Genomic DNA, 72,089 nt, shown 5'->3' on the forward strand with positions numbered 1-72,089 from the left:
ATTACAGGCTATACAAATACACATGACTTGACATATCATTTTGGTGTAATGGCAGTCTGTAGTGTGTATAGCACTTTGAGACTTATTAGGGGTTTACAAATAAACAGGACTTAATAAAGGTCAGAGTTGGCTTAAATGAAATGAAGAACTCTACTAAAATATGAAATAAGTGTCACTTGTGGCATAGCAGAGTCTTTGGGGGCTCCTGTGCATTATGGTGAGAGTATGTTGTGTTATGGAAGCCCAAGAGTGCCTTCATTCAAAAAGGACCATGCAATGAATTGAAACGGCCTTAAAACGAACATTCAATTGATAAAAACAGTATTTTAGTGGTTAGCGCATGTGCGGCACAGTTCATGTCTTGGGAACCTCCTGCGTGGGTTCAAATCCAGCTCCAGACTTCCTGTGCGGAGTTTGTATGTTCTCCCCGTGCTTGCGTGGGTTTCCTCCCACATTACCAAAAACATGCATTTCAGGTGAATTGGCCGGTCCAAATTGTCCCCAGGTGCGAATGAGCGAGTGAGTTGTCTGTCCCCGTGTGCCCTGCGATTGGCTGGCAACCAGTTCAGGGTGTCCCCTGCCCACTGCCCGATGATTGCTGGGATGGACTCCAGCACCCCCGCGACCCTACTGAGGATAAGCGGTGCAGCTAATGAGATGAGATGAGACTTTAGTAAAGTATTTCAATTAGATTGTTATTATAATTGAATTTTACATTTTATATAATTATTTCATTCATTCATTCATTATCTGCACCGCTGATCCTCAGTAGGGTCACAGGGGTGCTGGAGCCCATCTTAGCTATTTTCAGGCAGAGGGCAGGGGACACCCCAAACTGGTTGCCAGTCGCAGGGCACACAGAGACAGACAACTCACTCGCTCATTCACACCTAGGGACAATTTACTTACTACTTACTTATTGCTCCAGCGAAGGTCGGGGGGTCCCGTCCCTGTGCGTTGAGCCGACCAGATGAACCAGGTTTTTCCAATGCTGGCGGTCTTGTGCCAGCTGTTCTGCATCCTCTACGGCAACTCCGTGTTGTTGGAGGTCGCCCGCAACGACGTCGAGCCATCGAGTGCGGGGTTTCCCTCGTGGTCGTCTCCAGCCTGCGGCCTTTGGGTCAAACTGGAGAATGGCTCGTGTCGGATGGTCTGGTGGTAGACGAAGGACATGGCCAAACCAGCGGGTGCGGCGTTGTGCGACCAAGGAAGATGCTTGGGGCTGGCACGTGCGGGCTCTGAGCTCTTTATTGGAGACTCGCTGGGGCCACCTGATGTTCTCGATGGTTCTGAGAGCCCTGCTATCAAAACCATCGATTCTTGTGGCCAGGGTGTCGTTCAGGGGCCATGTTTCTGAGCCATAAAGCAGGATAGGGAGTACGGCGAGGTTGTAAATGCGGAGCTTCGTCTTGCGTGCGATGGTCTGGTGCCGCCAGAGTGGTTTCCAGAGAGACTGCAGAGCAGATGCTGCCAGGGCTCTTCTGCGGAGAATCTCTGGTTTTAGGTCCCCATTGTCTGTCACCATGGACCCCAGATATACAAAGCTCTTGACAGGCTCTACGATGTCGCTACCAATTTGGATGGGAGGTGGATCTGGTCCATCACCGACATACATGAACTTGGTTTTCGTCCAACTCACTTGCAGGCCAAGCCGCGCTGCCTCTTCGCTGTAAATGCCCAGAGCGTCTCTCAGCTGGCTGTAGGAAGTGCTGAGAATGATGGTGTCGTCAGCATACTCCAGGTCAGTCAGGTGGTAGTTGCCGAAAGACACTCCGGGGATGCGCTCACTAACCCTGAACATCAGATGGTCGATGATGCAATTAAAAAGGTCGGGAGCAGCCACACAGCCTTGGCGAACGCCGCTGGAGATAGCAAACCAGTCGGAGTCAATGCCGTTGATACGGACACAGCTCTCTGTGTTGCTGTAGAGCAGCTTGAACAGGGCTATGATCTTGGGTGGTGCTCTGAGAGCTTGGAGGATGTTCCACAGTGAAGAGTGGCAGACGGTGTCAAAGGCGGCCTTCAGATCAATGAATCCGATATATAGATGGCGATCTTTACGGAATTCACGGGTCTTTTCTATCAGCAAACGGACGGCAGAGATGTGGTCCGTTGTGGAGCGGTTGGGCATAAAGCCAGCCTGCTGGGGACGGCGGCAGCTTCTGATTGCTGGAAGGGCACGGCTGAGCAAGATCCTGGTAAAGACCTTGCCCGGGATGGAGAGTAAGGTTATGCCTCTGTGGTTTCCACAGACAAGCCTGTCGCCCTTGCATTTCCAGAAGGGCAAGATGACTCCTCTGGTCCAGTCGGTGGGCAGCTGCTCCGATTCCCACACCTGGTTGAATAGGCGGGTTAGCCACTCCACCATGCCATCACCGCCGGCCTTGAGCATCTCGCCGGTAATGGCACAGATGCCGGGGGCTTTCTTGGTGTTCAACTTCTTCAGAGCAGCTCTCACTTCCTCGGGTGTTACGGGGTCTGTGCAGCAGGTGTCGTTAGGAGGTGCTGTGCTCGCAGCCCGTAGGAGGGTGGGATCAGCCGGGATGGTGCTGTGCTGCAAGAGGAGGCTAAAGTGCTCCTTCCAGCGCTCGAGGCAGTTGGCTTCTGTCATGATGAGGTTGCCGTCTGAGTCCTTTACCAGGGCTGTCTTTATGTGTGGGCCGCTACGGGCTTGGCGTAGTAGACTGAATACGCGGCTCATGTTGTTGTTGTTGGCCGCGGACTCAAGCTGTTGGGCTTCTGCCTGCCAAAACCTCTCCCTATCTTCAGCAATGGCCACATTGCGCAGGCGATTCAGTCTCCGATACTCTGTGAGGTCGCCTCGGAGTCGGGCCTCACGCCGCTGGTCTATGATGTTTAGTGTCCTCTCTGATATCCAGGGCTTTCTCGGGGAAGATCGCGGGCGTCCGAGGACATTGTGAGCAGACTGGAGGACACTTTCCTTGAAGGCCGCCCAGTCTGTCAGCTTGTCAGGAGCCAGGGTATCAAGAGAGCGGCGGATGGAGCAACTGAAGTCTCTGGCGATGTTGGGGTCGCTGAGTCGGGAGGAGTCGGGGCGAGGCAGAGTCTTGTGCTGGTTGGCTCGGAGCTTTAGCTTGAGCTGGGCCACCAGCAGACGATGGTCTGTGTTGCCAAGCTGTGCTCCTCTGAACACCCGGCAGTTGGTTACAAACGACTTCCAGCGTCGTGATATCAGGATGTGGTCCAATCCCTTCCTGGTTCTGCCATCTGGGCTGTACCACGTCCAGTGATGGATGCATTTCCGGGGAAACCAGGTGTCAGCAACACAAAGGTTGTTTTGGTGGCAGAGGAGGAGGAGGCGGTTGCCATTGTCGTTTGTTGTGCTGTCAACGAAGGTGGTGCCGACAGGTGAGCCGGGGGACCGATCAATGCTGGATAGAGTGGCGTTGGCATCAGTGAGGATGATGGTGACGTCGTGTGGTGGGGCTTGGTTGACAGCCTGGTGGAGTTGGTCAAAGAACGCATCCTCATCAGCGACATCGGTGGGGGCGTAGGCGACGATAGGGACAATTTGGACCGGCCAATTAACCTGACATGCATGTTTTTGGAATGTGGGAGGAAACCGAAGTGCCCGGAGGAAACCCACGCAAGCACGGGTGGAACATGCAAACTCCACACAGGAAGGTTCGATCTCATGACCACAGAACTGTGCCACACACGAGCTAACTACTGTGTTGCCCTGCTGTCCCATTTTATATCAATTTAAGTAAAAATAAAAGAATGTTTTTTTTACCATCCAGACGCTCTGAGGGCTCATGAACCTAAAATTGCCTGTTTCTACTTATGGCGGGATCGTTCCTCCATAGTCCTGTGCCATCTGTCAAAAGTGACAACACCCTTGAGCTAATAGCAGTAGCGCACCATTAGTAGCTCATAAAGCAAGATTTCTTCTGTTAATCCTATTCTTGTGTAGAGCTCTTAAGTATCACCTCAACCGCAAAATGTGCAGGGGACATTTATTGCTTAGTTTCCAGGTGGAGAAAATATTTCAGCCCTAAATATAATGAGGTCATATGTTTATCTCAATCCTATAGCCTCCATTGGTCGCTAATGTATGGCGGGGGTGGCCAACTATTTGGAGTCGAGGGGCGCATTGGGTTAAAAAATGTGACCAAGGGCCCCATTTTGGAGACCGATCCATTTTTTTCAATTTATGAATAAATATTCAGGTAGACATCTACATGTTATATTTTCTAAATAGAATAGTTTTCCTAATTCTTTTATTTAAACGCTCACAATTTAAGCAACATCGTTGTATTTCTTTAATATGTTTGCAGTATCCCAGTCAGATTTTTTGAGATTGCTGTAGTTTCTTTTGTAGTAGTTTTGTATTTCTCCAGTACTATATTTTCAGTTTTTCAAAGTAGAATTTTAGTAGTATATCAATAGTAGTTTTAGTATTACTGTAGGTGTATTTTTCTAATATTTCCACAGTAATATTTCTGTAGTTTCATTTTTGTATCAAAGTATTACTAAACTGTTATTTTTATAGCATTTTTGTAGAGGTATTTCAAAAGTATTTCCACAGTAATATTTTTGTCCTATTCCTGTTATATTTGTATAGTATTTGTTTAGCATTTTTCTAGTACTATTTTTGTATCATCGTATTACTGTAGTCGTATTTTTGTTAATATTTCTTTTTAGATTGAACATCAAATCATATTTTAGGTCCCTGCTTTTCAACACAAAACTTGATATTTAGTTTTATAGTAAATTTGTAGTATTTCTGGAGCAATATTTTTGTTGTAGACACACAAAGTCACAATGAGGATGAAGATGACATCCAAAAATTGGTAGTATGAGAGAGAGAGATATATTTTGAATATTTTTGTTGAGCTGCCCGAATTAAAAAAGCCTGCCGGGCCGCATGTGGCCCGCGGGGCGTAGTCTTTCCACCACTAGTGTTTGACAACGGTGCAGGCCGCATAGGGTTAATAAAAATTGCCAGAGAGGCCAGCCCAGGAGGAAAATTAATTAGATATACTTGTTTTTTTTTTCCATATAGCAAGAGTCTCGAATCCAATTTCAGGCAATTCTTAAGGAGAAAATATCATGTAGACCAGATGTTGGCAAACTTTTTGAAAAGTATTAACTTTATTTTTAGTATGTACCAATACAGACTTGGATTCATTACCCTCATGATACACGGCGGAAAAAGAGAATGTTGGCCTATCCAGTTTTTGTTTCAAAATAACGTATCTCTCCAATTCAGCATCAATATATACCTTTTTTTCCTCTATTCATAAACCATTTAATCAAACTGGTTCGGAAACACTCAGAATTAAAGCAAAATAATACTATGAAATTCCAAAACCAATATGGCATTTTTCTTCCTTCATTAAATATGATGAAAATCTTGATAAACAAAATACATCATAAAGATAGCAAATAAAGAAAAATATAAAATGTACTTTTTCGTTAACCTCATCCAAAAGTTGCATTACTGACCATAAGGGCTTTTGAGACAACTGCCAAAAAAATATTACATTTTGAAAACAATAGTTGCACTAAATTAGTCTTATTTGAATTTGTCGAATCAATCGATAATTGATTAATTTTTTGTGCGATTGTGGCTCTACTGTTTACGGATTTCTCATGCGATAATGAACTCACCTGATGAATTTGTGGGAGAAAATACTGGATCGCGAATTGATATCATACGTGATAATGGCCTTTTAGTATATCAGTACGGCCGTTTTCGCACACTGGGAATTTAGAAAATAAATGATTCCAATATCGAAAAGTTGTTAAAAACATGAATAACATATGGTCTCCCTACCTCCCGTGCATAAAACAAAAAAATGAAAAAAAATAAAATTTTGATGTGCCATTTTGCATTAGGTTAACGATTTTATACATAGTATTATAATGGTTTTACTGTTTTCATTTTGGGGCCGAATCAAAACGCCTGATGGCTGTAGGTTGCCCACCCCTGGTGTACGGTGATACGAGTGCTATATTTGAAAGATCAAATGTGGTCATGACAGCCGTGTTTGCAAGTTGACGCCAGATTTATCTGCTAAAACATGGCCCAGCAAGGACAATCTGCAGCGGTCCTGCATTAAGAAAAAAGGTCAACTGCTGCCTGGCCGGTGTGGCTTACCTTTGCAAGGAGATGGCAAGCCAAGTGATGCATCAGTCGGTGGCTGGAAGCCAGAAAATGATGCAAGAATAGATGGAGGTGCAGCACTTGCCAAACCCCTCACAAGAACATAAATCACAGCTTTAGAGCAGTTCCTGCCACCACCAACATGATGTCAGTTGTGTATTAGCATATCGGATATGTTCCCTTGCTGAAATGAAAGATTTTGTGCCCATAGAAACTACACATCGTTTAATGCTTAGACCAATGTTCTTGACCCGTTTCTAGCTATGGCCAATTGCTTTTCATTGAAAAGGACAGTGTGCAATATTTGACCACTAAATGTCACTTTACTGTATAGTGCAACTGAAAATCGTGCACTAAAAAGCACAGAAAAGAACACAAACTATGGAGACTCACAAGTGACCATCGTTCTTTTTTTCACCAAGCCTTTTGTGAACAAATAAAAGAAAAAAAGAAAAAGAAAGTAGGACAAAAAAACAAGAATGAGGGAAGCAGATGAAAGTAAGAAGAGGAAAAGGAAAAGAAAAATAGAAAAAAGGACTAGAAGGACAAGTAAAAAAAAGCAAATATATATATATATATATATATATATATATATATATAATACTTTATGGAAAAATAAAAAGAATAAAAGGAAAAAAAATACGGAAGAAAAAAATAAATGTATTTACATAAGGGAGCTGACATGATTGTCCACCATCTTGCTGCTACGGATACCCACAAAAACCGCTAACGTTAAGAAAGGTCCGGCAAAAAAAATGAAAGGAAAATTTGTGCGGTTTGGTCCTTTAGTCTCAGTAGTTTGTATTCTTCCTTTTCGTTTTTAACATTTGTTTTCGGTAGCACTACACAATACAGTGACATCTAGTGGTCAAATATTACACACTGTCCATTTAAATTATGACGCCTAAATTTACGGCATTATTTGTGGTCACAGTGGCTCAGGACACAATACAGGTTATTCATTTAAGTTAATTATTTGGCATATTACTATATTTTTACACCTGTCTTTACTTTTGTAATTGTTTTTTCTAGAAAAATAACATTTTATAAAATGAGCATCAAGATTATCTGCCAGTGGAGCAATTTATTTTCTAATCTATAATTGGCACTCGCTACATTTATTATTTAAAGCTTCCTGGTGTTAAAAAAAAGAAACTTCACTCATTAAATTTGAACGATAAGCAAAAATACAAGAGCTATATATATGCATTTCTTAAAAACAATTTGGGTCAAGAAATTATTTTACATCACATAAGCCTCACCTAGAGGGAGCTGACATTATCCACCATCTAGCCATAAAAACCAAAAGCCTTAATAACCGCGTAGAAAAATAAAAAGTTTTGAGTCACTTTTGTATTTTGTATTCCTACTTGACACAAAACAGTGACATCTAGTGGTCAAATAATACACCTTTTAACTCTAAACTTTCATAAGGTGGGGGCCTCAAGCGAACATCCTTGGGCCGAAAATTGGCCTGCAACCTGCGAGGTTAAGACCACTGCTTCACTATCTCATCAGCAGATAATCAATTTCTGCTGCCACCTACTGATTTAGATGTGAGTTACAGATACTCGGCTGAGCAAAGGAAAAGCGAAGATACTGATCAATAGCGTTATTTTTCAAAGATAAAACCCGGCAATTTTCCACAGCACAATAGAAATAGGTTGGAAAGAATAAAGAACACTCTTGAACCTTTTAAGCAGTTCATATTCCTTCTGAAAAACAAAACAAAAAGCTTGTCATTTGTTTTAAAATAGCATTTATTTCATATTATCCATTTACGAGGAAGTGTTCCACAACTCATCATCAGAAGTTATTTGGCAGCAGATGTAAGTCATGTTAAAGCTTAAGTGTTTCATACAGAAGGAACACACGGCAAAAGTGCACAGCTCTGACTGAAAAAAGTTGAAAATATTAAAAGTAGGGTGGTATAAAAGTCAGGTGTCTACACACACACACACACACACACACACACACACACACACACACACACACACACACACACACACACACACACACACACACACACACACACACACACACACACACACACACACACACACACACACACACACACACACACACACACACACACACACACACACACACACACACACACACACACACACACACACACCACGGTGATGAATAGATCACCCTAAAATATCAAGTTATACGCACAATGTACTATGAAAAAAAAAAACACCTTTAAAAAAAATAGAAAGTACCCCATGTATTTTCTGCAGATGACTGTAGTATTAAACGAGGGAACGCAAACCTGAAAATAGAAACGTAAAATCTCCCCATTTGGACTATACTCTGGAATGGATCCAATAAAAAAAATCCTTCTCGAAAAGAAAGAGTATTCAGTAATAAAGATGTTACCATGTAAATATATATATATATTTATATATATATTTATATTCATAATGATATTTCCATAACAGTATTTACAAGATGGTGTTGCTGCGTACCATAGTCCTTGAATGTTCTTCGGTAGTATTTGGTCTGTAAAGCGAAACAAGTTCCTGAAGAACTGAAGGAATTAAAAAAAAAAAAAAGAAGGGCTTACACAATCAAAGTAAGTTCTTGAGTGTATTTTCCCCCCAGGGACCCCAATTCGGACATGTGACTAACTCCTGATAATAGGAAGTTCCACCCGGAATCGGGAAATCGCTGCGCTACGCAGTCTTTCATATCCAAAAGGTTCTCTGTGGGGTGTCCGAGCTTCCTTTTGACAGAGGTGATCCTTAGCTTTGTTTCTGGGGATGTAGGGGAAGGGTCCATGGCCCCGTGACGCAGGGAGTGGAGGAAATTACAATGTTTTGGGAGATGAGGTATCAGCGCTTCTTGATGGCGGCTCCGTTGGAATGAGGAGGGAGCTTGGGTAGGCAGGGCTCCTCAGCACCGGCGTCGTGTGAGAAGACAGAGTCCTCACCAGAAGAGCAAGTGGAACTGCGAGTGTTGGGGGAGTATTGATCCAAAGGCACAGACAACTCCAAATACTCCTGCGTGAGGGAAAGAGTTACAATCAACATACACGGCTGCAGATTTCACCCTTGCTGAGATTAGACTGACCTGGTTGGATGACATGGCCAGACAGCGGTCCAGGTCCTCCACAAGCTGCTTGAACGTGGGCCTCTGGGTGGGCACAGCATGCCAGCAGTCCCTCATCATCATGTACCTGCGTGCCATCAAATGTGACAGGCTTAGACTATTAGGAGCTAACCTTATAAAAATGGCCTAAATAACATCTGCCGAATGGAAAAGTTTCAATTACTTCTTCTCCGCTTGGGAAAAACATTATTGAAGTCATAACCATATAAATTCATAGATTTTAAAAGTGGCAGGCTGTGGATTTTACATCTAGGCCTTCAGCTCCGATCTGAATCAGTAAAGTGTCGCAAACAAATCGGCTCAAATTGGCTCTTGGAAATAAAATGTCCTATTTTAATTGAGGACTGAGGTGGAAAGGTGATTTTTGTTGACCCCTGCCCCTGCTGTGCGCCCAGCTCTGTGGATCTGACGCCGCCAGGCACGCTCCGCTCAGGGAGCAGCCAACGCAGACTGCAAGAGGGGGTGTGGGGAGGAGAAGAGCACCGCGCGGCACCTAAGGCCTGCGTTTCCTATTGGAATCTAAGTTAAACAAGAGTGTATTGACAGAGACAAAGAAGAACAATGACGAGTTGGTAATAATTAAAACCAAAAAATAGCAAGAGAGGAGCTCAGCTTGACCCTAATGTAACGATCCGACCCCAAATTCGGATCAGGTCGGGCTTAAGATCTTACCTCTGGGTGTAAAGTGGCAGACAAAACCTGTTTAGGCTTGGTCATTTCAGAGTTGTCTGACCCCTCGCTATTAAATTAACACAATTTATTCCCTTGTACAGCTAGGTCTCTTCAAGCTTAACAGCTGATGGCACATTTGCTTAGGTAGAAAATGCCCCATAGCCAATATCATAGTTTGTAAAACCGGTGACATTTCTCAGGGCCCTCTAATAATTGAGTTCTTAAAGTACATTGGAACGGCTACTTTGCTGGTGATGTAACAAGGATTCCTGAGTAAACTGAAATTTGCATCGAAATAGTTTGTATAAGAAACTATACTATAGGTTACTATAGGTAAGTAACCTATATACAGGTTACTATAGGTAAGAAAAAATACAAATACTGTAGTGCAAGTCACTTTTTTTACAGATCATATAACAAAAGATGCGGCAAATTTATTGAAAATATTTGGGCACAAAGGTAGACGAGGCCCACTTTCAGGATGTATGCAGAAGACGTTCGTTTTCATCACAAAAGAAATGGACACTAGTTGCAGGGGTAGAGAATTAGGCTATTTTTCCTTGTACTTGAAGGACTTTACACTACATTGTTAAATCACGTCATTTTATAAACTCATCATGCATGGATGGAGGACTCACTGTATTTTTTCCCCTCGCCAAATTTGTGCCCCACACATTCTGACTCAATGTGTTAAGTCTGCACAGTGTGCCCATATTTGAAGGTGATCACATGTGACAGCCTGACAGGAGGTAAAAAGCGAGTGTTTTTCTACAGATTTAGAAGAGAAATAAATTGCACATAGCTGAACAAAAATGGGAACAAGACAGAAACAACAAACATGCTTCACTGGTCAAAAACATAAAACCCTCTTTGTGCCCTAAATTGCAACAATCAATTAACATTGTAATTATTTTAATGTAAACTACAGCTAACAACCTAGAAAAACTCAGACATTTTGGAAAACTTACTTTATGATTTGAGTAAAAACACCAGAAAAACTTACAGCTCATGAGTGCATGTGGAGGGTTTGTCCATGCGGTGACCTTCCTTCAGCAGCTTAAAGAGTTCTTCTACAGGGACGCCAGGGTACGGAGACCCTCCCAGGGTAAAGATTTCCCAAAGCAGAACGCCAAATGACCACCTGCGGACAAATACAACGCAAACACAACTGTTTAACATGTCGCATTGGGGATCAAACGAGGGAAAGCAACGTGGTACTCACACATCGCTTTGGTGTGTGTATATCCGATCAAACAGCGCTTCGGGAGCCATCCATTTGACGGGTAAACGACCCTGTGGGAAAAAGTAGGCGCCTTATGGTCTGTTTTCACCAGTGCTTCAGGGTTTGTACATATTTTTCATGGCAATTTCAAGCACTTTTTAAGGACTTTCAAAGCCATTTTCCCAATTTGCCCATAAACATTAAAAGAAGGAATCCAGTTTGAATCATGTCAGAGTCACAAATACACACGCGATTCAAAAATGTGATTTTTAATCTCGCGTGTTCATTCATCAAGACGTATGCTTTTTAGATCTCAAGCAATTTGTATATATATTTGTTTTTGAAAGAAATCTCTTCTGTCGGGGTAATATGTAGCTTACATGTACAGTTGCAGGAAGACCTTTGCATCACATTTTACCACAGGGAAACACCCCTTTACGTTTTGAAAGTCTAATAATAAATGTCCATAATTGATCTGTAATCTTTGCACTAATGCACATTTTCATTGATAGCAAAAAAATAAAAGTAATATGCCTCATTTATGACTATAAAATAAAATACTGAAATTAGGGGTTCGGCTGATATGTGCATATTTGTGTCATTCGTTGCGAATGGTAGAAAGTGGTCAGGGAGGTTGCGTGGCTTATCCAGGAACAATAAACCAACTGGAAATAAATGGGGCAAATGTAAGAAATTAATTTACAGTAAAAATGTGCCGAATTTTGGTCTTATTCGTAAATTAATTTTTGCAACACCCCATGCCTGAGGAAAATAGAAAGCGTCTTCAACAGTACCAGGAAATGGAGAAGGAAATCTTTGAATGGTTTGAAGACAAAAGACAAAATGGACATGGAGTGTTTCAAACAAAGTGCTCGATTGCAAGCTCACAAGGTTACACAAGCCAAGTTGATATCAAAGCTTTAGTTTAGTTTTATGGGGTCGGCTTCCGTGCAAGTATATACTGTATATTGTAACAAGATAGTTACTTTCAAAGAAACATGCTAATTTTCGGTGTCGGTAATCAGGGGTAACATTTTTTTCTTTAATATGGTAACTGGTAACTGTAATTAATTACCTTTTTTCAGTAAGGTGCCCAACACTGGCCCTGACCAAGATACTTCAATCATTATCTGGTAGAATCAATACTTGGGGTGCTCATCAATTTCAGAAAAAATTCTCCAAAGTGATGAACCAACTTACATTGGTGGTCTTTTTGTAGTAATCGATGTGGTGTATGTCCCTTGCCAGGCCAAAGTCAGCAATTTTCATAATATTGTCCTCAGTTACCAAAACATTCCGAGCAGCAAGATCTCTGTGGATGCACTGTGAACAAAAATGAGAACCACACGATAAATTGAACCGATCGGGTAAAAACCCATCTTTTGAGGTGGTCCTTTCGTCAAACCTTTTTGGAAGACAGGTACTCCATTCCTCGGGCCACTTGATAGGCACAGGATACCAGGTCCTTGATGGACATGTTCTCGACAGGAACTTGGTCTGGGTTGTAACAGTACTCCATGCCCGGAGGGCGCCGTGCATGCAGGAATTCCCTTAAGTTGCCTTTGGAGGCATACTCAACAATCACATACAAAGGACCTGGAGCAAAAACAACATACTTGTTAGAACCGGTGCCGTGTTGTCAATGAGTACAACTATAATGAGTACCATTGACATTGAGGCAAATTAGAACAGCTTTTAGTCTTTGACAAGAGTGATTAAAAACTGCAGTGCTTGCCAATTATTACTCAGTGCGCAAGTTTGTGCCAGAACCGCTAAAGAAGCAATTCTTACCATCTTGTGTGCATGCCCCCAACAAATTTATGATGTTCTTGTGTTTTCCAATGATCTTCATCATTTCCATCTCTGAAATCAGGTCTGACAGGTCTTTCTCAGTGGCGTCAGCTGTGGAACATGAAAGACAAAATGAAATGGATTTGCCAAAATCCAGCTATTGAACATTCACTTGAGCAAATAAATAAACGAGCATTGTCGCTCTTGGGAATCATCTTTTAATCTGTGTTCCTGTCCCAGACAATTAATCCTACTTTTGGTATATCACCACCAGAGCTATTTGAGCTGTTGTTTAAAGTGTAAGAGACAGCAGAAAACATCCCAAATTTCTGCACTCATCGAGGGTTTCAAAGTATGTTTAATAGTTGTAGTAATATTGAAATGTCACTGCATATACATAGTCATAATTATATGAGTTTTCTTGCTATATTCTATTCATTATTTTATTCATCACATCAATATTTAAATACTGTTAATTATTTAGCATGCATCTAGTGGTTATCCATACATTTTAATTAAGTTACTTGTTCAATTCCTGTTGTATCCACTTAATGTTTCAATGTATTCATTCATCTAGTCTCTACATCGTTATAAGTGGTGTTCTGATTTACTGCTGCCTTGCGTCTTATCAAACCACCTGCAGGATTCAGTGTGGACACAGGACTGATGTGAAACTTATTTTAGGAATTTTCCACTGATTGTTTTTCTTGTATATTAATCATCGTCAGCCATTCTGGACGAGCACTTGTGAAACCATAACAGCCTTGTTCTGTACTCACAAGCCAAAGACATATTGTTTTTTATTTTAGCTTATTTATAAAGCCTGATTTGCATGTGTGTGTGTTCGTATGTGGCTTCTAGGCTCCGGAACGGCTAAACCGATTTTCGTAGAAAATGCATACAGTTGATGTTAAGGCGTCGGCAAGTGTTTTTAGTAGGGTTTTGTGTCAAGGCACCCCCAATAAATCGATTAACATCTGCCTTCATTTATGGGCTGTTCTGAAGCTGCATGCGGCCATCTGGCTCTTTCGCGCTCCCTTATGGCTCCATAGGGCTTTTTCAACAAATCACTGCCCCAACAGCCCCCCCCCCCCCCCCCCTGTGCAGAATGCCCAGCATGCTTGTTGTAATAAAAACCTCACCTGAACTGATTCGTTTGTAATACCTGTAATGTCTATCATCCCGGATGTTTAACGAACACTCGAGGAAGAAATGTCTATCCTCAGAGTAGATAAGGTTTGACTTACACTTCAACATTTTCACTGCAACTTTTGTCACACGATTCGGCTTCTCTTTATCGAGACCGAGCGCTTCTCCCATCACCACCTGACCGAAGCAGCCCTCACCGAGGGGCTTTCCAAGGACCAGCCTGCAAATTAGAAAAAGTTCAAATTTAGATGTGATTTTCATTCAAACAACTCTGGTCATGTACCTTATACCTAATTGAACCCGTTTTATGGATAACTTTTTGCTTCTTTAAACCTTGTTTACAGTTACTTTTAAGTCTATAAGTTAAAACATGGTTTACGTTGGTCAATACTAATTACGGTGGAATTTTTTTCACCTTGTGTGAAAACAATAATTTCCAATTGTTGCTGTAATGTGAAAAATGCTTGTCATTTTTTTACATTATTCGTTCGTTTACAATGTAAACATTCCAGATTTTTTTTATGAAGATGATAAGTTAACCATCTAGTGTTCCTTGTCCTGTCCTTCAAAAAAGTAAACTGGTTAAAATGTATTTGTTTCAATGACATGAAATGGGGGAATGATAAAAGAATCATTTAATGTTTGTTCGGATTAGTTTTTACTCTGTTTTATGCTATCAGACACCTTTACAGAAGTTTGCTGACAATGTCTCGGATGTTAATTAGTTTGACTTATTGCCACAAAGCTGTTATTTTGGCCTGTTGTTCGTTGACTTAAGTATCGTTTACGTCAATGTCACTATTAGCCAATTATGTGTTTGTTCTTTCATTTCCACACCTCTTGGAAACGATCTGCTTTTTTAACCTAGGATTTAATAAAAAGAAAGACTCGAGAGGACCTTTTCAACAGATTGTAATTTGCGTCTTGAGTGTTTTTTTGATGCAGTCATTTCCTGTTCTCCTTGCAAGTTCAAATTGTGTATGTCTATTTAAACAAAAAACATATAATTTAACATTTGTGAATGTAATGATTTTATACATTTAATAATTTAAAAACTGACACAAAAAGGAGATACAATTTTTTAAATGACACTGACGACATGACGCCTGCCATGAAAGTTTATAGTGAGTGGATGGGAACGTGAGCGGATGGGTACAGGAGCATTATCTATTTTATCAATGTATTGCACAATGATGGCAAACTTAATTTTGAAGCCAGTTGATTTTCATTGGTTTTGATGATTGCTAAAAAAATCAAAGACAAAACTCGTACAAGGTAGTTTAGGTAGGTCGTTAATTTAATCCCTTTTTCCAGTATGCACAGTGACAATTTGTATTGATGCTAATTATGGTATTGGCTGCCTTACAGTTGCAATTATAACAAGTCTGGTCAATTCATATTCATTTGTATAGCCCTTAATCACAAAAAGTCTCAAACAGCTGTAGACAACAATCAAAGAGTAGAAATGTATGATATGTTAAGGGAAAATATCTTGTTTGGGATATAATGGTATTTGTAAAAACAAAAACAAAATTTTGCAGAGGGAATGGCATTTTATATACAGTATAAGCGGGATCAGTATTGATGACTGCAGTAATCCCTTGCTATAACACGTTTTATTTTTCACGGTTTTGCTACTTCGCGGACTTGCATCATGCATTGTGTTCTGCATTCTGAATTGCTAAACCAAAATGTTGAAAAAGCCATATTGGAATAGAAAAAAAATTGTTTGGAGCCACAAAAAAAAAAAAAAAAAAAAAAAAAAAAGATTTATATAAGCCTTAAAAGGAAAACACATACTGTATATAATGTATGCATCTATACTAATTGAAAAACGTTAATTATAATAATATTATGAGTAGTAATAATGCTTGTCAGTCTACAGCCTCACGAAAAACAAAGGATTATTGATCTTGAGTATTGGTATTGTTATGGGTCTGAAGAATGTGCTGTCAAAGATTCGTTTTTTCCAGTTGTATGAATTAGACACGTGCATACCGATCTCGTGGAAGCTCCCAGCGGGGATCTTGTGGTAGTTCATACTCAGAGACCCCTGACAACATTGGAGAACCACTTGAAGAAAGGCGAGTAGGTCGAACCAACATCACACCGGAGTGAATGGAGGAACTTGAGTCTACAGACACCTGAAATAAGGAAGCATGACATTACTCCCCTCATTGTGAAAACGTCACAGGTGAGTGCTTGAACAGTAAAGAACAGTGGAGGGGAAAAATATTTGTAAAAAAACACAACACCTACCTGATTCTAAAAAAAACTTGGATTCTTGACAATCTCGATGGAAGCATGCGTTTAGTAGATTTAAAGCATTCATAAACAGTCATCAAGTTGTGGACAAAAAGTCAAAAGTCATAGGAGGTATTGTTGGAGAAAGAAATAGAAAAGGTAAAGTTTTTCCAAACCCCCTATCTACTTTCTGTTACCTGTCTGCGCAGAGGAATGCTTTTAGCCAGCTTGTGGACAGCCAACTGACTATTGAAGTCACTTTTCTTGGAGGAGGTGCGAATCTTCACAATAATGACGATGGCAACCATGACGGCGATGAAGAAGAAGCCCACACAGTAGATAACCACCTCCAGGTAAGTGTGGCTGGCCGCGGGGTAGTGCGGAACAGCTAAATGTGGCAATGGCAGGAGTAAAGGGGGCAGGGGGATGGCATTAGTTGTTACGTATAACTGTGCATATGCAAACATGTTGAAACATGCTCGCGACCGCGCATTTCAGTACACAAACACCACAGCGTCCACAAACATACAAGCTAATGTGGCTAGAGCACACACAATTATTGCATTGTGTTTATTGTTGTAGTCACTCAAGACATGAGCTCATGTGTACAGTATTGGTGTACAATCTAAAATTACTGAAAAAGTCAAATAGGCATAGATTAAAACTGAAATTAATGTTGCAATGTACGGTGGTTCAAATCTTGTTTTTTTCCTCCCATTTGAAACAAAGGGCCATTAAGGAAGTTGTCTATATGTTATTAACACCCAGAATCCTGTGAAACCTTAAAAACAGTATACTGAGGCACACATTAGTTTGGGATGGGCTGTGTGTCAATGTTTAGGATATTTCACAATGTTATTCTTATATGGTGATGTCAAAATTGCATTTAAATACATGTACATCCATGCAAATGCATACCGTAAGTATACTGTATTTGTGTTATAACCATGCATGTAAGGGATGGGCAATAAGGAAAACATTTTAAATTTACCATGCCAATTATCTCAGAAAGGGGCAAATTATTGATCAATATGGATATATAAAGGGAATGACTGGATTCAAATCAAAATATTGTCAATATGGTATTTGGGATTTGTGCGGCAATGTAAACGCGTGCAAAAATACGAATATGCTCTAGTGTGAACAGCTAATCGTCCGAAGAGGGTCGAGTTACTCCCTTTCAAACGGAATTCTCGTTTAAGTAAACCAAAGCCTAAAGCGCATGCTTTTGAAAGTTCTTTGACTACATTTCTTCTTTGTTTTTGGTCTTTTAGTACAGTAAAAAAATATACATGATCATTTTTGCTAACTGGCTTGAACAAGTCAGGCATGAATTGGTCCATTTCTCCTTGATTTCCTTTTCTTTTTTGTCACTATGGCAAAAAAAAAAAAAAGCCAGGCATCCCTAGATTCGAGGCTTTTGGCAAGCACACCTTGTAAACACACCTGATGCAGCGACAAAGTGAGGAAAATAGAACTAGGATACATTGATTGTGGGGATTGACAATAATATAGCCATCTTGTACGTAACAAAAAAATAAAAATGTGTAAACAAAATCCATTTGTATAGTAACATCGCTTGTAGTTGGCTCTTCCAATTAGGCTATTTCCAAATGCTATATTTACGGGTAACTCTTGTCACTAGTTATGGAAGCAGATTATTCTGACTGTTGCTGAATTCTTATCTCAATAAGTCACTATTCCTTGCATGACAATGAGCCAATAAAATGTTGTGGAAAGTGCAGTTTAAAAGTATACTAAACCTGCCAGTCATCAACACGAACAAAGTGAATAACAATTAATCTAATTTACTTTATACAGTTTCTGGACCTAAACAATTGTATGCCAAAACAGACTATAGTAATCACGTTTATAACTACGGAAAAAGTTATCATTGCTATCATTACTTGTTTATGCACTGTGGCTTTTGTTCTACAGCTACATCGTTTAAAATGTGCTAAACTGGACATTAGTGACTTCCAGTGGTACCACTAATTGTAACAGCCCCACAGAAGTATTTGTTTGTGTGCTCTGGCTAACTGCATCAGTGTGTTTGTTGTTTTGTACCAATTTGGGCATACATGCTCAATGAATTACTAAGCTTCAGTGCTAAGGACTGCAGCACAGGGTACATTGTTTGTGAATTGGAAAAGTGATCAGGCTGTTGCAGAAGTATGCACAGTGACCAGTCATTCCCGCAACGCAAGCCATTTTATTCATGTTAGGTATGTATGAATTTTAAGCACAGATATGTATTGTTGTAAAACACATAATATATGAGTATTGTACGTTATGTGTATTCTCACACGTGCTGGCCATCTGTATTTTTGTGTGGTCTTTCCATTCAACCCTCAGTGAGATCATCATTTATTGTTCTGCGTTAGACTATGATTGACAAATTTGAATATTTCTTTAGTTTTTCCTGTAACGCTAATGTGAAAAATGAATTGCCCTAATGCTCATGTCAATACATTAGTTATATCGGTATTTTTCAACCAGTGTGCTGGGGCACATTAGTGTGTAGCGAAATCTTGTCTAGTGTGCCAATGAATGTTGCTCAAATTTATCTTTGCAAATAAAGGATGCCATTGTTAGTTAGTTTTGCTTTCCTCCAATGATCAACTGAATAACTAATATTTGTGCATATCAGTAAGTCGCAGTAGAATAATACTTTTTCTTTTTAAATACTAATTAACTGCTCATGAGGTGGTACAGGGCAATGTATTTTTTGCTTGATGACACGGTTTAAGATTTCACTGCAAAAATAATGTAAATCAAATAAAGTGAAAATCCTTGCACATAGGTTTGCGGGTATAAATATATTTCTTATCTGACAAAAAGTGAAAAAATTTATAAAGCAGAAAATAGATAATCATTCCACAGCAAAGGCATTTTGGAAAATATGGACGATATTGGTCTCTTGAAAGGTAACAGTTTTGTCCCAAACTGAAATAATCACTGTAAGTGCTACTAACATTGAGTAATCTATTTTGGAACACAAAGAAATAGAAAGTTTTCGCATTCCTGCAAAAGAGAGTTGCATGAGCATCTTAGATGGAAAACTGTTGGGACAATATCATGAAGCCTTACCTGGTCCCAGGTCAAATTTGATCGCAATAGGAAAATCTAAACATTGTATTTTACATATTTTTCTAAAAGGCATGTCAAATGGTTTGCAAAAGTGGCCATTTGGAGACCACCAGGTTACAGCTCTATTTTTACTATTACTATTTTACTTTGACCATTTTTTTAGACCTTGCTAAAGAGATCTAAATGTTCGACTTTTCGTTCAAGAAGTCAATCTATGATTGTGCACACTTGAGCGTGACAATCGCACGTAAAAATGCATCCCGGGTTGCATTTACGTATGCTTATTTTCAGCTCTGATTTAAATACTCCCCATAGAATTGCCCAAAAATATTTTGGGAATTTCATTGGCTAACCAATGTGTTGAATAGGTTAATTTTTTTAAGCATAAGTTGTCATGTGCATTTTCTCAATACAGGACTCCACAGGCTTAGCAGGCTAAGGACCGTGAAAAAAGGCTTGGCATTGGCGGAGAGTGGTTTCAGTCAGAAGGTCAGAGGCTAACAGCCGTATTGGAAATCATCAGATGAGTCTGTTTATTTTAAAGGGGAATTATGGAACAGACGAACTGACTGCAATGAAGTTAACCTTAACACTTGTGCTGGGAATTAATTTTCAAACATTTTCAACAGACGGTGATTCATAAAAGGGGCATGCCTTGGCTCAAAAAGAATGAAAGAAAACTTGAGTTAGATGATGCCCATCCCTGGTATATGCAGTGTACATACTCGATGTACTGCATGTAACTTTCTCTCTCTATCTTTTGAAATAACGATTAGAATTGTTTGTAACATAGCAGTACAAATTAGGGGCCTTACGTCCCCCTGATGTTCTTTGCATCCCAAACCATGTGTGCCGCTACACCCATCACCAACACCAGTATTGCACGACTGAGCTGCACTTATGTTAAGAGGCTGACTGACAAGCAGCTTGATAATTGGACAAATGCCCATTCCAACATGGAGGAATGAGACACTTAGTACAAAGAGCCAATTATCAGAGACAACCGGATGACTCCCAGCAGGAAATGACACAAGGGATACTTGTCATTTCAGGTGCTTGTCAAAGAAAATTAGCTTCTCATCAAATGAAATGCAAACATCTATTAAAAAGCAGAAATGTCGAGACTCTTCAAAGTGATAACAGAACAGAGATGCCAAACCACTCACCTAAAAATAAATCTGACTAAGGTCAAAAACAAATCTGAACTTTTTGCCGGGTTATGAAAGTGTTTTTGCTTTTGCTTCATTTGTTTTCAGCATATTCTTGCAAGTCTGGCTTTGAGGTAGTGTGCGAGTTGTTTGGCATTCTCAGACTTCATGTCAATAGTAAGCACAGCAAGGCCCAACGTGAGGAAGGAAACATGCTGAGAGAAGTTAAGTACTAACACTTGCTTTCTCAAAAGAGAATTTTCGTTAATTTGAGTTCTCAACAATGTGAAGGTAGAAGGAACTTGTGAAATAGAAAATGTACTTGAGTTTAAAATAACCCAGTTTGGTTAAAAATGGACCTGTAAACATTTTCGGTAAATTATTCGCGCTTCCCGGGTTGTTTTGACTGAACAACCCCGAAATTGGCATCCTCTAGGTCTAAATCGAGATGGCCTGATCTAATTCACTCAATCCGTATAGAGTCGGATCCACCCCAAAATCACTGTATTTCGATCAATTGTTTGAATTTGAAAAACCAATCCAGTCCAATCCATAAACACCAAACAATGACAGTTCAAGTTAATACTTGTTTATTCTCAAAAAGACGTAATTGCCACAATTTTGAAATGTCTTTCTTGTTCTTGTTTGGAGCCTACTTGCCTCCACGCAAAGAAAATAAACTGCTGCCACCAAAAGAAGAAATGGCTACCCACGTTTACGCATGCTGTGGTTACGCATGACGTAGCAGTTACATCATCAGTTTTACTTGGTTAAACTTAGAGGTCAATAACATGCGTAGCACAATTTTAATTAATTTTGAATCCTCAGTTTGACGGAAGGACTTGGATCAGCAAAAGATGAAATAATAACTAAATAGCAATATTAAAGAAACAACTAGTTTGGGTGTTGACAGCCAGCGACCCTGGAGACGCATGCAGCTTTTTGGCGCTACCTAGTTGCTCCCTGTCGCATTTTCAAAAATATTTAATAAGGGAAAATTATATGGTTTCTGTAGAAAACATGAAGAACATGTTTAATGTTTTCCATATAACACATACACACAGTCGCACGTTGCCTTCCTTGTAAGGCTTATATGAAGCTTTTAATTAATTTTTGCGGCTCCAAACATGTTTTTTTTTGGGGTCCAATATGCCTCTTTTAACATTTTGTTTTGCCAACCCCTGCCCTAGTTCGAAGCCCCCTAAAGTTTTATAATCTTTTAGAAATAACTCAAAATGGGCAGTTACATCTGAAATACACAAAAATGGGGTGATTGTAATTTGAATCTCGTTATATTAGACAATTTTGTTTCAACTGTGTCTACCCCTCAAAAGCAAGTGATTTCAATTTAAAGCCTCCCACAAATTGCATAATCTGAACATTGTGTTGTTTATATATAACAAGCAAAAATTGTGTAATTTTGTTTGTAAACCAAACATATTCACGTGGTAGATTCATCCATATTTTACCAATGTGGGTTATTTTCAACTCAATTGTTTTTTGAATGTGATGAAAATGTAGGGAAGGGAGAAGTAGAAACACTGATACCTTCAAAAACGGTCAACCATGCAGAATGATGAGAGAACCCGATAGAATTTCCCGCCAAGCAGGTATACTCCCCAGCATCATCAAAAGACACATTTCTCAGTTGCAGGACTTCCATTTCCTTGTCCGTGGTGTTAAGGCCAGCGGTCTAGAAAATACAGGAAGTAGACCCAACAAGAGGCCCAATAGAAAGAAAGGAACCATGAGTAAAGAATTCTAAAGAGAACGCGGACAGAGGAGATTTCCCCTCTTTCTACAACAAACCAAAAGGTATCACAGCCAAGGACCTGGAAGGGAGAGTGCCCTCAACACAAAAGAATTTGTTAGTGGAACAGCAAGTCAGGGTGAATCTGGCTGAGTAAACCCAAAGTTGGGCCATCCCATCACCACCTTGAATACCCTTTGGTCTCATCTACCCATGCACAAGATGGGTAACATGGAAAACTCCACAGCAGAATAGATAACACTCACACACAGCAGACCTGACATTCCTTTCTGTGGACAAACAACAGGACGTCTGTCAAAGAGGACGCTAGCAGAATGTCTGCTGAGAGTTGGCAGGTCCAATTGTAGGCGGGAGAGATATTTGAAAAAGAAAATGGCAAAGTGGCTAAAGGTAAAATGGGAGGGCAGAGAAAAAAGGAAGTATTGAAAATGGGTCCAACATCAACCAGAGACTAAACACTCGTAACTGTTCTGCTGGGAATTTTCCATAGCGTCATTTACAGTCAGGAGCACTGAGGCAGGAGAGAAGGGAGGGAGAAAATAGAGTTGAGGGTGGGAGGAGAGAAACAGCTGACGTCTCCTGTTGTATGGGCCTATATTTTCCAGGTGCTCCTGAAGTGTCTCCAAAATGTAGTCCTTTACCGCTGCGTGAAGTTTACCTGTGGGCTCAAATCGCGTGACAGTCAGCCAAGCCGACTGATTGGCCTCCCCTATATAATTGGAGACTTTACAAATATATTGTCCACTGTCCTCCTCAGTCACATTGTAGAGGGTCAGCAACTGAGCGTCCGAACTATTGACCCCAGAGTGCTGGAAATAAAACAACGTCATGGGCAGCTCAAACACACAAGTTTTAAGTCAAGTGTTCCATCAAAAGTACAAGCTTTACCACACTACAAGGCACATCCCTCTAAAAGTCTTTTATCTTATATTTTTCATTCATACGTCACAGCGGACTATAAAACCCATGTCATTACATACTATTTCAATGTGCCGCTAACTCAAATCGCAAAAAATTGTATAAAATGGAAATCGATCCAAGTAGTAGCGGTGAGAGCGCCTACACATTATTACTAGACCACCACCGGTACAGATGACATTCGAAAAGGCATTAAAGACTATCTCATTATCACACTATTATTACTAATGGTGCCACAACACTGATTTGCATTTTGAAAGGGGAAACAGTCTCTTCAATTCTACACCAATAAATGTTAAAGAATGAAGAAAACAGAAAATATTTCAACATAACTGAGAGGTTATTGATGCACAGCTGAAGAGGACATGGCTCTGAGATTAAAATGAACTTGCTCAATAATTTCATGTAAAGTTACACGCAAAGCCGATTGTCACACGTGCAAAGCCAAAACATTCCTGGTTTCTTAAAGGATTTGGTCCAGTATATATGGAACACAATTTGTACTACAGTTTACGGTCATGGTGACACACCATCAGACCTCGTTTTGGCTGTAAATTTCTAAATAATCATGGAGTTGGAAGCTCACTAAGCAATCCATGTTTATTGTTTAGACACTTTACAATAAAGCCAGGCACCTAGAGCACATTGATTGGGTGAGCGGTAGGAATGGGCGGAACTATACAAAGGACCGGATGTGCATTTAAATTTTGTGTCAAAAAGATTCCCGACCCCTGGTCTAACACACCTTGTCGTATGTCATCTGCACCATTTTTGATATAGTGGTATCGTGTCGACACTCTCACCGCCACTACTCGGGTTTAAAACCAATTGCATACTCTGTTTTGTAATCTAAGTATGCAATGTTAATCAATTTAATCGAGTATTGATCATATACGGTATTACTGTAAAACATTGTATGATAATGCATACTAATAGTTACTGTATTTATTTCCAATTGTGTCCGCTGTGTCGTGCACACCGGTGTAAAAGGCTCACTTTCAAATTTTGAGGTTTTTAGGTGTGCCTTGTAGTTCAGAAAATACGGTACTTTTCGTCTCAATTAGTTGAATCAAAATTGTCAGTAAACAGGTCAAAGTGAGCTTTCACCTTGAGGATACGGACGTAGGGTAAGCCGTCGGCACCGACCCGACTACCATTGACCTCAATGTGCTTCAACCACTGAATGTGAGGCTGCGGGTCACTAAAGACTTTGCACTCAAATTCCACATCGCTGCCCACCACTGCCGTGCGATTAGCGGGCAGGCCAGCCTGCAGAATGGGTCTATGCGGAGAGCGCTCTGCAAAACAAAACAGACATACAAAACTTCTGTAGAGGACATTTCTAATAAAATATGAAATTATTTGACATGCAATCTACTGATTATTTTGAATTCCACAAGGAAGCATACCCATATTTCATATTGCTTTTTACATTGATATAAGTAGGGCAGTATTTCTGCCCCTTAAAACAAAGAATTTTTGTCAGTTAGGAGCATTGTTGAGCTCCAACCAGGTCCAGGAGATACAAGCACAGCTAATGTGATTTATAATAGCAGAAGGAGGATACTTCAGTCTAAGTCCTGAGGATGCATCATCAATCCTCCATGCAGTGAAAAAAAATAGCAGCATATATGAAGTATGGGACAGATTCTCGATGATTACATTCTGCTGCTAACCACAGAAAATGCAATAACCCCCAAATTTAAATTAGTGGTTGGCATTAGCCAAGTTTGGAGCAAAGTATTATCTAACTAAGAGGATGGCTGTGACTTTAAAGAATGTTGTTGATAAAATTGTTTAAGACAGACCAATGTTTCTTTTTTTCAGTATCTGATAATACAGGAAGGAATTCCAGAAAAGTGAAAAAAACTGCCACAGCAACTTTAGCTACATTTTTCCATTTCAACACATGAACGTGTCGTCAGTTGAATAGTATTCAAACTGTAGAAATGATTTTATTTTTCTAGACCTTAAACTTCCTTCTCTGTCTTCTACAGATTATTAGTGCTAAAGGAGGCAGGTGAACAACACTCAGAGGAATTAGAATTGTATTTATTGTCATTGATAACGTAACTCAACATTGTTTACAACAGGATTTGACAGACACTCCGGGGTAAACACCTAACAAAAACTTAGGAGAAAAAAAAATAATATTATAACAATTGATTAATTTTAATAAATCTTACCATTACATTTTAAATAAAAGCAGGAGGTATGAGCATCAGCATGAGTATCATTTGCACTTCCCTAAAGTGAGCTCACCTCAAAATGTACTTATTATTTATTTAATGTTATTTATAACCACCCTCTTTTAAACAGAGAGCACATACCAATACTCATCAAAATGCTGCATGCATCACAGTTATATAATATCCAGCCCAGGATAAAATAAAATACTTGCATATAGATTTAAGTCTGACCACCTACCGACAACATCCAGCTGGTAGGTGTGATTGATGCTCCCAAACTGGTTTTCCACCACACAGGTATAATTTCCCTTGTCCGAAGGGACTACTGATTCCATGATGATCGTCCAAACATGGTCACGCACCTAAACAGTGAGGAAAAAAAAAAAACTTTATTTTCCTGATCCATCAAAAACTCCCAGAACACAAAAAAAGTAATTTCATATATGGTAAAGTAATATGCATCAAATCTATATACTGTGAGGACTTTTTTAGTTTTAAGACTTTGATTTTATTACATGAAAACCCGGCAAAAAGCACCCATAAGCCTTTTAGATATATACGAATCTAGGACAAAACAGGAACATTTTTAATATAACCGACTCAATAATATTGCTGTAAATTAAGTGAAATATGATTCTAACACGGACCTGGACTATTCCTACTTCCTGTTGGCCCAATATCTTTGAAGCAAGAGATCTTTTATCCACCCACAAGAAAATGTGGTACTTGTTAAATACATGTATGCAGCAGCCTGTCTTATTACCACTGATGGATGAAGGGTTTGTTTCACATTATAATATTTCGTCCATAAATCTGCCAAGACCAAGGAAGTGTGATTGGCAAACTTAAGCAATGGCAACATCAAACGTCAAACATAAAGAGACTGAGCCATGCATGTTCCCTCATTTAGCCGACACAAGAGAAATCCAGCTGCCTCATGCCAGATGGGTTGTGCTGGGTTTCATACATGTGGTCCACATTATTCCCTTCTTCCTGCATGTCTCGCATTATACAGTATATGAACAATAGAAGTCTGGCAATAAAAGCGAGCGAGAGCGAGATGAGAGACATCCTAAGCCGCCAATGTAGACCTTTGCACCATGACTGAAAGAAAAAAAAACAGCAGCCAGATGGTAAAGTGTGCTGCCAGGCTCTTGTAGGTCGGCAAAGGGGAGGGAATAAAGGAAACACCTAAACTTATGCCAGCAGGGGATGGATGACAATTCAGCAATTAATCAGGCAACGTTAAACTGCAATATATTTTGGCTCAAATATGAACAGGGAAGGTAATATAATAACATGTTCACAACGGGCCGGAACTTATGTATTTTCCAAAACTCTATGTGTCCAAAGTAAAATACTGATACTGGTAAGACTTCAAGCAGCCTCTTAAATGTTCAACGTGTTATTCAACATTTGGTATTGAATTGATGTAGAGGCTGCAAAAAGAACTATTCTTCAAATCTCTGGCAGACCTCTGCTTGATGCAGCTCTCTTCAGACTGCAATTTAAGTCGTTTGACACATCTTGACTTCTCCAATCTCCCATTTGATCAACAGTCAACTATGAATTCAGCTTGCTTGATAGAAGGAGTGCTCGATGTTTGCTTGGTGTGGTCTAAGTTCCGTGTCACTGTTATACTTTGAGTTAACACTGCATTCCAACTATCAGACTACAGAGTCTAGGGGCAGAGTTCCAGACATCCTGTTAAGATAAGATTACATTTGCATTCCTGTTCAAAGAATTTCAGAATAAACATTTGTAAGTAGTAAAGAATATTCAAATATCAACGGTCTGTAAAGCACCTGACCTTAAAACCTCCAATCCGATGGTCTCTTTTGAATTCTTTTCCATTCTTGTACCATTTCAATGTGGGCGTTGGGTTGCCATTGGCCTGACAGCGGAATTTAACAGTCTTGCTGGCAGGGACAGCATGTAGTTTTTTCTCCATTTTTTCTGGGTGCGCCCACTTTGGAGGCATTGCTACAACAAAAAAAGGGAAACAAAACTATTCAATGCATGAAACACAATAAAACTCATTTTTTCTTCTGAATGTTTCTAAGATGGTGATTGGGCCCTTTAACTACTAGGGTGGTATGGCCACAATTTCTTGTTTGTGTGTCTTGGGCAAGTAGAGCCTGGTGGGCGCCCATCCCTCTCCAGGCCAACAAATGTTTCCACCCTGTCTCGAACCAGTGACCTTTTGCCTGTTAGATGAATGTGCTAACCACTGCACTACAGAAACACTGTTTTTAAGATAAAAATTACATTTTCAAAATCTGTTCTAAGACAAGAATTTAAAAATAAAAGCAATGTCTGAATTCATAGACGTTTATCTAAAAAAAAGAAGCACTAGCAACTTAAAAAGGGCTTCAGCCAACTCACGGAGTAGTTTTTGACTTCCTAATAACTTTGCTTCCTCTGACGATTCTTCGTCCTCATCGTCATCCTCAGACGAGGCCAGTATGTCAACTGTAACAACAAAAAACATGTTCGCTAGGCAGTATACTTGAACAACTTATGATTACATGACTGTTATTGATTTAAGTATATACCTGTGACGTTGAAAAACCCACTGTGGTTGCCAAAAGAAATGCATGCATACAGGCCAGAGTCCGCCAGCTCCACTGCTTCAATTTCCAGCTGGCCATTGCGTATGCGTGTGTGCTCGCCATCTACTATAACCACATGGTCCTTGGTCCAGTTAACAGCGTGGAAGGAATCTTTAGAGAAGCAACTTAGGTCCAGACGATCACCAGGATAAAGGGTGAAACGCTCCACTTGTGTTTCCACAGAGGCTAAAAGGAATAATAAGAAACGGTATATATTTATTATTTTAAGTAATATTGCCATTTCCAGAGTTAACAAGTACAAGAAAGAAATAACCACCAAGTAGCAAAATAACTTGCTCCCAAAATATGAAACCTTAATCCCAGACAGAATAAATATCAATGAGTGGTTCTTTTCTCAACCAATCAGAAACGCAACAATGAGGCTGTCCATTTGAAAAATGTACTTTAATCCTCAGGCAATGACAAAGACACACGAGAAAAGACCTTCCTTGATTTGTTTCTGGCACAGGGCCCGCGGTGCCTCTTCCACAAATTAAATTGCATCCTAACTGGGGCCCAATCGGCAAATAGGCAAGGAGCCACTCTGGAAAGGAAGGTGAAATTCGATTACAGGAACGAAGAGCGGTGAAGCAGGACACCTGAGCCCCCCTGTTCAAAATTACTACATAGCCCAAGAGGGAGGGGGTAACCGAATTATGTTGACACACAGTCACAATGGCGTTGTTTGTGTGGAGTAAAAAAGTAGGAAGCCTCGCTAGCCAACTTTTCTGATATTGTTGCTCAGGGGCAACACTGACACTTTCATTTTTATCTTATTTGAGTTATGTGTAGCAATTATCAATTTAGTTTGTAGAGGTGGTTCTCATTTAATGTCACACCCCGTTGTAGGAAGAAATCCTCTTGCGCCCCCCAAGATATTGTTTTTTTAAGTGATCACCTAGTATTGGTGGGGACAAAGCAAAGATTGCATAATATTGATGGTAACACAGAACCTCCATCCATGCCAAATCTACACCTTTGGCACATTTTTGCTGAAGAAAAACTCAAATGTCTTATCAGCGTGATTGTGTTGTAATGTCTTTAATTGACAGCTTAATCTATCGTATTTGTATTTAATTATTTTTTTCTGTTATGGAATTTTGGCCAAGCATTTGACTTTTTTGGTTTAAAGACAACATTTTCATCTTAGTTCATCCTTTACACAACAACAGCAAGCCCCTAAAAAGTATAACAACATAATCCCTCCCAGCGTCATAACAAAAACCTTCCTCAAAATATAAGCCAGGAGGCCCGGAAGCATAAGCATGTACACATGAGTGCACAAGTGAGGGCCTGCAGTGGCAGGTTCTAGTACCAGTTGCTATGGTGACCCTACTTGGGCCTAGTGAAGGTATTTCCTGAATTGCACATGTCTGACAGACCCCTTAATCCCAGCAGGAAAAGGGGCCAGGGAGTAGGATCAACTTTCCCTCTCTCAAACTCAACATGAGGATCCAAAGCAGAAGATACATGTATCGTGATCTAAGCTGGATGTGATCCTAAGCGCAATAAAACACTTTTGCTCTGTGTGAAGGCTGTTCAGTGTGTGTTTTCAGTTTCTCTTAAAAAGAAGATCACCTAGATAGCAATTGTTATTGGACTGCAGATGTCGTAAAACTCTGAAAAATTGTTGTGTTCTGGACTTAGGTCAAAACCCTAAGTATTCAAGTAAAAGCCAGTGAGGATGACAAAGAGTATTGGACTACTTACAAAAGGGTTTGGTGTACTCAAAAAAAATTTTTTTTAACTCTTCACCTTCAGCCAAGTATGAACCTCAGCAAATATTTCTTGTGAATATGAGCATGTTTGAGCATTGTGAGGCCTCCTGTCGCTTTAATTGGATTACAATGGATTAAAGAATTTTGCCGCCCTTCTGGACTGTTCCTTTTGCTATTTGGCGAGACAATGATTGACATAATTTAAAATCAGCCTAATAACACAAACCCTTTGAAGAATTTTTGGTGGAGAGGTAAGCATGCTGGCACGCTTACAATGAGAGGTACAAAAAAAGTTCACTGGTGTGAAAGGACGAGTTGGCGCCAGTTGTTGGAACACACTCCGGCTATGCAGTAGGAAGCAATACGCTGCATGAATGACTTCTGGGATTTCCTGCTCCCACTTAAGTGATGGCTAAATGCAGCAAAATCTGCTGGTCTGTCAGGGCTTTGTAGTGGTACTCTAGGCAAACCAAAGTGACGGAAAGGCAGGCACCTAGAAAGGGGCCGATTTGAAACGAACGGCAGGACATGCAGGAAGCACAAGAAGAGCACAATAGCCGTTTAGCAAGTCTCCAAAAAATCAGCTGAAACGGTTTCTCATGAAAGCACTCCAGTGGGGTCCCCTTTCACTGCTAAATGAGCTGATGATAATTAACATGGATTAACAGTTGTGAGCAAGGAGGACTTTTGCTCCAAGCAAAGTTAAAATTCAACTTCTTGTATCATTCAAATGAGATGAATCCTTAGCTTTACACCACAATTCTAAATAGATGGTATGAAAGATAGATCATTTTCAGGAAACAAATGCATGAAGTATTTGTTTTATAGCTCATTATTTGTTTTGTAACTAAAATTGACTTTACAATACGAACATTTTAATTATTAACAATTCAACAAAAGGCACTTAAGTCTGGATGATTGTGATTGACCCGGCAAGACAGCAGTGGTTAAGGATTTGTGCCAATAGTTTACTGTATCCTTTTGTTAATCAATGATTGATGCTAGGGGTTTTCCCCCTCTTTTTTGTGCCGTGCCTAAACAAAAAAATATACAGACAAACAAGGATGCACATTTTCATCCCAAGGTGAGCAACATCTGTTTAGACTGCAACCCATTTAACACAATTTGAATTTCTGGAGAGTACATGAAAAATTGCGACAATGAAAACATCAATTAGCAGATTAGTTAGGTTATTTCTACCACAGAGTCCGTGGCGGCTTAGAAGATGTGTTGTATGATGGCTGCACGACTAACCGATATAACGTAAAGTGATTGTGTAATCGCAAGACACAGAATTTTTTTTCAAAGATTTATGGGTCCATGTTTGTGAGTGATGGGAATATTGGCCAACCAGAATTGTCACAGTTCTGGTTTTAACGGCGCCGGCCAATCAAATGCAAGTTTTTACGCCACTAGCCAATAAAGGCAAGACACATTTTGCAAGCAGCACACATCCACGTGTGAGCCTCGTGTGAACAGAGAGCAACCATAACATAGCTTTTCATACAGCTTACATGGAAATAAGAATAAAAACAACAATGCATTGTTCAACTGTTGGGACCAATCTAGGAAAAGTCATAACATTTAAAAATGAATAAAATATAATTCAAGGGGATTATCATGGGTCTTAAACAAAACAGTGGCATGGTCTTTTTGACCTGAGGACAACAGTTGGGGTTAAGTACATACAAAAAAAACAATACAAGCACAGAAAATGCACTTATCTTTAAAATCGAAAATCACATCAAAATAGCAATACTGTTGTTGAAAAATTAAATATGGTTATTTTCCAAAATCGTGCAGCCCTAGTATGTTTGAGTTGTTATTGATGATTGGATGAGTCATAGCATGGTCAAATAATACACCAAACAAGTGCACGTCATTGAAACATATTATTTGGAGGCAAGATCGGGTCAAAGATCCAGCCCGACCGACCCCATCGGTCAAGGGTATAAGCTCGAAACTTCCCGGTTAACTTGATTTGAAGGACTCGGCCCGGAGCCAACACGAAGCTTTACTTCAGTCCCGTATGTACTTCGGCAAAGTGTGTGATTTGGCTTTAGTTAGTTATTGTTAGTAATTGATTCAGGACTTTGTCCGATGGAGCGACGCAAACCACCTGCACCTGAACACTACCAAGACCAGAGAGATGGTGGTGAACTTCAGGAGAACCAGAACTCACCCGGTTCCTGTAACCATCACCGTCCTAAAAATATTCTATGAGACAGTAGTGGCAAGCGCCCTCTTCTATGCGGCAGCGTGTTGGGGAGGCAGCGTGTTGGGGAGGCAGCGTCAAGAAGAAGGATGCCTCTCGTGTCAATAAACTGGCTAGGAAAGCGAGCTCTGTTGTGGGCAAAGAGCTGGACAGCCTAACAACAGTAGCTGAAAGACGGGCACTGGAAAAGCTGCGGTCAATCATGGACAATCCATCGCATCCACTACACAGCATTATCTCCAGACAGAAGAGCAGTTTCAGCGACAGACTGCTGTCACTGTCTTGTACTACGGACAGACTGAAGAGATCTTTTCTTCCTCATGCCATGAGGCTCTTTAACTCTACCCGGCAGAGTAAAAGCCCACAGTAAACCACACCACCTACATTGCATATTACCGAATCTTATTGCAATATGTATTCTGTGTAGCACTATTTAGTTATTCTATATAACACGCTACAGTGGGCATTTGCACGTCACACTGGGTATTTGTATATTGTATTCTTTTTGCTTTATTATTGTATTGTTCTCAGCTCAGGGATGCTGCTAGAAATGTGAATTTCCCTTCGGGGATGAATAAAGTATCTATCTATCTTTCTATCTATCTAGTGCGCAGCTTCGATTTACTTTTCGGGCTCGGTGAAGCGCGTAAAGGAACACTTAGGCACCAAAGTGCGCATTCGGCGAAGCGTAGGAAAATAAAGCTGAAAGAAATGGCACAGAAGAGAAAGTCATATTCTGCAAATTACATAATGCAAATAGTGAAATATTAGGCCGAAAAGAAGAAAGAAAGTTTGTAAAGCTTGCAAGCTATTGGTGAGAAGCAGAAATGAAGTCTGACGAAAGCGACAGAGGTGGAAAGAGGAAGCGGCGCATATTTTACCGTGACACTGAGGAAAATTTCATTGGATTTAGTGATTTGGAGTGAACTGATAGTTTGGTAAGCATGTTTTTTATGATAGTTATCTGAATGATATTGTATAACTTCAGCGCCAAACCGCGCAGTTCAGCACCTAACTGCAGCGTCAAAGTGTGTTACTTAAGTAATAGTACTGGTAATTAAGAAAAATATTACTCAAGTAGAAGTTAAAAGCAGCCATCTAAATAATTACTTAAGTAAAAGTAAGTGCATGCTGTGCAGATCATCCACGGGGAAAACAAAGAAAAAAAATGGGGAGAGAAAAGCCTGGCCCGTCTTAGTGATTAACATTTTATGCCAGGGCCCAAAATATATGACTAAACTGACTGACCAGAGTTAATGTTATAAACAAGCATCTAAATTTAATTTCTTGAAACCATGATACAATGCAGCATTTTTACTTGTAATGTTGATGGTCTATTTGAAGAAGAATTATGAAGTAAACTATGAAAAATAAGGACTGAGCAACACTCTGGATGTGAAGAAGAATATCACACATCACATGTCAAGCTTGAGGCACCAAGCAACTCCTAAATGGAATTCTTAAGTGTCAAGGTAAGCGCCTGAAGGTGTATACATTTTGGCTTTCATTACATACACCATATCCATTTTCATTTTCTGTCATGACAAGTTGATAAGGATGCAACGGTTATCTTTCATGGCTTCAGCCAGAGACAATCCAATAAAAGTGTTGGCTTAGGCGGGCTCGTTATGGTTCGAGGACTGCTGCCCTCTTTGTGACCTGCACAGTTTGAAGATGATGTAGAACTTACACAAGGACAATAAAGGTCTTTGTCTGTATACTGGGTGTTTTTTTTTTTTTTTTTTAAAAACATCCGTTCTAGTTAAAAGACTGAGATTTCACAATTTCCGTAAAGTAACATTAATAACTCAAGAAGCCTTCTTTTGGCATAAAGGCCATTCAACAGCACATTTCAAAAGCCATTGCAATATCAAACTAATATATATATATATATATATATATATATATATATATATATATGAGAGAACATGAAAAGATCAAAAGAGAAACTAGTCTTTCAGAAGGTTAGACTAATGCATATTATGTAAGTATAATCAGGGAATACTCCTGAAGTTACCAGTACCATGTTTTTTTTGTGTACAATGCATTTTTTCATTTTACTTAAAAAGAACTCAAGTTTTGGGTGTGCGTTATACACGATGTCTTATGCTAGTATATTATTATATCTGTGTAATAATGGATCAGTCAAAATATCACTGACTACAGTCGCTAAACATTGGATGCAATGGGAACGAAAACCAGATTGTGCAGATAAAAGATCAGAATATTATACAAAAGACCAACTGTGATACAGACGACATATGAAAAGGCATTCGATTTTATCTCACACTTTGTTCAGTCACGGTACCAGAGACAAATGTTATAGAATGAATAAAAACCAAAAGTCGTCCCGAAAGATATAAATTAATAAAATAAAAAATAATAAAAAAGCTAAACGAAACAACTACTTGGTATATCTGATGATGAATTTGAAGGACATTCAATCAATAGATTGTAAATGTTATACTTATATTGTGTTCATAGTTTACGTTGTCAATAAATGGTTTTGATCAACCACTTTTGTCACTTACATTGCTTAGTTTGAGCTGAGAAAAAGTGAAACAAAATTTACAAAAAAACAAAAATTAGGGGTGCGATTTATACAAGAGTGCGTGTCATACACGAATTAATGCGGTAATTTTAATACTTTTTTAGAAAAGATCAACACAACTTAAAGCCACAAGTACCCAGGAGGAAACATGATAAGTGTAAGCTGACAATTTCCAGTTCCATGCAACTGTTTTCTCCCGGCTCAAAACAAAAGGAATGAAACCAAATGCTTGTTCTGTGATTGTTTGTAGACAGCTGAAGCATCATTCACCCAGCAGGGAAAGGGGAGAAAAGTGAAGCATTCCCAAGTTAGTCTGTGGGGAGCTGGAAGAACAGAAAAAGGAGCACAGATACCTGGCCATTTGGTGAATAACAACACAGAAGTGTGTCTCACACTTTTGAACGTAAATAGTAATTTCTGCTGTACCGCATTAGGAAGGACAATCATCACATGTCACAAAATGCATTTCTATCCATAGCGAATCAGAGGACAGAATTATTTCTTATTCTTATACATTACTTATGAGCTTTTTTTGTGAGTCCATACACTAACCATGAAAACATGTTTTTATTGTTAAGGAACAGTATTAAAATGTAGTAAGGTTGCCTTTGAGCTACAGTAGGGACTCCTTTATGTCATCACAACCTACTTACCTTTTAAAGTCAAATTTACAGTTTATTTTCGGGCCCAAAAAGCCACAATCTGTTATGAAGATTATGGCTAGGTTCACAGTGCTCAATTCCGATTTGCTGGTGAAAACTGACACTTGTTGCGAGATCGTTCCCATTTCCAACTAAATGCGACCTGTATTTGATCTCCAGTGTGAACGCCAGTAGTGATGAAGAGGACCCATGACGTCACACGCAATGCGCTCAATGTTTGCAGGAGTACTCATCTATGCCCACGCTCAGTCAATTTTCTTGAAATATTTTTTTAAAACTGCATGGTTCCTATTAAATCCTTCAAATTTGGCCTGAACAGAGGTTTCCTCCCCAAGTATTAAACAAATCCAAAACCTTGCTTTCGTTCCATGGCTCTCCATGTTTTCGTCCACCATGGTTGTTGATTTCTACGCTTCCTTCTGCCTTGATGAACGCAGAATAGTGACGTCTGTGGCGTATCTATGGCGTGCTGGTCACATAAATGCGTCTTGACCAAGCACACAGCAGTAACATTCCAAAAGAATAGATATGTATCGAAGCACATATGAAAGTAGCCTGGGTCTGGCTTGAAAAAAAAAATCTGATAAATGCCATTCTGACAAACTTTAACAGATTGGATATAAGTCGCATTTGTGCAAAACAAAATCAGATTTTCCTGAAGTGAGAATCTAGCCTATGATTAGCATAACCTAACACTGTCCTGGTTCCCACTTCAAACTACAGGTCATCAATTCCCAATCTGCCCTTGTGTTTTAGTGTAAAGTATTATTGGTTAGTACCTATCACATGCATCTGCTCTGAAATTCCCAACTGAAACCACATCACCATTTTGATAGGTTCATTCGTGATGTTGCAATGAAAGGAAATAGGTGAATTATCAAAAAAGACAATTAATAAATGTTACTAAATATTTTTTAGTTCAAACAAATATAAATATTATTGATGTGTTTATATTTCTACGACTTTCCAAAATTGGATCTAAGACATTTTAATGCCAATTAGGGCCTTATTTATAGAATTATGAATTCAATGCCTTTTAAGACTTTTCAAAGATCCACGGGAATCCTGTATCAGGAAGGCACATAAATAGATTTCATTTCACTAATTAACACGTTAAATGGACGTGAAGTAATTGTGACAAAACGTGGTTAAGTATGATCCCGGAGTTCTTTACTTATATATTGAATCCCTTTGTTTCTCTATGTATAGCAAAATTTTTAGAGCCGAGGCACATAATTCCCATGAGGGAAAAAAAACTCACAATGCGTTTAAGCCTCATATTGATTACAGATGTGTGTACCTTCTGTCAATTAGTGAAAAAGCATTTAATTATGCTTCTTGGTGCAATAAATGGTTATGAAAGGTACATAAAAATATTTTAGTGGCAAATTATTGACGTTGAGCAATAGTTAGATGCTATGACACAAAGATTTCTGTTTATGGCTGATGTTGCAACATTCGCTATTCATCTATTATTTACCGGATACAAATAGTCCCATTTTTTGTGGAACAGGTCTCTTTCAAATGAATCTAATTTTAATATATACAGCTGCAGTACAACAGTCAGGTCATGTTTATTTTCCTACATTTAATGAAAAGCCAAAACTGAGCGGCCTGTAAAACTGACTCAATCATCTTTCCATTTTCAGAGTTGCAACAATAAATATAGTTTTATATACGATTCCTTGCCCCTTTCCTACCTCTCTGACCTCCTTCACACTGCCACGCCATCCCACACCCTCAGATCCGCCCTCCATGTCACTGTACCCCCTGCCCGCCTCAGCTCCATGGGGAGCAGCTTTCAGCCGGTCTGCCCCCCAGCCCTGGAACTCATTGCCGTCTGACCTCCGAAATTCTGCGACCCTGTCCACCTTTAAATCCGGATTTAAAACTCACCTCTTATTACTTCCTTGTTTTTCTCTTGTTTTACTCTTCTTTTATTGTTGTGTCCTACTTATATATACAGCGATGTTGGTTGTCCTGAAAGGCGCTTTGAAATACAATGTATTATTATTATTATTATTATATTAGACTATTATAACTACCTGAATAATAAACCATTTAAAAAAATAATGTAAAAAGTGGTGTTGGTAATTAATGACTCACAGCAATGAGACAAATAACGCCTGTAATATAAATTACATAATCTTTAATGAACGTCGCCATAAAAAATGATTAATGATGCTATCAGACCGTGCAGTGTGGAGATCAAACATAACCTTGCTCTATACAATTTTCTTGCAAGGGGGAAAAACACATACAAAAGGGAGGTTTGGTGTCCATTTCTAAACAATAAAAACATAAAGTGGGACCTCGGTTATCGCGGTTAATGGGGACCAAAACCACCTGCGGTAAGTGAATTTTTGTATTTATTATTATTATTATTTTATTCTATTATTATTATTTTTTAGACCTGCAAAGCTCTGAACCCGCGAACGTGGAACCATGAAGTAGCGACGCCCCTTCAAAAATACTTCAAATAATAAAAAATAAAAAAATAAAAAAAAAATATATATATATATATATATATATATATATATATATATATATATATATATATTTTTTTTTTTTTTTAATTATTTTATTTTATTATTATTATTATTATTTTTTAGGCCCGCGAAGCTCTGAATCCGCGAACGTCGAAGCGCGAAAGGGCAAGGTCCCACTGTATTTGTTTTTCTTCAAAATTAAGACTGGCTAATGTGAACATATGGATTACGCAAACCACGCAGAGGGTGACACTATTTTGTAAACACCCTTCACATGCAAACCAGCTGCTTGTAACACTCAAAACAAAATGTCTCTTGAAAACTGTGGGGTTATTTGTTTTTTGCAACGCCTTTTATTGATGTGGTTACAACAAATGTACTATTTGCACGAGAAGCCTTACAACCACAAGCATGATGCGCAATTGAGCATGCTTGGTCGACAATCGGTGTTGAAAACTGTGCCTGGCTCATCAGAACATTGCAAACAAACACAAGTCAATCCTTTTCAAAGATTATTTTTAGTTTTGAGACTAGTTTAAGTAAACAAAATGCCTTTGTATTCAGGTAAAGAAACCTATACAAAGGACCTAAAATCAACAAGAGAAAAAAAATCTGTGACTGTGGTAGTGTGTCACACTAAAAGGCTTTGTTTATCAGTAGTCAGGAGTTGAGATAAAGCAGCCGTAAGAGTTCACTTCAGCTAACTGGCGCAACAAAGTGGCAAAACAGTCGGAAGTTGATCACAAACATACCTTCATCTGGAACGGCGGGGCGGCACCGAGTCCTTAAAACCTGGGCAGAGAAAGCCAGAAACACAAGTACACTTGGCCTCATCAGCATCCTGTTGAAGGGAGCTATAATTGCTGGCTTTTCTGTGACTGGAACCCCATTCAGAACTGTAGTTCATCAGCAACAAGTCATTTGCGGATTTGACCTGTGAAAAATAAGAATACAATTGAATAAGCCTGGGGTCTACAACACAGCAGACAGCCCAAAAAAAGCACATATAATGGCTTTTTTTGGTCGTTTAAACCTGTGGTCTTCAACCTTTTCCGTACCATGAACCAGTCTTGTTTTATATTCTCGTGAATCGGGCCAAAAATAACATTAGTGATAATAACAATAACCCAAAAAATAATAATAATATTAAGTATAAATCCACTGTGTAATCATAAACCTGTGTTTCTCAATTGGTAGGGTCAGTCCCAAAAAGGACTGCAGACCCGTTTTTAGTGGGTCATGAGCTTTTGCCCAGACAAAATAATGCTAAAAGAACAAAAAACAGAGGGTCAATTACACTCCTTAGCAGTGGACGGCGATAATGCCCTTTTTAATCCCTTCCTCCTTTTAAGTTAATTGGCACAGTACATGTAGTGTTGAGAGGGACCACATATCATTTTATTGTGATTTTGTTCATTTTATTTTCCTTTTTCTTCCCAGAATAATGGGTTCCAAAAAAGTTAGAGGAACAAGGGAGAAAAAGTGAAAAACAATGACAGCAACAAAAAAGGTGAACATTATACAAGGTGTAGTGTAAGTTATAAAAGGTGAATATACTACCATATCTGCGTTAAACTTCAAAATCCTTTCATTCGATTAATTTGAGAAGTGAAAAGTTTTTCTTGATTTTGGTTGCAGCTTAGGGTCGAATTATGAGTCCTGATGTCACACCAGTTTGGAACTGAACTACTAGGGATGTAGACAACATAGGAAAAAGCATTAGGTTTAATGCATTATAACACAATTTTTAGTTAGATAAATGCAAAAAGGCATGACAAGGGAAAAATCTTTTTGGTGTATCAGGTGATGACTGACATGAAAGGACACCAAATAAATACATTGTAAATCTTATTTTGGTATTCGTTGTCATAAATGCTTGGAACCATGGTCCATCATATTCAACAACATGGTACCGTTAGTAAAATAATGCCATGATGAGATAAAATCTAAAGCCTTTTCCCATGTCATCTAAATCCATAGTGGGCTAGTGTCTAAAATTTGGCACTCTCACCACTGCAATCTGGGTTTAAACCCATTAAATTCAATGTTGTGCAAATGTGGTCAGCGATATTGTTTGACTGATCAAACTACGGTAATATACTACCATAAAACCTTGTGTATAACGTGCACCCAAAATTTGAGTTATTTTGGGGATTAAAGATGTGTTGAAGATGTATAAACAGGGTACAAGCAAAAATAAGGCAAGTTTCTTTCTTTGTGGCCCGTGACCGAACGACCCATGGCTCGGTGGTTGCGGACCACTGGTTTAAACTATACAGTGCACAATTTGACACTTTGATCCACACACAAGCACATCTGCTTATATCATCACCCCCCAGCATCTGGCCTCAGAGATTAACACTTGGCCTCTACCAACCCCCCCTGAGGAATCCATTAAAGACCCCAAAACTACAGCGTGTTATGTGACACCGTAGTAGAAAGACATCATTTCCACACTTCAAGATCTATTACCTAACATTTGGTGTTGGTCCAAGCCCGAGAGCCTCAACAACCATTTCCTCACATAAAATGAATGGAAAGAAAACAGTAATACAAACACACAAAATTTGTGGAGCAGTCCTACAACAGCAGAGCGCTAGAAATAAAGTCTACTGGGAGTGCATGAGTAAGTTAGTAAAAAAAAAAAAAAAAAAAAAAAAAAACAAGATCACAAGTGACTAAGAGGCCAAATTGCTTTTATTTGTTTACGAAAGCCATGTTTGAATGCAGCTGTGATTGGTTTCGGGGATTAATCACCAGAGACTGCCCGTCTCCCAAAAAGGCACTCTATTTGCCCCTAAAGCTATTAATTTTCACTTTCCGAGAACAGCATTGCAGCAGCGAGGGTGACGAAGGAGCTTGCTCATGGCAGCCATGTAAGAAGTGACTCATTCTTTGGGATGATTCCAACAATGTGCTTCTGTAGCAGGACCGCACAGTCCCTGTTGGCTCGGCAGGCACCACGACCAACAGTCAGCAAGAACGAGGAAGCCGGTTGTCCAAATGATGACACAAAGCTCAGTCATCCTCAGTTCCCATGAGAGCAAGAGTCAAGTATGTTTTATTATGCACACATTCAGAATACAAGCTCTTCAGCTCACTAAACCAAGACCCCCCTGAAAGTGACCTGAACCAATTCAGGATTTTAAGTCATTAGTTGTTTGCGTGAGTGTTTTGGTTAGTTTAAATTAAAAAGAAAAATCACTTGTTTAAGGGACAGTGTGTATGTTTAGCACCTCCTGGTGTTTAAAAAAACAATAATAATCTAAAAGGCAAAGAAAAATATATTACCCATCATGAAAGCGAGCATTTTTCTTGATATTCCATCGTCAAGAAATTAGCATTTATTTAATCTAAGATGATCTTCATCTTGCTGCCAATCCACCAAAACCTGTTTATTCTCTTCTTTTTTGTTTTTTTAACACATTTTTTTGGTTGCACAACACCATACACATATGGTGGTCAAATATTACACACTATACATTTAAAGCCTTTACAAGAGCTGTAGTATTTCAAATGTCTTAATAATGATGTTGATCAGTCCACTAATGTGGATTTATTTATCAAATGATTGTTTGTGTTACTCATTAAAAGTGAACATTTTGATCATTTCTGCCTGGCGGTAGCAATTTCTAACCATTTACACGAGTATGATCAAACAGTTTTACTTATCTTCTGGCAAGAGTAGGGCTCGAACAGCTCACTAAATTGAAAATGGTAATTCATTGGAGCTGTATGGTATTAAGAACTTTTTTTCCCTCCCTGACGGCAGCTCCTGGCTTAATGTCATAACCGCTGCCTCAGTCAACTCATTCATTATGTGCGTGCAGGCACGTACATTTCTTAGAAACGCTCGAATAATCTTTTCTTTAATAATCTTTTCTTTAATAATCTTTTCGGGGGCTTGGACTATACTAGAAGCAGACCACTTCTTACTTTCACCATTTTGATGCTACACTGACAAATAAAAAACATCATTAAAAAACCTGGCGTGACGAACACGACATCACTCTCCAAACCCCTATTGCTCAAACCTAATGTGTTTAACCCCGAACAGCTCTGATAAAAGGAAGATAAAAGCAGATAGATGCAGTGGAAATTAAAACATATGGGGTCTTTGATCTCAGTTGGGCATTTTTAACACATAATATAGAAAATATTTACCTTCCAAATTTTTAAGGAGACCTTAAATGATGCACCCCAGCTCCATACCAATACAGCAGTTAAAATTTAAACCTTTTTAATTTATCCAATCCATATTGACATTGACAACAATCGACATATAAAAAGAATAGTTGATAGTAGACCTACATTGTTGAGAAGGGAACCTCTAGTTGGAAATGAAAACAATATATCACTTATGTACAACAAAAAATGGTGTTTCCACTTAAAAATAGAAAAACTAAATACTTAAAGGTGTTTGTAATAATAAAAAATATTTGAGGCAAAATTATGCATAACATAACCAACAACACAACTTGTGTTAACTGTCATCTACACAATTTACTTCTGTAAACCCATCTTGGTCAGCTGGATTCTTACATTTTGATGGACAGAATGTCAGACCATATTACTTAGGCTAAGGTATACAACTAAACAAAAACAAAACTTCACTACGGACTAACTAAAAGAAGACATGCAGTTAATCACCAACATTCCATTATCTGACACTTGTACGTAAAAACAATCAGTGGCGGGCTGCCTGACACGTTTCCATTTGGTTCACGTGCACATCCCAAATTCCTTGGATGTTTGTTTACATTTCCTAAACGGAAAATTGAAATGCATACTTTTGTATACGAAGGTGGATGAGTGTTTGTGCCGTTTCAGGAACTATATATATTTATTCTTATAGCCCTTAATCACAAAAATTATTTAAAGGCAATTTAACTATTTTTTTTTAAATTTTCAATCACTGAATGACAAACATTCCAACATGTCTACATAGTGGGTGTAAATTGTAAACATGTTAAATTATTTGACAAGAGATAAAATATTGCTGCCAAGTGAAAAGGCCTTATAAAAAAAATTACTATTACAAAACCATCGATTTTTCACAAACAATACATGGAATTTGAACATATTTTACTTGTCTACGGCACCAAGTCTTCTTGGTGGAAGTAAGCAGTCAGATGTTGGATAGCAAGAAAGAACTCGGCCCTTATAACGTAAATGATAATAATATAATAAATAATAATCATACACAATTAATATTTCAAGCTCTAATGTAAGTTTTGAAAACAACTAGGTCGGGAGTGCATATCTGACTAGAGCAGACATGAAGAAGAATCAGCTGAACCGATTAAGAAGTGAAAGCATTCGTAAACATGTGTGTAACATGAAACTGCAATAACACAATATGCACTGCATACCAACACAATTGCTTTGAAAGCTTTAGATAGTTGGTATGTTGGTCAGTTCCTCGTCTTAGAAAGGCTAGCTTCAGTGTTAGCAAGATAGGGCCCTGAGTATTGCAGTGAAGCAACAATAAGGCCAGTAAAACATTAATGAACTAAGGCAATAATAAGCCCTCTAAAGATAAAATTAGTCCAAAGACATTTGGTAAACTTGAAATGCGTGTACTCCATGCGAGAAGCAGTTCCGGTTTTTTTTTTTCAAACACCTAATCTTACATGAACACAATCCACACTAAACAAAAGTTTTAACTGTATATTATGTGTTACGCGCTCTCACGCCAATAAGCATTAAGTGTGCATAGCTAGTAAAGGATGGATGTTTTTAACAAGGTACTCCCTTTAAAGTCTCAAAAGAAGTACTGGTGAACGAGGATGAACTCTACAAATTCCTGTTAAGCAATTACTAAAGTGGAAATCCAAGGTTTTTTTTTGCACCATAAAGGCCAACACCAAAAGAAAATGTTTCAATGTTTACTGCATAACATGGATGCAAAGATTACTCCAGAAAACTAATACCTGTGGACCCGCCAGGCTTATAAAGCACTGCGGGAAACCCTGGCATGATTAGGAAAATGTATTTTGAATAAATTTCTTTCAAGGGGAAACTTGGCAGATAGAAGTTTAATCCTTAGCAGACATTTCTGTGCGTATACATATCTTTAAGTAACATCACATTATGATTTTGTTTTTAAATCACAAACCTGACCAGGTGGAGAGAAATGGAACCAATTTCCTGATTTGGCAGTGAAATGCCACCCCAAATCCGTATCAGAAATGTAGAACAGTGTTTTTTTTTACCAGTGCGCCAGGGCACACTAGGTTACTGCTACAAATTTCCCAATCTTATTTTTGCAAAAAAAAACAGGCTCTTGTTCAGTATCTTTGCTTTCTTCTGGTGATCAGCCGAGTGACTGCTACTTCCATACATATTAGCAGGTGACAGCAGAGCTCCCTTGTTTTGAGATACAAATGCAAATTTTGTCGCAGGGGCACCATTTCCTGAGGTGTCTCTTGGGAAAGTACAGCCTGGTGGCGCCCATCCCTATCCAGGTGAACCAGGGACAGTATATTTACTAACGTTTTTGATGAAGCTGCTAAAACTATCAAATAAAGTAAATATCATGCAGATTTTTCTGATTTTAATAATTATTTTTACTTTGAAAAAGGTCAAACGTAGTAAAGGAAATGTGTATTAATTGATCATTTGTGCCCGTTTTAAGTGTTTTTGTTATTTTTACATAAAATAGAAACCAGTATAAACACTTAAAAGACGGGTGAGAACCAAATTTACAGCAAGAATAAATCAAAATGAATAACATGTAGTACCTCGTACCTTAAGTATCAATTTAGCAACAGGATCATTTCATTAAAAACAAGTTAATTTAATAATTACATTTTAAACATTTTCGATGGATGGGGTGCCTCTTTTTTCAAGAATATTGTGCCTTGGCTCCAAAAAGGTTTGGAAACACTGATCCAGACTTCATCCCAAAGGTTAAAAAATATTGGAAAGTGATATGTAATGATATATTTGAAAGAATGCTTCATTGCTAGATACATTTACTCAGCTTGAGAATCCAGTATTGCGTAAAATATTGTTTATGAGGGTACATTCAAATGCACAGATTTCTTACAAAACCTGGGGGGAAAAGACGTGGCCAAAGGATTAAGAATTAACTTATTCGTCCATATCTTCAGAGGAAAAAGACCTTATCAGTATAGGATCTCAAATTGCAGCGGGAAACAATGCTTGCCCCCAAAGCACGTCAACATACAATCAAAAACGTGTTTGGGGAATAAGAAAAGGAGAAGCTCACCTTACTGGCGGCCAGCCAGCGATGGTATGATAAAACACTCCGGAGCTGAGATTACAGAGAGGAAAAGTTTTCCCCCAAAAAGAAAAATGAATATCCAGGCGGAAAGACGCTCACTTTGCTCGCAACTGGGAGTTTTAGCCAACAAGCAAGCGCATATTTTCGCAAAACCTGGGTAGGATACAAGCGCGTGTGCCCGATTAAAGACCAAAAGGAAAAAAAACACGCCGGGGAAAAAAAAAACTCCCGTTGGATGAATTGAATTCAATGTCAATCGAGTGTGGGATAAAAAGAGGTACTTATTTGCTTTCCTGCTAACTAAAAAAAAGAAAGCCGCTAGCACAAACAATCTCTGCTAACTCCGGTCATCCTTCGTCTTCACTAGCGGTGATTCGAAGTCGTCTCACCTCCAAGGGAAAAAAAGTAATACATTCCTCAAGTAAATTACTGTTTTTGTAACTTTCTCCTAAAATAAATTGCTACAGGATATTTCAAAAAGTTAGTGAGAATACTTCTGGTAAAGAAAATGGTTCAGCAAATAATCCGTGCAACAACTCCAAACCTCCCCTTTTCTGAATAGTGGCTCGCTGTGCATCCTCGGGGACATTGACTAAATGGAACCAGGGTCACTTCCGGTCTGTGGTTTGAGAGTAAAAGCTGTTTGAGAAAATAGAAAACGTGGACATTTACTCTTCCGTTATCCTCCATACTAGATTACATCCTTAAAGGGACACTGTGTATTATCCAGCGCCACCTAGTGATGAAAACGTCAAAAAGAAACCATTAATTAGAATAATAAGCAAACAGACATAAACTATCTTACAAACATGCATCCCCCCCAAAAAATACTCGTAGTTGAAGAAACGTGTATGTATTTGACTTGAGATGAGCCTCACCCAGAAGAAGCTTACATGATTGTCCCTCAAAATAAAATGTCTTTTTTCTCTCTCCTTTTTTTCCTTTCCCCTCTATTTCTTTTTCAAACGTCTCTTTTTTCCTCTATATTTTATTCTTTTTTATTTACCTTTTTCTTCATAGATTCTTCATCCCCCTTATTTATTTCGCTTTTATTTATTTTTTATTTATTTTATTTTTTTCTTTGTTTCTTTTTTCCATTTATTTTATTTTATTTTTATTATATTTTTCTTTATTTAGTTTGTTCATTTTACTTTATCTTTTAAAATACATTTTTCAATTTTTACTTTTTACTTTCTTTTTCTCCCTGTTCTTTCTTTTCTTTCTTCGCAAAAAGGTTTGGGGAAAAAATGAGGGGAGAAAATTTTGGTCACTTAGAGTCTCCGTAGTTTGAAATTTTCCTTGCGCTTTTAAGCACTCATTTTCAGTCGCATGACAATATACAGTGACATGTAGTGGTCATATATTACACACTATCCCTTTAAATCAGAATTTATACATTCGTAAAGCCCTTTTCAGACACAATTCTCTCTTCCACTTTGGAGTTGCCTGCAGAGGCGCAGAACCGGTGTGGGCATATTTGTTGCCCTACAGCTCAGCGCCTGCAGGTTGGGATTCACCCCAGTAGATGAAAGGGTGGCCTCTCTCCGCCTATAGGTGGTGGGACGTCTCCTGACAGCAATTCAGAGTACCCACTCTTCTTGGAGTCCTTAGAATGTGTGCTTAAGAGCGCTCCCCCTCAGGGACTCCCTCGTACTGCTGGGGGACTTCAACACTCACGTGGACAATAACATTGAGACCTGGAGTGGCGTGATTGAGGAGAATGACCCCCTGATTCAAACCCTAACGTTGATTTGTTATTGGACATCTGTGCCCGTCACGATTTGTTCATAACAAACACGCTGTTCACACATATGAGGGTCCTCATCTGCACCTGGCACCAGGCTACCTAGGCCATAGTTTGATGATTTGTCTTCATAGTTATTTCATTGGACTTGCGGCAGCATGTTATGGACACTCGGGTGAAGAGAGTGGCAGAGCTGTCAACTAATCACCACCTGTTGGTGAATTGACTCCGATGGTAGGGGAAGATGCCCGTCCGACCTGGCAGAACCAAGCGTGTCGTGAGGGTCTGTTGGGAACGTCTTGCAAAATCTCCTGTTCCATACAGTTTCAATTCCCACCTCCTGCAGAACTTCGCCCAAGCACTGAGGGGGGGACATTGATCCCAAGTGAACCAATTTCGGTGCCTCCATGGTTGAGGCAGCTGATTGGAGTTATGGCCATAAGGTAGTAAGTGCCTGCTGTGGTGGAAACATTTGACCCGCTTTTGGTCACCGGTGGTAAGGGATGCCTTCAAGCCAAAGAAGGAGTCTTATCGGGCTTTCCTGGAAGCAGCTGGCATGTATCAGCTGGCAGAGCGGGATCCGGCTTTGGCAGTCGCCGAGGCAAAAACTCGGGCATGGGACGATTTTGACGAGGCCCTAGTAGGCGATATCAGAACGGCTTAGAGGAAATTCTGGTCCACAATCCGACGTCTTAGAGGGGGAGCGGTGTGCCATCAACACCGTGTATAGTGGAAATGGGACGCTGCTGACCTCGACCAGGGAAGTTGTGAAGCAGTTGCCAGAAGTTTTTCTCAATCCCACCAAAATGTCTTCCTCTGAGGAACCTGGAGATTCTAAGGTAGGCTCTCATATCTCTGGGGGGAAATCACTGTGGCAAGGCCCCAGGAGTGGATGACATCCGCCCGGAGTTCATCAGGGCTCCGGTTTTATTATTTCATGTTTTTATTAATGCAATATTCAATTAAAAAAAGTGTTTGAAAAGAGTATTCCTTAACAGAAAATTCTAAAAAAAGGATTAACATTACTGTTTTAATGTATCACTTTAAATTTAAAATTAAACTGCCAAAATACCTTATAATTGAAATTATAATTTGAATTACAATTGTCTTTCTTGTCATTGATAACAACGAAGAGAACATCGTTTCCAAAAAAATGACATTGCACTAAAATGAAGGTCAAGCAGTTCAGGATGTCCCCTGCCCATTGCCCGAGGACAGCTGGGCTTCAGCACCCCCGCGACCCTACTGAGGATAAACAGTGCAGATAATGGATGGATAATGGATAAAATGAACGTTTTATTTTATATATTTTTTCCTATCTATGCTTTTATTTATTCATCTATTTGTTGTCTGTATTCATTGGGCACTTCGCTCCCTGGAAAATTGTACACTTTGTATTGTTTGATTATTTCATGCCAATTGTGTTTGTAATGAAGCAATGTTGAATAAGAAAGCATTACAGTATTAGCGTTTTGTTGAATAGAAAAACGACCATTCTGGGGAAAAAAAGTGTTAACAATACTGTACTAATGTATAATTGTAAACATACGAAGAAACTGACAAAATACTTTTTATTTAGGATTGTAATTTGAATTACAATTGTCTTTCTTGTCATTGATAACATTGTAGTTGTCACGAAGCGTGGTGGCGTGGAAGGGGACCGGACCAGAACAGAGGCAGGAGGCATGAAGGGAGAACTCAAATGCGTTGACGATCCATAAGTTTTATTTAATAAAATAAAAGTCGCCCAATACTCCGGGGCAAAACAGAACAATACAGAGTTCCTCCGGCACGAACTCAACGGGACATGGCATAACAGACTAAAACAGGACAAGGCATAACAGACCGGGATTGTGAAGAATGAGTATTAATGAACCCGCAACCGCAGAGCCCACCATGCAGCCTTAAATACAGACCCACCATTAGTGGAACTGCTTTCAGCTGTTGCCCAGGGGGCGGGGCAGACTGGTCACCAAGGCGACCGTGACAGAGCCCCCCTCTTAAGGGACAGCTCCCGAGGTCCCAAAAAAGAAAAAATTACAACCTCACGCCCCGGAATGGTTCGACGCTCACGATTGGGGCAACCCCGCTCCCTCCTCCGAACACGCAGGAACGGGGAGAGGCAGGCGCCATCTGCGTCGGGCGGATCGGAATTGGCGCTCGGCAGGGGGGGGTCCGGCGGGCAAGCTGGACAGGGGATAACAGACAGGCAAAATCAGGCCAGAATCAGAACAGGTAAACAGGTCAGGCCGATGCAGAAGAGTCGCACTCAGGTCAGGCCGATGCAGAAGAGTCGCACTCAGGTCAGGCCGATGCAGAAGAGTCGCACTCAGGTCAGGCCGATGCAGAAGAGTCGCACTCAGGTCAGGCCGATGCAGAAGAGTCGCACTCAGGTCAGGCCGATGCAGAAGAGTCGCACTCAGGTCAGGCCGATGCAGAAGAGTCAGACTCAGGGGGGAATCAGGTTCAGAAGAGTCAGACTCAGGGGGGAATCAGGTTCAGAAGAGTCAGACTCAGGGGGGAATCAGGTTCAGAAGAGTCAGACTCAGGGGGGAATCAGATTCAGAAGAGTCAGACTCAGGGGGGAATCAGATTCAGAACAGACAAGACAGGACAGGAAAGACTGAACAAAATCAGTACAGGGAGACTCAAGGCAGGCATGGGAGTCGAACAGGCAGGCATGGGAGTCGAACAGGCAGGCATGGGAGTCGAACAGGCAGGCATGGGAGTCGAACAGGCAGGCATGGGAGTCGAACAGGCAGGCATGGGAGTCGAACAGGCAGGCATGGGAGTCGAAGTCGACCCGACGGGCAGCGGAGTCGGAGTCGGACTTGCACGCAGGGGAGAGGGAATAGCAGGCAATCGGCACGGGAGTCGGGCAGGCAGGCGTCAATTCTTCCTGGGACCCCATTCGAGGCACAGCAAGGGCCACGACGGGCGGGGCCGTGGTTCGAACGGGCAGGGAAGGCCAACTCAGTAGGCGCCTGCCAAACTGCGCACTCCAGCTCTCCCAAAGTCGCGCTGGGATCGTTCGCTGAGTTCAATTGTTGGCGGGTTCATTCTGTCACGAAGCGTGGTGGCGTGGAAGGGGACCGGACCAGAACAGAGGCAGGAGGCATGAAGGGAGAACTCAAATGCGTTGACGATCCATAAGTTTTATTTAATAAAATAAAAGTCGCCCAATACTCCGGGGCAAAACAGAACAATACAGAGTTCCTCCGGCACGAACTCAACGGGACATGGCATAACAGACTAAAACGGGACATGGCATAACAGACTAAAACAGGACAAGGCATAACAGACCGGGATTGTGAAGAATGAGTATTAATGAACCCGCAACCGCAGAGCCCACCATGCAGCCTTAAATACAGACCCACCATTAGTGGAACTGCTTTCAGCTGTTGCCCAGGGGGCGGGGCAGACTGGTCACCAAGGCGACCGTGACAGTAGTGAACATTGTTTACAATGAGATTAGAAGTGGCACTCCAGGATAAACAAGTTATTAAAGATGTAAAACAAAAAAATAAAATAAAAAATGAGAATTATCTGGATAAATAAGATAGATTTTTTACAATACTGTTAATTTGTTTTTAAAATAATTGTTCTTCCTGTCCTAATTTTCATATGATTTAATTTCGATGTTGTGTATTTTATTAAAACGTGTAAATCAACCAACAAAACACCAACAACGATGTCATAAAGCAAAAAAAGTGTGTTAAAAGGACAGTGTGTAATCTTAGACTAGTAGATGCTGCTGTACAGAGATTCAAGTTGACTGAACTGCATCATTTCTTTCTAATTTTTAGCCAAGGTTTTTGGCATTCCAGTACCCGAAACAGCAAAGTGGTGGATAATTATGTCTGCTCCATGTAGGTGAGGCTCATGTTATGTAAAATAAAAACATAAAAAAAATATCCACCTAAAACATTTTTTGAAATGCACATTCACAGGATAGTTTATATGTTTTTGTACATTTTTTTAACATTATTTATTATTATAATTTTATTTCTTTCTTTTTATTATTTTAAATTCAGCATTTTTTAATCAATCAGAATTGTTTCCCTTTACTATTAGTAGGCACAAAATAATACACTTTCCCTTTAAATTGTTTTGAAAGTTAAATATTGAAATGGCGAGTAATGGAATTGCATGAGTTTGGTTCGCCGGATACGAGCAGCGCTTTATTTTGAAGTTGACGTTTTTCCGCTGTTATTTGGGTGCTTGACGACGATCTGTTGCTCAGAAGAAACCTAGCGCTCCTGCCATCCATTGCACATCTTCAACACCCCACATTTTACATTTTGCAAATGGGAAATTATTTTGCGACGTATTTATGTTTTTCATACACAAGTCCATTATATTTAATGTACATTAGTGTGCATTTCGCCCGGTTTTTACACTCATCCTCTTGAAATTATATGATAAAGTATACTTGGTACTGAAAATCAAGCTTGTCCATCATCATAACTTTTATCAATAACAGTATTCCTCACACAATGAAAGATGAATTATTATAACTGTTACTTATGTATGTGTATGGCTCAGCTATATTTATTTTAGATGTGCTGCTACAAGGTCGGCACGGCGGCCGGGTGGTTAGCGTGCAGCCCCAAGGTGCAGAAGTTCAGGGTTCATGTACAGCTACCGCAGCCTCCCTGTGTGTAGTTTGCATGTCCTCCTCGTGCTTGCATGGTTTTCCTCCGGGCGCTCTGGTTTCCTCCCACATTCCAAAAACATGCATTTCAGGTAAATTTGCCAGTCCAAATTGTCCCTAGGTGCGAATGAGCAAGTGAATGTTTGTCTGCCTCTGTGTGCCCTGCAACTGGCTGGCAACCAGTTCAGGGTATCCCCTGCCCACTGCCTGATGATAGCTGGGATAGGCTCCAGCACCCCAGTGACCCTACTGAGGATGAGCAGCGCAGATAATGGATGGATGAATGTGCTGCTACATCATTTTATTTTAAGCATCCATACTTAGCAAAACTACCGCTTTCTCATACACTTTAGACTACAGCTTTCTCTCCTTAAATCGCCTAAAGATTAAAAAAAAATTAAAAACAAAAAATCTAACGCTTTTAAAATTCAGACAACCAACAAATATTGACTCAAGACTAGTGTTTTAGTATACAGCTGTTTTATTTTAGAGCAAGTGTTTATGCGTGAATAAGCCACTCCAATGATTGCATTAGATTTCCGTTTAGGTAAAAGTTTTCCACTTCAGGTTACCAACTAGCACATTTTCTGATTGTGTTTCTCCCGAAAAACGAGTGTGCAATAAAATCTACAGCTTTTTAATGTCAAAATGTTGGCCTGTGTGTAGAGCTTTTGCAGACGTTTTTTTTTTTTCATTTGCTGTGGTTCTAACGGAAAAATATTTGCATACTGTCAGATTTGATGTTTTAGTCATTAATAGTCAATTTTGTATGGACTTGCCCCCTGATATCTTTCTGGTTTAATTTCCCCTTGCTGCATGTTCCTGATCAGAGCCTTTGCTTGGAAAATGCTGCTCTACTAGTGATTCCAAGAGCCAAGAAGAAATTCACAGGTTTGATAGCGTTCTCCATGTGGCCAGGGTGCTTTGAAATATTCTGCCCTCTGAGATGTGATCTGCAACTTCAGTGGAAGTGTTTGAATCTAGGTTTGAAACACATTTATATTCTATAGCTTTCAAGCGATGTTGACCTCATACTCTTGTCTTGTCCTGCAGGAAGAAGAATGAGCCTGCACGATGCATGTATTTTGAGCCATCATAGCGGCACTTAGACCAGATGTAGACCATCATTTAGAACCTGCTGCACCCACCACCCCTTTGTTCCTACTTATGTTTTCTTTTTCATGAATGCAGCAAATACATTGCAGTAAAATGTAAGGGTGCATGCATCTTGCCTGGAAAAGGTCCCAACCCTTTTAAACCTCAAATCCTAAAATCCCCCAAGGGGTAATAAATGTAAACAGATGCTGAAATAAAACTTCACAAAATGTGTTGGGCATTGGTGTAAAATAAATTTTGAGGAGTGCATTTTGTCCACAGAAGTTAACAGCCGTTTGTCCAACTTCCTGTTCATGGGAGCACAATAAAAAAAAATTGCTGCGGGAGGATATTGTGCTTTGGCATTATTTAAAAAACGGTCACAAGTTTTGCATCTACAAAGTCAACACAAGCTGTTCAAAACACTCCCTTTGAAAGCCTTTGACGTCATGTCACAGACTATCAATGATTGATCTCCGTAAAGCACATGAAGTCTATCTTGGTAGAGTACTTAGATAACAATGAAACAGATGTGGTAGATTTTAACACGTGGCAGCTTTTCATCATATCCACAACTTGACCCTGTGACATCGTGAAGGCAACTGTAAATTTAGGTGACATTATCTTTTGGGTTACTGTCGAACTGTAATTTACTGCATTTAAATTTGAAGTCGATATTACAAAATTGAGAAGCAAGGGTTCAGATTTATAAATTTGTGACAAAAGCCACAAGTCTTTGACCTATACAACCATTTCCTTTTTTTTTAATCATTGTCGTCGGACATCCCACCTGAAAACTGCATAAAGTACAACTCAGAGACAATAGAAACATATTTTTTGGTATAACGAGAATAAAAGTGAGACACATCCTACAACTTCAGAACAACAAAAAGGGCTTTCCTGCTCTGTTTGGCTATCAGACATTGCTAGAAATATTGTCCCCATTTTGAGCTTCAATTCTGATTGACACCATTTTACTTTTCACAAGTTTGTTGTACCAGTCCATCTATTGGACTCGTTTTTACTGACGCAGTCTATTTCATAATTAGGTGAGGTATTTTTTTGGAAGGGTCGCTGCTAACTTCTTTTTTTGTCTCGTAAAAAATGCCATGCACTGTTAAAAGTCAAGAACACTTAATGCAAAAGTAAACCGAAGGCAAATTTGACCGCAAATCACCACAGGAGCACACAGCGAATCCTGCAACAGGTTATGTTGACAATATCTGTCCTCGGGTTTATTTGCATCATCATTTTCCTAGCAGCTTCCGCATCTCCCCAAAAGGATGTCTCATTGCCTGCCCTTGTGTTTGCCTTCTATTGTTAGCAGGCAAGTACAAATGTCCTCTTTCTGTGGACAAAGCCCTCACCCTGGTCTTCCAATGCGTCGCTCGATCTCAACCCTCATCCATCCATCAGCAGTGGCCCTATTCTCCTCCGGGCCTCCCACCTCGCCCCAGCTAACCCCGCTACCCCCAGCCTGGTCTTTGACACAACGCTGTCATGGTTTTCCGGGTCTTTATGCTGCCTGTTGTCTGTGGCAGATTGAAGACCCTTTGTGTGTGTCCGCCCCTGTCCTGAGTGGCCGGGATGAACCAGCTGGGCTGCGAGTGGAGAGACAGGAATGCGCATATGAATGGAGCAGTGTGAGTCGGGCACCTGCTGACAGAGGGACGACTTGCCTGTATGGTCCTTCTTCTTCATTAGCGTAAGCAACTTGTTCAATTACACGTGCAACATAATGTGTTGTGTTCTCTGTTTGAATTGTCTTTTTGGTTGGTAGCTGTTGTTCCAGATGTCTACCGGCACCATTATGAACATTTCAGATATAAAATCTACTTAGATGGATGCGGATTTAAATCATCAATATGACCTGCAGACAAAATTTACATGTTAGACCATGGGTGCAAAATATGTGCAGGCAATTACAACTGGAATGCAGGGACATCGCCAGATGTTGGACTCCATCCATATGCTTTGCCAAGTTTCCACAACTTTCTCTAATTTCTGCTTGTTCTTGGGGTGTATTTCCTTTAAATGGATGTTGAGTATTACAGTATTTAATGCCTTTTATTTTTATATCTTCAACAAGGAAATATGACGTTATCCTCGTTAACACACAGACACTCGGCCTGAAAGTGGAAGAACAACATGCAAGTAGACCACCTAAACTAATGAAAATTAGGTTTAGTTATTTGTAGGTTTGGAGCTGTAGGCACATTTCACGTCTTAACGTAGGCTGCAGTTAGGCTCTAAGCCAGAGATGGCATTCATGAGCCAAGTGATAACCAAACGCACATAATGTGTGTGTGTATTTTCTCAGCACCTCTTAATAGTTAAAGTATCATACATTTTTTTGTTTTTAATTACTATTTTACAGACTATTAGGCTCACCTAGAGGGAGTTGACGTGATTGGCCACAATCTTGCTGCTACGAGGACCTCCCAAAACCAAAAACCTTGTGAAAGGCTATGCGAACAAATGGAAAGAAAAATCGTGCGATTTGGTAACTTCAAGTCTCTGTATTTTTTATTCTTTCTTGTGCTTTGTGGCCCTTGCTCTCGGTTGCCGGTCCACTGGCATCCCGTAGTAAAACATTACACAGTGTCCCTTTAAGCAAGTGAAATTGATGCGCAATCCAATTCGGGTGATATTTAATGAAGTTCAAAATATTTGCTTTGAAAAGGAAGTTAATGTCAAGGATTTCCCAACCATAAGCTGTTGTAGTTGGTCCCATTAGCTTTTGAAATAAATTGTGTTTAGTGTCATTGATAACAACGTAGTAAATAGTGTTTGCAACTAGATTAGACATGGCGCTCCCGGGTAAACATGTAATAAATACTAAAAAGAGAAAAATAAGACAAAAGAATTATAAATAGTCAAAAATATTTACAATGTCGTGCTTTTGAGACTGGCCTTAGTTGTATTAACAGTGCATTGAAAACTTGTGCATTGTAAGAATAGTGCAATGAAAAGTAGTACAATAAGATGTGTTTTCATTCTCAGAGGAGTCAGATTTTGCTATTTCCTTTCCCTTGAAAATTAAATCAAGGTTGTCAAGTGTCAGGCGACAAGCAAAAAAGGTTCGCGTGCTTTCTTAAAACAATTCTAATCACAATGCAATGTTTAACTCGTGGGCAAATTCAATATCAATCATGTATAAATGCAGAGAAAAAATCTATAGTTTGACTTTGCGTAATAATCAAACTGTTTGCTTTCAAAATATGTTTTGAGCTATAGTCCATCTGTTCTTTCAAAAGTTTTCCACTGATTTCTGAATATCAGCAAACAATACGGCCTAAACACATCAATTCCCTCTGCCGCTTTCTTGACAGGACATTTTTGTCCCTTAAAACCGTGAGAAGTCTTTGGTGATTGTATTTGGCTAAGCACTATCAGATTAAAGCGTTGAATCTGAAATTACAGGACGGATCATTTTATTGATATGATATTAATATATGGGCAGCATGGCGACGCAATGGTTAGCGCGTGTGCGGCACAGTTCTAAGGTCTTGGGAACCTCCTGTGAGGGTTCAAATCCAGCTACCAGCCTACCTGTGCAGAGTTTGTATGTTCTCCCTGTGCCTGCGTGGGTTTCCTCTGGGCACTCCGGTTTCCTCCCACATTCCAAAGACATGCTTTTCAGGTGGATTGGCCGGTCCAAATTGTCCCTAGGTGTGAATGAGCGAGCAAGTTGTCTGTCCCTGTGTGCCCTGCAATTGGCTGGCAACCAGTTCAGGGTGTCCCCTGCCCACTGCCCGATGATTGCTGGGATGGGCTCCAGCACCCCCGCGACCTACTGATGATAAGCGGTGCAGCTAATGAGATGAGAAGATGAGATGAGATATGAAAATATGACCAAATAAATAATATCATGTGTCAAACTTGTTATGTTTTTTTAACTAGCTGGACCCCAAATGCAGCGACCTGAGACGGAAGCAGTTTTCTAGAGTTTATTTATATGTTGGTAGCAGGCAGTGGCGGCACGGGTGCATTCACAACACCAGAGCAGGTAGCGGAGGCAGAGAGAACCAGAAAACAGATCTGGGGAGACAAGGACCGTTCAGGAATAAATTTACCAGTGGAGTGCTGCTGCAGAAACCTAGCTTTTATAGTCTGATGATGAGTTTATATGAGGCAGATGTGTTTTGTCACAGCAGCAACCGCAGGACAAAGACTAGGTACCTTCCCGTGGTGTCCTGCGAAGGGCTCTTACGAATCCAACTCAATCCACTCAGACTCGCTCTCTATTTCTTTCTTGGTCCTTTCTCCTTCTTTGTCTCTCCTTTTCTCTCTCCCCACTTTACACTCTTGTCTCTCATTTTCTCTATCCCTCTCTTTCCTACTCTCTCCCTACCTCTCTCACTCTCTTTTCCCCCTTTTTGCGTTTTACTCTGTCTGTCTTTCTCTCTTTCTATCCGTCCCTCCCTTTCTCTTTCTTCTACTCTCCTCTCTCTGTTCTTCTTAGGGCGGGGGACTTCGAGAGCAACCTTGGCCCCCAGTCCAAATGCTAGTGGTGCTTTCAAACCATTCGCTGCGACCACACCCCAATCACCTGTACTACCTGCCCACGGGGCTTCCATGAATCATGCACCGGCCTGTCCGAACGTACTAAGGACTTCAGAGGCTTCGTCTGCTTGGTTTGCTTGGGTCACATCCCATCAGGCCTGGCGGCACAGGACAGTCGCAGCCCCCTCTCCTTCGGAGAACCACAGAGCCCCCCACGAGCGAGTCTAGCGCTACTAAGGATTACCTTAGGCGTCTTGAGTGACTCAACAACAACAACAACAACAACAGCAGCAACCAGCCATGACCTCTACCACATATTGTAGGTTCCGGACTATAAGTCTCTCAGGATTATAGTTGCACCAGCCAAAAAGTGCATAATTAAGAGGGAAAAATATCTATAAGTCGCACTCGGAATATAAGTTGCATTTTAGGGAGAAATGCATTTGACAGAATCCAACACCAAAAACATAAAGTGATATTGAAAGGCAATTAAAAATGAAAATAAAATAGAGAATACGATATTCCAAAATTTCACATCTGTGTAAATCTTGGACACACTTATGACGTAACATATTGAGAATTATTCAGATAACTCTAGCACTAAGAACATGCTTACCAAACTATCGTTTTCACTCTGAATATCTAAATCCAATCAAATCTCTATTCTCGTTGTCACTTTAACTGGTAAAAAAACTCCTGGAAGGTCTCAGAGGTAGACGATGCTCTGGCTTCCTCTTTCTGCTTTTACACGGTGGTCAAGGTTGCAATTATCAACACAGGCCTAGAGCCCCATCTTGCCGGTTAGTGTAAAAATAACATGTGAGGTGATATACAGTTCCAGTAATAACATTTTAAAACTCAATGATTTAAAAATGTGTTAGTAATTTTACATATAAGACCCACCGGAGTACAAGTCGCATTCGCAGGGCCCGACCAAACTATGAAAACAACTGTGACTATCATGATTACTGATGCAGGGCACCTGAGTCTGCTCCGTTGGCGCCAACAGCCACGCACGCTGATTGGCTGCTGACCTCTTTTTAAACCCCCGCCTTCCTGTCGACAATTGTTAGTTCGTCTGCGAACCTCAGCTCCAGGCTAGGCAAGCCCTTTTTGACTCCTGACTCAATCCTGTCCTGTTTCACGTTTGTTTCCCGGCGCCAACTTCTTTTCTGAACTCGTTTATGTCTCTGCTCCTCTGGCCCCGGTCATCGACCTGTTTTTTCCCCGCGCTCGCCACGGAAGGGGCTCTTCCGTGTTCCAAGCGATCTGCTACCCGTGACCGACGAGCACCGGATCGTGGGTGCAAGCCCTTTACTCCTTCTAGATAATGCTGAGTAAAACGAAAGTGGGTCCCGTTTCTGGTCTCTGACAGTGACTCACAGTCTGGAAAATACGGTACCACCAGCAGAAAAAAACAAAGAGAGAGAGAAGCACAGAACACAGACAAAATCCCAGAACATAACAAACTAGTGCTTTTCCACTTCATTACCGCCATGGCATTAAAATGTAAAACCATAAACTTATAGTAAATAGACCAAGTCGGTTATTTGATTAATCAATTTCCTTTAAAAACATAAACAATTACCTAAGAGATTGACTGATGACATTTCCCACTATGTAATAATTGTAATATGATAGTCCACTCATGTACTCTGTTTTTTTGATGGAAGTGTTGCATTTAGTAGTTTAATGTTATCAGGAGCAATTGTGTAAGAATAAAGTACTGCATAATAAACTGTGTTTCAATTCCAATTACAATGGCATGTCCAAAGATTTGTGATTACATTCTACAAGATGCTTTTTCTGTTCAGATTTTTTTATTTTGTTTAATTGTTTTTTTTGATAAGATAAGTGAATTTGATAAGATAATTATTGAATGAACAAAATTGTTAAGCTGTAATGTACATCTTTATAGATGCACACCTCATATTCCACCATTACTCTAGCTCCATAAAAAGGGAGTAATTAGGTTCAAAAGTGTTTTTTTTTTCTCTTTTATGTTTTAGGCATTATTGTACGATATATGGTATGTTTTGATGGGCGTTTTTCAATGACCAGGCCCTGAAGCGTAATTCTGCAAGTCATTAATGAAAACCATGATGATCAGGTTGGGGGAGAGGGTCTGTACTGGTTAATGTTATATCAGTGAGCCCTTAAGTTGTCTAGCTTGTTGTGCTAAAAACTCAATATCTCCCAATCTGTGTGCATGGAAAACCCCAGGCATCATTGTATGACGAATTTGAAAAACAGACTAACAAAAAAAACAGTTAAACCTATGTTTGAATTTAAATGCAGTACCACTTTGTAATGAGCACGTGCATGCCATGTTTTTTTTTAGATTTTAGATTTCAAACAGTCTGCTCTGTTAATGTAGACATGTGATTCTAAAAGTTTCATCATTGCCCTCTTGACTCATATGGTTTAGTTTATGACTTGTTTATCTGGCCGTGCTTTTGAGAAAATTACATCTCCATAATCAATAAAAACAAAAAGAGCAACCAGCCCAATGTAAAATGCTACATGAAAAAGGAACTATCCCTTGTAACAGACCCACAACAAAACCACCGGAATGTTAATTACAGATGTATTTCTGTAGAAAGTTTCCTAGTGAGGTAAATGTTTTTGTCTACCATTTCAGACCACCAATAAATGTTTCCTGGGCTTCGCTGACAAGTATGAGACATGTAGCAACACTTGTAACCGGATATAACAAGATACTTTTAGAAGATTGGATTATCCATCATCTCTGAAGAGCAGCTCACTCGGATTTGATTAGACACCCCATTCATCCAGGACCCAAACTCCCACTTCCCTAATGCAGGTGAGACAACCTGCACGTGAAAGACCTCTGCCAGTTTCTGTTACTGAACCCTTAATGTGTGCCCATCTGCCAGCTTTTTACCTGATTACTTTAGGCAGGCGCAGGGAGGTTCAGCTCTGTTAGAGGCAGCTGTGAGGCGTTGAGATTGGCATTCATTCAGCTCCGAAAACATATGGAAACAGCAAAGCTGACGAGAGATGTAAAACTTCTTCGAACTTTAAAAACAAACAACCCCTGTCATTTCAACCCTCATCCTGGTTTAAAAACTCACACACAAATCCACCGAAACACATTATAGAGACCACCGTCTATTTCTGATAGAAATAACATTCGGTCCGTCTTAAACTTGTCCAGGAAGTCTCACTAAACAAAGCCACAGCACAAATCTCTAAACTTGTGTAGTCTTCACTCTATCTCTACATAATATTTACTTGGCGACCTCAGAGCTAGGGTATGGGTCAAGTTGGGTCGCATCGGATTTTCCATAAGAAAAGCGTTGATCAAATGTCTTTATTTTTACTTATCTATACAAAAAAAATATAATAAAATTATTTAAGTTAGTAAATACATCTGTACTTAATGGACACATTATAATAGTGGGTAAAATAAAAAAGACCTAATAAACTGAATATGTGTATAGAAAAATACAATACTACGTACGTGTTATTTCAAACTTTTTGTGATTTATTGTTTTAAGTGTCTGCTTCTATCTTCTGTGTTTTTCGTCCCGTTTGACAACTACACTATGGATTACTATCTATCCTATCGTTATGGGTTTTAACGCACAAAAATGCGCTTATTCGAAGAATCAACTCCTTGCCCTGAAGAATATTGTGCCGGCGTGATGAGGGGGCTCTATCGTGGATGCAGAGCCGAAGCTATGGCTAAGCAGCTAGTGGCGTTATAAGTCTTCGGTACCGTCCGTATTCATGGTAAATGTGAACTCTCTACCAAATAGGACCGACGAACTGGCTCTGCTGGTGAAAATCATCAAAGCGCACAGGGAGTGCAGTTTGCTGTGTTTAACGGAAATGTGGTGAACGTCTAGCATCCCGGACGCTAACGTGGAGCCACCCGGAGCTACTCGGCTTCAGCGCTGTTAGACAGAGACACGAAAGCCTGTGGGAAGTGGAAAGGAAGTGGACTCGCTATCTACGTGAACACGAGGTGGTGTATCCCTGGGCACAAAGATTTCCATCTGCTGCAGGGATGTCGAACTTTTGGACTTGCGTGTGACGTCATCCACTCTGCTGTGGCTTAACTACAACAAAGCACCCGAGGGCATCCTGTTAATCTGTTAATAAACAACAAGGAAGACGGCTGGAAGTGTGAATTTCCCTACGGGGATGAATAAAGTATCCATCCATCTATCCATCTATCTATCTATCTATCCATCTATCTACTAAGTCTTTCATAGTGTTTAACAAACTCACCGACAGTTACGTGCAAGCTGCATCCATTGTCCTTTCAGCTTAATTTGATAGCGGTGACCTTCCAAGACCCAAGCAGCCCTTTGTTCCGCGTTTCAATTTGAATACAATATTTCATGATTACATTGCATTCATAAATGGAATAAGCCAATTTCTAGAGACATATATGATGTGTATGTGCTGCAATAGGTCAAACCAGGAAGTGGCTAGCCAATCATATTGCGGGGCACACGAACAACAATCTCGAACAATAGCATGTGAATTTTTAGCCCTGGCTTACTAAGAGGGAGCATCCATCTCAAACTCACATGGTCCACGCTAACATTAAACTTTCATATTGTGGCGAGGGCGCGGGTTTGAGACCCCTGCTCTCGATCAAGCTTAAGGCCTTAAAAGCACACCTTTTTAATTCTCAGCATCCTGAGAAGCAATGTTGGACACGTTACAGGAAAAAAGTAATCAGTTGGAGTTATTTATTACTTCGTTTGAAAAGTAATTGCCTTACCCCACAGATTACTGACACCCAAATGTATCATGTTACTCTGAAAGTAACTATCTAGTGATAAATTGCAGTTTACACTCACATTGAAGCCTATCACCTAAAGTTGATCAAAAATAGCCTGAAATGAAATAAATACCTATTAGAAAATGTGTGCAACCAACATGTGAAAGCAGTGTTTTGCAATTTTGAGAGCTTGCAAACGAACAGTTGAGACACTCCATATACGTTTTGTCTTCAAACCACTCAAAAAATGTTTTCTTAATTTCTTGGTAATGTCCAAGACGTTTTTTTTCAGAGATTATGCATTGTGAGACTAACTTTACAAATAAAAAGATCAAAACTAAACACTCTTTTAGAGTAAATTCTATGCTTATGTTTGCCCCATTGATTCCGTTGTTCCTGTAAAAGCCACACACTCCCCTCAGGCGCTGCCTACCCTCTAACACACAACCAAATAAATGTGCACATTTCAGTCTTTTATTTGACAGTTGGAAATACGACTGGGATGTGACTATATATGGTAGGGAGAATATCAATATTTCTGTGGGGAGAAATTACAGGACCTTGTACAGTTGTATTTTGTAGGTATATAGACAACATGCTCTCCCTTTGTTAGTGTTTTAATCAGTGTTGTGTTGCTGGTGTAATGAAATATGTATGTTGCTTCTTGATCGAAGGAATATTAATAAGAGTAAGGACAGCATTATAAGTCATGATCTGCTCCTAAAAAGTAGGGTAACACACCATGACATCATGGCAATTGAGTTACAAAATTGTATTAATAATGCATTACAATACTCATTACCAGGAAAAGTAGTTGTGTTCCAGGAATACATTCCTTTGTAACGCGTTAATCCCAAGACTGCTCTCCAAATAAATCTTACTAAACAAAGCTACAGCCCAAACTCCTAAAATTGTGTAGTCCCTACTCTGTCTCCACATACCATTAAATCCCTAGAACAAACTTAAGGCATACAAATCGCTCCTTTTCAATTATCGACATCCTGAAAAGTGACAAAAAGCTGTTTGAAACCGACTAGTGAGAAAGAAAACAAAACTTAAACATTGATGACGGCATCGCCCGCACAATTGCATTAGCCAGTCAAAACCACAACGCTAATAAGAATAATAAAAAAAGATCTACTCCCTCAAAACTCGTATGCATGTCGCATGGATGAATCGCAGAATCAAGTGAAGAAAAAAGGTTCTCTCATTCAAGTTGGGTGATCATACTCTTTGGCCGTGCGTGAGGAAGAATTCGTCACTGAGCGTAAACACCACTCTTGGCAAAGGCCTCTGAACTAAAACACCCTCAAAAAGCACCCCATCCGCCCCCGACACCCCTTCTCCTTTAGCTGTGTGGCGTCAGCTGCAATGAGATCCAGATGTGGGCCTGGCATGCATCCAGTCGCCACACTGGATGTGGTTTAGAAGGTAGTTTGGAAACACCACCCACTGGTCTGCCCAATGAAAGTTGCTCATATTGAGGAGAGCTGTTTGTCTGCAACATTTCCATGTGCTTTTTAACTCAGGTGGATTTTTATTAGAATATTTTTCAGTGCTTTAATGAAGAGACCAGGTTTCCCTTCCTTGTTCACATCTCCCTCCTTATCTGTGATTTTCAAACCTCCACATAATAATGTTTGTTAGATACCAGTGGTGGGCTGTCAAGGCCAGCAAGCCTTCTCTGCTGGTCTAAAAATATTTGAATCATGTAATGTTAACGATATTTTCCATGAATTCTTATTAATTATTTCCAAATTGTCTGTCAGCTTCCATTCATTGCTTCCCCCCTCCCTGCTTCCAGATGAGTGCTTTCATATCAAAGCATTTAACCAATCACGTTTAAGCCATTAGTTGTTGCCAAGGTCAGAAATCTAGAGGAGGCCTTCACAATCAGTTTTGCAGGCCGTGGGGCATTAAATAAGTGATGATAAAGATGTTAATTTAGCCAATCAGATTCTGAGGTGGCGAGCCAGGGCCTTCTAGTGGGCTTGGGGAAACCGCACCGGTTTCACAAAGTACATTGGCTGGGAGGCGGTAACCGAAGTATCCCAGCAAAAATGCGACGAAAAATATCCTTGCAACCAACCACTGCAACTGTAAAGTGGACATTTTCAGCTTTAATTTGAATAAAAACTTATGCCAGAAATCTGACAGGACAGGGTCGACTTTCAGCATTAGATTTAATGGCAATAAAGAAATAGAAGTGCACCAATTATCTGTATAACAGAATAATTGAAATTTTCTTGGGGGAATGAGGATGAATTTTGTTCACAAATAAAAACAATTTTTAGCAAGTAATATGTGGCTAAATTCCTAAATAATATTGAAATTTAATTAGGTAATTACTAATACATTTGTATATGTGTCTCAGCTGTAACTGTAGTCATTGTTGGACATAGCACTCTGAAGGCCTAGGTGTGAAATGCATGGCCCCATAACTGATAGAAACACTCTTTAGTAAATACACAAACGCTAAGACAAACTGATAAGTGTATCAGAGCCACACTATGTAATCAGAATGTTTATTTTTAAAATGACTAAAAAATACCCTTGAGTGTTTATATGCGATAAAGATAACAAGTGTTTATTTAAAGTATTTTCATACATCGACAACCTTAGAAGAGAACTTCTGCGGGGCCATTTAAAACTAGCACATTTTGGCTGCCAAGTGAGAAAGTAAATTTGGTGAGTACTTTTTGTTCATAATATAAAAACCAATCTATTATCTAGAAGTCATTTGATCCAATGGAAAATAACTGTCAACATAAATTATGACTTGTACCTTGTCCAAATGTGTTAAAACTCATAACGCTCAACTGTGGCAGGCACTTTGACTTTTTATGACGGAAAGCAAGTTTTCTAAACACAAGCAGAAGGCTGAATAGGGTTACTGGCTGAAAGTTCGATAGCGCTCCCTGCTGTTCAAAGCTTATACAAAGTACACATAAAGCCAGTACAGTACTGCACTGTAATTCAGATTATAACCGTAGGAAAAGTTAGACGTTTTAAGAATGGAAAAATATCTCCGGGGTTAGGGCTTGATGCTAGGCAATCATTATTTATTAAATCAAAAATAGTTCAAATACATGCACGTATTTATGGCAAAGTATGCAGTTAAAAAAATACCCACACGTGATGCAATGCGTATAGTACATGATCATACTCATTATATTTCAAATAGTTTTCCCCAGTATCAGTATTGTCACACGCTGCTGCCCATCAATTTTGAGATCAGGCTCGTTTCTGAAGAGCAGGATGACTGCTTTGGTGCTTTGGGTCAGATCAAAAGGCTTCTCTTGGTACTGGTAACTAGGGAAAAGAGTGCTTTCTGTCTCATGTGGGGCAGCAAACCCCTCTCCCCCACAAAAAAACGACCTAGTAAGTAATGGGCACCACCAGGCTTTACTTGCCCAAGGCACACCACAGGATGTTGTCCTACAAACGTGATGGTTAAGTGATCTTTGAAGCATGATGCAGTAACAATGTTTTATGCTTGAGTGAAATATAGTTAATACTTCAAAGTTCCCCGAAATAAATTCCAGTTTCTGTGTATATTTTAACAACATGTATTTACATATTATTGTTAAAATGTAAGAAATTGGGATTTGATATAAGGCATTATGGATATCTAAAAACTGTGTCATTCACTTACAAATGTGTCAGTTAAATACAAACTAAATATAAGCTCAAGTATCTGAGTTAATTAAAATGAATATAATACAAAAAGATATAAGTAAAAAATACACTCTGGACTAATTCACGATTGTCTCTCTGATGGAAGACTTAACCAAGCAGCAAAAACACCACTTGTTCTTGGTTCACCAGCTTGAAGCATAGATGTACACATCACTTTAAACGACCCATGTGTTGTTTCAAGAATTGTTTTAGGAGGATCTGCAAATGTCCTTGCGGGGCAATGTGGTAAGGTAGCTGGAGCCGCTTGTTTTTCTGCATGCAAAGTGTGGGGCAGGCCTCAAGAAGCAGATGACACAACTGTTCATGACTTTGTTCTGCAGCCTAACCGACAGTTTAAACAAAACAAGAAAAAAATGGAATGATTCAACATTATCTGCAATCCATGTGGCCATTCCTATAATTGTGCGAATCAATTATACCTTGTGAAGGGGAGTTGCACCATCATTGTCCTGGATGGTTGGATCAGCTTTATGGAGCAAAAGTAATCTAACCACATCCACATGCCCACGGTATGCTGCCCGATGGAGGGGTGTGGCACCACCTCGAGTCTGAGGAGATGCACACGCACCATTTTCAAGAAGAAACTCACATACAGGAAGATGGCCGCTGCGACTTGCATAGTGCTTTGGAAAAAAACACACAAATAAAACATTCTGCATTAATGGAAAAGCAGCTATAGACAAAAGGGTAGTACATCTTACTAGAGATGTATATCCTGCAGAGTCCCTAAGATTTGGATGGACACCCTTTCGGATCATTGACTGGACTCTCTTCAAGTCTCCATCCATAGCAGCTGACCAGATACCTGCATACAAAATGACTTCAACATTGACATTAAATTAAACCCTAAATCAAGGCAAAAATTGAGTCTTGGCATTTGTGGGGACATTGCACATTTTTTAAGTAATCACATAGGACTGGTGGGGACAAAACAAGGCTTGCCTAATATTGTTGGGGACACGCCCCCTCCTTCCACGCCAAAACTACGCCCTTGCTCTTAATTGTGGTGTAATGTGCCTAAAAACAAAAAAACTGCATCACCAATGATGCGACAATGTTACTGAGCATGTGCAATATGTACCCTAATGTTTACAGCTGTGTGTTATGGTTTACAAGCAAGTGACACGAAAGAAACACCCTGTGCACGCCAATACGTCTCGTCTCATTAAAGAACGCATGAGAAATAACAATCCAAACCTCGTTCAAAGTCCATTTCATTTACTGACTGGTAAACACTGGGAGTAACAGGAAGTGTGCAACACGAGCAGCTATGCTCGCCATCAGAAGCCATTGCAGCAGTCTGCAAAGACAACAACAATTCAGTCATCCATATTTGAATAATATATATTATACAAGCAATCATGTTTGTGGCACGAGTCAAGGAGGCAAAGCAGGACGGTTTATTACACCTACTTTTAAGAAAATTCACACAGTGCACTCTCGCTGGTTGTCGAAGATGAATTGACATTGTATTCATATATTTAACAATTAGCTTGCCTATGTAAAGAAAAATGAACATTCATATTTCATTTTTCGACCCTCACTTTGGAAATATGTTGGTGCTAATGTAATTGTACTTAATTTCAGAGCAGTGTCCGGATGCACTTATTATTTATGACAGTCTTGTAAATATTTTCCTGTTTCTTTAAGATGATTTTTCTCTTTTAAGTAATGTATCGCATGTTTATCATTGAGTGTCGCGTCCGATCTCGTTTCAAAGGTGTTTACCACGTTATCGTGACAATATAGACAATTGAATCATGTATCATACAGCTCGGCACCATAACGTCAACATTTGTTTTTTTATTCTTCAAAAAAAGGCTCCTGTCCATCGGTTGTCGTTGAGGGAATATGCTCGTGAAACGGTTTCTTGCGGCTAAATAAATCAGCGTTAAAACGGCATGATTGCTTCTTACTGTAAATAATCTGGTTGCATTCAAAATGGTGGCAACGCCGGGAGAACGTGATGATAACACAAGGTGCAAGAGTTTTATTGCCTCTTGTTAGTTTAAAATATCTGGCACATTAACTTATGCAGTTTCTGCATTAATATGATCAGAACAAAATTAGATCGAAAATAATGACATGAAAGATTTGAGAAAAACCACCATGTATCAACTAACGTGTATACCTAACGTATTGACGTCAATGGATTTTTAGCCAATTGCAGTGCGGGTGTTACAAGACACATTCAATGACTGCTAAATTGTTGTATATTTTGACACTATTTACAAAAAAGTATGAATATCGGTAATTTTTTCGTAATTTATTCCTACATAAAACACACATCTAAATAAATTATATTTTGAAATATTAATGTTTTAAACCTTATATCCAAATTACTGTATTTAGAGGTATTCTTACATTTCAGATTACGTTGAAGGCACCGTCAGTCTCGTGTTATTGATTTGATAATCGCTAGCTAGCAAGCTTGACGCACGGTATATATTTACCTTGAAGGTAAAGTTTTTCTTTAAAACATTCCAACAAAGTACATACAACCAAGGAGCAATAATGAGAAGAGTCACGTTATTTGTCAACGGGTCGTCTAAAAATGGCAAGGTAGGTAAAACACACATTTGTGGCGAAAAATTCCCTGCTATTGTGCACTGTTTTTCTTGCTTTTAACGAATTGAATTGTATTTATTGACATTTAATACCAATGTAAGGAAATATTGTATGCAACATAATTACATATGGTACTCCAGGGAAAACATGTAATAAAGAATTTGAAGAGAAAAAAGACTTAACAGGATAAATGACAGACATGTTTGTGAATGAAAAAGAATCGTGCATCGTAACAATAATATGAGATGAAGTGTAATAACATTCAGCAGCAAATAAAACAATACCAAAGAAAATAAGTCACAAGATGTATATTTTCACAATAACGTCAATAGAAATGAAATCTTACATTATGGAAAAACGCATATGCAACGATAAAAAATGGATGGCTTGACTTTCTGTTAGCTTGCTAATACTATCACTAATTATATTGTGTGGTATTCTAGGTGTGTGCCTAATCAGAATCTTAAGTCTTTATGTTACCCTCTGCCACGAGGCAAGGGAATTGCGTGCCTAACCCCGCATCTGCAGGTACTCAACACAGTAATTGGTAACATACTAATAATAATAATAATAATAATAATAATTTCCTTTGTATTGTCATTCTTTGTAACAATGTACACAGAACGAAATGTCGATACACCTGACCCGTTGTAGCGAGTCGGTGCAGCCGCAGCCAGAGGGCGCCGCCATTATACCAATTAGGTATGTCTCGGTCGAGGCGCGAACCAGCGACCTCCCTAATCATATTAATAATATATAATTTGATAATTCAGGGATTTTGAAAAAGAAAATACAGTAATTGTGAAGTTAAATGCGAGGTTTTGTTTGAGGTATCCTTAAAAAGTTGAGTATTCTCTCCTAGGTATGTGTTAATGCCTAACTGAGTTCAAAGAGCCTTTATGAATTATTTTCTATTGCGCCTTCCTGCTTTAAGCGGGGTTGGTGTGGAGAGTAACTTAATGCTCAAATACAGTCCAAACGCTTATCTAAACCCCCCAGAAAGATTAAAAAAAAAAAAACTCGACAATGTCTAAGAAATGTACATACTCGCACGCGCCATATGAGGAGTTTGACAGAGGCTGCAATGATGAGATAAGTCAGGAAACAGCAGCAGCAAATAAAAACAGTTCCAGATTCAGTTGAGCCTCTTTTAAACAACAAATAAATACTGTATAACAGTTTGATATATCTTTAATACAGTCTCACCTACCTTGACTGCACGTAACTGTATTGAATGTATTTTCTCTGCTCAGGTTGTAGCAGTATATGGGGCTTTGTCCGACCTACTATCAGTTGCGAGCAACAAACTAGGAATCAAAGCATCCTGTTTATATAATGGAAAAGGAGGGCTCATTGATGACATTGCTCTAATCAGGTAAGTAACACTCACTAAATAAGTAAATTACGTCATATTGATGTGTTTTTAACTCTCGCCTTTGCTTTATTAGAGATGACGATGTGCTTTATGTCTCGGAAGGTGATCCATTTATTGGTGAGTTGCATCATATATGCAAGTTGTGTCTTCATTTAACTGGACCTTAATATGTGTTTTTCTCAAAGAATGTCAATATGAAGCCAAAGGTGGACCTGATAAACAAGGTGCTCACACTGACTGGTTGACCCTGAACATTGGTGGCCGTCAATTTACAACTACTAGGTATGAGTTATGTACTATTGTCATTATCAGTAATCTGAAATATACACTGATTTGTGCACACAAATATTTATTGTTTGTATTAGGAGTACCCTGGTCAGCAAAGAGCCAGAGAGTATGCTTGCTCACATGTTTCGAGCGAAAGGTACATTCGGGCACAAAAGCTACTCAGATCGTTTTAACAATTCTTTCAATATCAGTCTTTATGTAGTTTAAGTTTTCTTTCAATTATTTTGGCTCTTTTCTTCAGACGTGTGGGGAAACAAGCAAGATGAAAATGGGGCCTACCTAATCGACCGCAGTCCTGAGTACTTTGAACCAATTCTTAACTACTTGAGGCATGGACAGCTCATTATCAATGAAGGCATAAATATAAGGGGTGAGTACATAAGTCAACATATTAGATATAATAAGGAAAGGTTAACAATTACCGTAATTTCTGAAGTATAAAATGCAAATTAAGAAGGGAATACCATAAATAAATCGCACCGGAGTATAAGTAGCATTTTTGGGGGAAATTTGTCGGCACAATACAGCATGGTTCAAATTTTCAACACAGACCTACAGTGCCCTTTGTGGTTTGATGTGAAAATCAAATGTGAACTTATATACTGGGTAATAATGTGTCAATAATTACACATGTCTCACCTAAGGATAAGTAGCACCACAGGCCAAAATCTGAACTAAACTGTGACTTATAGTTTTGAAAATGCGCTAGTCATGTTTAAAGGAAATAGAAAATGAAACTAAAATAAAATAATGATATAACAAAAGTGATTAAAACTGTTTTCTAGGTGTTCTTGAGGAGGCTCGTTTCTTTGGAATCGAGGAACTCGCAGATCAGTTAGAATTGGTTATGAAGGTAATATTGTCTAACCCAATAAAGTTGTACTACTACATACATTCTTTCTGTGCTAACCTGACATCTACCCACTGTCATACCAGAACTCACAACCCCCTGAAGACCATTCACCCATTTCCCGCAAGGAGTTTGTGCGTTTTCTCTTGGCAACACCTACCAAGTCTGAGCTACGATGCCAGGTAATGCGAGTTTCAAAGAAGACTGTAACTATCTTCAACCTTTCAGAAACATCAATGATATGTAATGATCTGTCCTTAGAGCTCGTATATACCTAAAACAAATCACATTTTTAAAATGAGTGAAGCATTATTCATTTTCAGACCTTAGAAACACTTCATAAAGCGCAGATAGGTAATTACTTTGTCCTCCTTAGCTGGCGTCCAGCAGGTATTTTCGAACAAGTAAAAAAAAACTACTTGTAATATCTTTCTGTGTAAATACTTTAGAACATGGCAATTAAACAAATACGCATACAAAACACCGCAGGGACGTCTGAAAATTTTTTTTCGAGAGAAATTGGTCCATGTTTTTCCCTGACATTATTCGTACAATACATAACAGGAGCAATTCTGGTTTTACTGTGGGGACTTTATTCAACATTTATAACGTACTAACAAAGTGTTGACATTTGCATCCACAAATCAAGTCTTCAGTTTATACATCAAAATTATTAAACAGCTGTGAAAGTTATTTATCAAAAACACTACACTACTCTCTCCTTAAGCCATGTCAATGTCAGGTTGCTGGACTTCGCAAATCCACGAGCAGCGATATCAAGTGTATGCAAGTTGCAGCCCTCATTCTCGTTTTGTTTTGCGCAGCAGTGAATACTGTATTTGCTGTGCTTTGAAATCGCTATATTAAATGGTCACATGATCCAAAATAGAGAGAGGATCGAGGCTCTGCTGAAAAAAAGGTTCTCAACTGTCTCCCATTCCTCTCACCTAATGAGTCTGTCCTGAAGCGCTCTCCAAAATGTAAGAGAAATGCATATTTGTGCGTTGGAAAAAAAGTATAAGGGCTCTTTGAACTCAGTTAGGCCCTGTTAACACATACCTAATGGGGAAAATATTTAACTTTCAACTTTTTGAAGGACACAGCAAACAATGCACCCTACCATGAAGCTTGCTGCTTTCAATTTGGTGCAGCTTGTACGAAGACCAAATTGAGTTTTTTCTTTATTATTGTGCATGCGGCTTTTAATCGGTTGCACTCTGCCTTCCAGAATATACGGTAGTTGGTTATCGAAATTTCAACAGCTTTCCAGCACATGTGTTAGGGCTCTTCTCGTGAGTACAGATGGCCCGGGGTTTCTGATTGGCCCCTAAAGGAGTTAGGCAAAGCCAATGTTCAATAGTAATATGATGACGTTATGATAAAAATCCATAGAAGAAACCCTAAACTCATAAAAATGCCACCGAGTACTCACCTGACCTCACACAGCGCCACGTGGTGGAAATAAGCACTACAGTAATGTCCTGTACTCGGAAAAAGGTGCACACGGTACAAAACGTAACTTACAGCAATGTCCGGATATTTTTCGACGTCCCGTTTTTTGTAAGTCTAATGGTCGTTAGTAGGGGAGTGTCTGTATTTCGTGTGTCTCTTAAA

At 39.6% G+C, this 72,089-nt stretch overlaps 3 protein-coding genes and 1 long non-coding RNA gene across 7 annotated transcripts in view; 2 read left to right on the top strand and 2 right to left on the bottom strand.

The window, feature by feature from the left end:
- Window positions 1-7,872: 7,872 nt before the first annotated feature.
- On the bottom strand, window positions 7,873-45,532 carry fgfr1a (fibroblast growth factor receptor 1a). Of its 2 annotated transcripts, XM_088335493.1 has the most exons (18): window positions 44,923-45,532; window positions 38,441-38,622; window positions 27,997-28,239; window positions 27,827-27,913; window positions 27,252-27,424; window positions 25,680-25,803; window positions 24,360-24,550; window positions 22,112-22,256; window positions 16,516-16,713; window positions 16,080-16,224; window positions 14,180-14,301; window positions 12,933-13,043; window positions 12,547-12,737; window positions 12,342-12,464; window positions 11,142-11,212; window positions 10,923-11,060; window positions 9,209-9,314; window positions 7,873-9,138 (listed from the first exon to the last, which is right to left on the bottom strand). In XM_088335493.1, the coding sequence occupies exons 2-18, from the start codon at window positions 38,526-38,528 to the stop codon at window positions 8,971-8,973; spliced, it is 2,424 nt and encodes an 807-aa protein (XP_088191619.1). In that variant the 5' UTR covers window positions 38,529-38,622; window positions 44,923-45,532; the 3' UTR covers window positions 7,873-8,970. The 2 variants fall into 2 exon arrangements, with proteins under 2 accessions (XP_088191619.1, XP_088191618.1); XM_088335492.1 differs by lacking the exon at window positions 44,923-45,532 and having other exon boundaries at window positions 16,080-16,225; window positions 16,523-16,713; window positions 38,441-38,543.
- A 4,884-nt stretch (window positions 45,533-50,416) lies between these two features.
- Window positions 50,417-52,650, top strand: LOC148365079 (uncharacterized). The gene is made up of 3 exons (XR_015850409.1): window positions 50,417-50,554; window positions 52,166-52,319; window positions 52,389-52,650. It is a non-coding gene; the product is annotated as an uncharacterized LOC148365079 (long non-coding RNA).
- Window positions 52,651-64,729: 12,079 nt separating this feature from the next.
- ankrd39 (ankyrin repeat domain 39) lies at window positions 64,730-67,539 on the bottom strand. Of its 3 annotated transcripts, none has more exons than XM_088335496.1 (5): window positions 67,311-67,539; window positions 66,592-66,694; window positions 66,096-66,199; window positions 65,814-66,017; window positions 64,730-65,715 (listed from the first exon to the last, which is right to left on the bottom strand). In XM_088335496.1, exons 2-5 carry the CDS (start codon window positions 66,683-66,685, stop codon window positions 65,545-65,547), a joined length of 573 nt encoding a protein of 190 aa, XP_088191622.1. In that variant the 5' UTR covers window positions 66,686-66,694; window positions 67,311-67,539; the 3' UTR covers window positions 64,730-65,544. The 3 variants fall into 3 exon arrangements, with proteins under 3 accessions (XP_088191622.1, XP_088191621.1, XP_088191623.1); XM_088335495.1 differs by lacking the exon at window positions 67,311-67,539 and adding an exon at window positions 66,808-67,232; XM_088335497.1 differs by lacking the exons at window positions 66,592-66,694; window positions 67,311-67,539 and adding an exon at window positions 66,337-66,580.
- Window positions 67,239-72,089, top strand: part of kctd9a (potassium channel tetramerization domain containing 9a) — a 29,614-nt gene continuing 24,763 nt past the window's right edge. The window contains exons 1-8 of the mRNA XM_088335494.1: window positions 67,239-67,956; window positions 69,216-69,337; window positions 69,411-69,454; window positions 69,523-69,619; window positions 69,703-69,761; window positions 69,867-69,995; window positions 70,411-70,478; window positions 70,562-70,657. Of these exons, the coding sequence (XP_088191620.1) occupies window positions 67,909-67,956; window positions 69,216-69,337; window positions 69,411-69,454; window positions 69,523-69,619; window positions 69,703-69,761; window positions 69,867-69,995; window positions 70,411-70,478; window positions 70,562-70,657 (663 nt within the window). The 5' untranslated portion in view covers window positions 67,239-67,908. The remainder of the gene's footprint in view (window positions 67,957-69,215; window positions 69,338-69,410; window positions 69,455-69,522; window positions 69,620-69,702; window positions 69,762-69,866; window positions 69,996-70,410; window positions 70,479-70,561; window positions 70,658-72,089) is intronic.

The sequence above is a fragment of the Urocampus carinirostris genome, chromosome 5, assembly GCF_059441175.1.
Source record: "Urocampus carinirostris isolate Australia breed hairy pipefish chromosome 5, RoL_Ucar_1.0, whole genome shotgun sequence".
Lineage (NCBI taxonomy): Eukaryota > Metazoa > Chordata > Actinopteri > Syngnathiformes > Syngnathidae > Urocampus > Urocampus carinirostris.

What these genes read in the sequence shown, in the direction of transcription:
- fgfr1a (XM_088335493.1), bottom strand. Translation starts at nt 38,528, where the DNA reads ATGCTGATGAGGCCAAGTGTACTTGTGTTTCTGGCTTTCTCTGCCCAG. An exon ending in TCTGCGCAGACAGGTAACAG is followed by an intron (nt 16,225 to 16,515) that starts AAAGTAGATAGG and finishes CCTTATTTCAGG; the next exon opens with TGTCTGTAGACTCAAGTTCC. An exon ending in TCCACATGCACTCATGAGCT is followed by an intron (nt 9,315 to 10,922) that starts GTAAGTTTTTCT and finishes GATGGCACGCAG; the next exon opens with GTACATGATGATGAGGGACT.
- ankrd39 (XM_088335496.1), bottom strand. Translation starts at nt 66,685, where the DNA reads ATGGCTTCTGATGGCGAGCATAGCTGCTCGTGTTGCACACTTCCTGTT. An exon ending in TGAAATGGACTTTGAACGAG is followed by an intron (nt 66,200 to 66,591) that starts GTTTGGATTGTT and finishes TTTTGTATGCAG; the next exon opens with GTATCTGGTCAGCTGCTATG. An exon ending in GTGCAACTCCCCTTCACAAG is followed by an intron (nt 65,716 to 65,813) that starts GTATAATTGATT and finishes ACTGTCGGTTAG; the next exon opens with GCTGCAGAACAAAGTCATGA.